Source organism: Amphibalanus amphitrite, unplaced genomic scaffold, assembly GCF_019059575.1.
Source record: "Amphibalanus amphitrite isolate SeventyFive unplaced genomic scaffold, NRLGWU_Aamphi_draft 000836F_arrow, whole genome shotgun sequence".
In the NCBI taxonomy this organism is placed as follows: Eukaryota; Metazoa; Arthropoda; class Thecostraca; order Balanomorpha; family Balanidae; genus Amphibalanus; species Amphibalanus amphitrite.
This window is the reverse complement of record NW_024882330.1, coordinates 2,609-73,837: the sequence shown is the minus strand read 5'-3', so window position 1 is coordinate 73,837 and position 71,229 is coordinate 2,609. Positions and strand designations below refer to the sequence as shown.

At 51.6% G+C, this 71,229-nt stretch overlaps 2 protein-coding genes across 2 annotated transcripts; one reads left to right on the top strand and one right to left on the bottom strand.

Moving 5' to 3' along the window:
* Positions 1-19,016: 19,016 nt before the first annotated feature.
* LOC122366876 lies at positions 19,017-32,002 on the top strand. Its single transcript, XM_043339519.1, has 7 exons — positions 19,017-19,329; positions 23,002-24,349; positions 25,882-26,117; positions 27,664-27,780; positions 29,945-30,124; positions 30,785-31,615; positions 31,757-32,002. Exons 1-7 carry the CDS (start codon positions 19,258-19,260, stop codon positions 32,000-32,002), a joined length of 3,030 nt encoding a protein of 1,009 aa, XP_043195454.1. The 5' UTR covers positions 19,017-19,257.
* Positions 32,003-33,978: 1,976 nt separating this feature from the next.
* On the bottom strand, positions 33,979-70,684 carry LOC122366882 (dynein axonemal heavy chain 7-like). The gene is made up of 39 exons (XM_043339528.1): positions 70,586-70,684; positions 69,914-70,111; positions 68,403-68,526; positions 67,791-67,966; positions 65,111-65,262; positions 64,583-64,730; positions 64,192-64,283; positions 63,735-63,855; positions 63,199-63,513; positions 62,849-62,962; positions 62,477-62,617; positions 61,949-62,107; positions 61,319-61,548; positions 60,887-61,016; positions 60,479-60,599; positions 60,028-60,185; positions 59,553-59,696; positions 59,314-59,398; positions 58,757-58,977; positions 55,886-56,006; positions 55,353-55,581; positions 54,901-55,054; positions 54,349-54,482; positions 53,745-53,936; positions 53,032-53,437; positions 52,616-52,807; positions 52,090-52,270; positions 51,531-51,676; positions 51,026-51,178; positions 50,285-50,436; positions 49,841-49,947; positions 49,045-49,160; positions 48,527-48,680; positions 47,945-48,111; positions 46,588-46,819; positions 45,870-46,021; positions 35,503-35,640; positions 34,943-35,110; positions 33,979-34,634 (listed from the first exon to the last, which is right to left on the bottom strand). The coding sequence occupies exons 1-39, from the start codon at positions 70,682-70,684 to the stop codon at positions 34,452-34,454; spliced, it is 6,405 nt and encodes a 2,134-aa protein (XP_043195463.1). The 3' UTR covers positions 33,979-34,451.
* Between the last annotated feature and the right edge of the window lie 545 nt (positions 70,685-71,229).

Genomic DNA, 71,229 nt, shown 5'->3' with positions numbered 1-71,229 from the left:
AGGTCACGTATGGTATCTAACAATTCGTTCGCGAATAACTTATGGTAGATGCATGCTAGAGCGATGAAAATGTCTTAGATGTGCTCAGCTCGACGATACGGATCGACTGATATGATTATATATGTTGTTGTTTAGCTGGGACGGATTCATTTGGTAAAAGATTGTTCAAACATTAGCTTTAAGTTTTTATTGGGAGCTTTCGAAAGCGTTACAGCTTCCTTCGTAAGCCTTGGATAGAATTTTAATAATTCTATCCAAGGCTGACGAAGGAAGCTGTAACGCTTCCGAAAGCTCCCAATAAAAACTTAAAGATGGTGTTTGAACAATCTTTTACCAGATCGACCAGGGCATATTTTAACATACTGACTGCGTCCCATTTTGGGACGCAGCCCCCTGCCTTTGGGACGTAGCCCTCGCGAAATTTGGACCACTGCGTCCCACACTGAAATGCCACGGTTTCAGCCGAAAAGTGCGAGCAAAAATAAGTAACATGCCTCGGTCTTTTACTGTGTAAAAGATGTTGGCTTTCCGATTGCTTTGTGCCCTGATTTACTATGTACCTAAGCACATACATGCCCTCTCCGGTCCTTGTGCCCTGCCCTACCCTTGGTCATACACCTTATTATGTTCTTCCCTACTATACCCCTAGGATATGTGCCCTGCCCAGTGCCCTGTCCTTAGGTCTTGTACCTTGCCCTGCCCTTTCTTCAGGCCCTGTGCCCTGCTCTGCATTCAGGCCCTGTGCCCCGCTCTGCCCTGCCCTCAAACACGATACTTTATATATTCTGCCTGGAAATTTGATGCGCTGCCTTCCCGTCTTTTGGCCCCGTGCCCTGCCCCACCCTAGTTTGGGGCCCCTGCCCTTCTCTGCCCTCAAGCCTTGTGACACGTCCTGCCATCAGACCCCGTGCCGCTACCTTGTCTTCAGGTACTGTGCCCTGCCCTGCCATCAGGCCTTGTGCCTTCCCATGTCCTCATGCCCCGGCCCCGCGCCCATCCTCGAGCCTAATGCCTTGCCCTGCCTCAGGCCCTGTCCTGTCATGTTCTGCTTCCAGGCCTCATGTGCATTGCCCTGCCCTTAGACCCTGTGCCCTATTCTGCCATTAAGCCTTATGCGTTGTATCGCCCTCAGGCCCGTGCCCTGCCTCGCCCTAAGTTGCTGTGCTCTGCCCTGTCGTCAGGCCTTGTGCCGTCCCATGCCATCAGACCCTGTGTCCTACTCTGCCCTCAAGCCCTGTATTCTGCATTGCCCTAAGGTCTCGTGTCCCATGCCCGCTCTCAGGCGCTGTGCCTTGCCCTGTCATCAGGCCCTGTGGTGTCTCCCGCCCTCAGGTCCCGTGCCGTTTCCCGTCCTCATGCCCCGTGCCCTTACCTGTCCTCAGAACCCGTGCTTTGTTCTGCCTTCATGCCCTGAGCCTTGCCCTGCCCTCAGGCCCCATACCCTGGCCCTGTTCCACCGGTGATAGCAGCACGCTGCTATTACACGTGTCAAATTGGGTTTCCATGGAGACATCAACAGGCCCATTGCTCAAACACTACCACAAGTATGACGTCAGCTCGCGGAATTTGATAGCAGCGTCCGTGAAACACCGCCCACGTCTTGTCATACCTTCGGGGCCCGAAGGTATGACACGACGTGGGCGGTGTTTCGGGCCTTGTGCCATACCTGTGTCTTATGTCTTGCTCTACCTTTAGGTACTATTTCTTGCCCTGCTCTAAGATCCTGCGTGTTGCCCTGCCATCAGGTGTGTTGATCATCAGGTGTTCTAAGGCCCTGTGTCTTGCACTACTCTCCGGCCTTGTGTAATGATAGCCTCAGACCCGCGCATTGCCTTGCCCTCGGACCCTGCATCCTACCCAGCCCTCAAGTATCCGTCTTATCTTAGCTTCATGGCCTGTGCCTGCCCTGTCCTTAGGGCTCAGACTCTGTGTCCTGCCCTTCCCTAAAGTCCTGTTTAGAGATGTCAAGTTGAAGCCCGCAGGCCCGGAGCCCGGCCCAAAATCCGGCCCTACAGGGCTTTTGCATGCACAGTGGATTGTATCATTGTTTTGAGGTACCTCATCGAAACCGCGGGTTAATGCATCCCTGTGCCGGCGAGGGTTAATATGCCCGTTGTTTGTATGGTAGTTTGTTTTGTGGCCTGAAGTTGGAACTTAAAATTGAAGCATCCGAAAATGATCGATATTGATCGAAAACATGATATTGATGAAAAAAAATAATATGTTAAGTTGAGAGAGGAGGTCATTTTATCCAGATGCGGTAGTTTACTTCTTGAAATTATTTTTGCCAATTGACGGCTGCGAATCATCCGTCATTGCATGGCGGTCGTCATAAACAAAAATAATTTCAAGAAGTAAACCACCGCATCTGGATTAAATCGCCTCCTCTTTCAACTTAACATAGGTATTCTTTTGTCATCAAAATTATTGTTTTCGATCAATATTGATCATTTTCGGATGCTGCAAATTGAAGTTCCAAGTTCCGGCCCCTAGCGACGGGGCGTGGACTTACTTATGCGCTCCGCACCTTTTATAGCTTCGATATGTCAGCGTTTCTATTCTGCCTCGAGGTATGGGGCTGCGGTTGACCTAGACATCAGGAATGAAAACGAACCTCGATGGCGCTGCACCTGATGTCGAAACGTCAATGGGGTCTTGTTTTTTTTCTTTTAGTCGCGACCAGCATTTGGCTGTCTGTCATGACAAACATTTTTCTACTTTTGAAGTTTCTCGGGTTGTGACTTGTGAGGTGTGGTGAGTAGCTGGGACGGTTGATGTGATTCACTCCCTCTAAATCTCTCCATCACTTTGAAACAACCACATGGTTTATGGTATTTGTTTGTGGTGTAGCGCAGTGTGTTGTCTTGTGTCTGTGTCCTGTGCCTTTACCCTCAGTCTTCCGCTGAGGGGGCTGAGAGAAGTCCGATGATTCAGTTTGGTGTTCTAGTCTGGAAGTCCAACCAACTGGTATATTCCGGTGACGTAGTCTGTCGGTTTAGTCCGCTGTTTTCAATTCCGGAGTTTGTTCAATGGTTTAGTCTTCCGGCTTGGTCCGGCACAGTCATTCAGTCCATTGGATCAGTCCGCCGGTTTCTTCCGTTGTTTGTCTGGTGGTTTAATCCAGTTGTTCAGTCCAGTGGCTCTGTTTGCTGTCTCAGTGTTCGGTTCAGTCCGAAGTTTTAGTCTTCCGGTTCTGTCTGTCGATTCAGTCCTCCGGTTCAGTCCACCGATTCATTCGGTTGTTTCAGTTTACCGGTGCAGTTCGGTGGTTCAGTCCTTTGTTTGGTTACTGGCGGCTCAGTCTAGAGCTTAGTCTGCCGTTTCATTCCGATGTTTCGTTCCGCCGGTTCAGCCCCCCCGGTTCAATCCGGTGGTTCAGTCCACCGGTTCAGTCTGTTTCAATTCGCGGGCGTAGTCCGTTGTTTTAGTCATCAGGCTTCCGTTGGCTTACTCGGTGCTTCAGTCCGTTCTTTCAGTCATCCGGCTTAGTCCGTTTGTTTCTCTGGTGGTTCAGTCCGTTCTGTTAGTTGGTCGGTTCATTCCGTTGTTTCCGTAGGCCGATTCAGTCCGTTGGTTTATCTGCTGGCTCAGTTTGCCGGTTCATTCCGTTGTTTCAGTCATCCGGCTTAGTCCGTTGGTTTCTCTGGTGTCTCAGTCCGTTCTGTTGGTCCGTCGGTTCAGTCCGCCGGTTCATTCCGTTGTTTCAGTCGGCCGGTTCAGTCCGGTGTGCGGCTCGGCGATGGCCGGCCGGCGCTCGGCGGCGCCCGTCGCCGTCGGCAGGCAGCCGCCGCCGGCGCGCGCAACACCAATCAATATTACCATAGCGATGCCGAATCAATACGGGGCCGGCGCGGCGCGGCGCGGCCGCCGGCGGCGGCGGTGACGGCGGTGGCGGTGCCGGCCGCGGCGGCGGTGGGACGAGTCGGCCGCCGCCGCCCGAGCTGGCCACACGTGCGTGTGTGGGGTCCGCGCCGGGCCGGCCGCTCGCCCCGCCGCCGCCACCGCTGTCTGTCTGTCTGACTGTGTCGGAGACCGCGGCCACTGCAGGTCAGTCGGCCGGCAGCTGTGGGGTCCTCTTCCCCTCCCTCGGCCGCCCCCGGTACAGCCGGGGTCGTGATGGTTCGGACAGGACACACGCACCGACCGCCCACACGTGACTGACAAAAGATGACCGGTATGAGCCCCAGAGGGGAAAAATATATTAGTGTCTTACGGTTTCTTAAAAATTGGACTAATGACGCATCACCTGACTCCCTCCAAATCATTACATTCTTTTTTGTCACCGTACCTATCTGATCTTTTTAGTTCGACATGCACACAGGTGTCTCTTTCCATGGGTGGTTGCAGATATGCTATAGCAAAGACTATATTCGATGGTTACTGCTGTCGCCCAGCAGTTTCCGTTTCCACTCCAACAGACTGGGTTCCTTTGTGGCATGCCTGAAAACCAGTGTACTTTGACATGACTTTGTTTAAGCATAGTCACTGCATGGTGCTTATTTAATGTGCTTGTAGTTGTGTAGCATCGGCTTCGTAGACATTGAATTACCGATGGTCGAGTCTTTGCTTTGATTAGCCGTTTGTCTAGAATTTCGCTTCTACTTAGCATGTTTTTGCATGGTTGATTCTCATTTCTTTCGTCTTCGGTGTGTTCTTTTGTTTCCTTTAGGGTTCTGTGTCTTTTTATGGTGTGGGAGGAGGGCAGGGGGACGTTATGGACGCATTTGTCGCTGTTTACATTTTACTGTCACTTGATGTCCGCTTTGCTGGGTTATTAGCTATGTTGCAGTGTGTGATATTGGTGTTCTGCAGTACGAGGGACAACTGTTCTATGTCTAGGGGCACAATCTATCACTAATGGCCATTTTGGCTGTGCTCATCCTCTTTTTTTCATGAGACTGCTTTCTTGGCAACATTTATGTGAATGCATTGTACCATGACTCTGACCTGTTCCAGTCTTATATTTTCGCTGTTATTGAGTGTTAATGGTTATGAATTATACTGTGCTTATTTGATGATAATTGGTCACAAATGGCTGTATGTTTCTTGTGTCAATTGTCGTAGTTTCTGAATGATCAATGGCACAATGACTGTTCGAGTGTAATTGTTATTGCTGGCATGAATTATATGTGACATAATTCTGCTTAATGCATGTGTACTGCTTCTGTTGTTGGATATGAGACCGCGTCTATCATACTGATCTTCCATGGCTGCTGTTCTTTTCACGCTCTTATACTGCATTTATTGATGTTGATGTGAAAGCTTCGCTCATAGCACGCAACTGCCGATGAAAGTACTAAGATGCTGGTCGTTGGTTTCGGTTACCCTTGCATACTATTGATTCATTATTGATCTCGGTATTGTTTTTTCTCACCACCCATTACATATCCTTGTTTTCTGTTCCTGATTACCGCTTGATTAGCATGACACATCGCACTATTTTTTTCTCCAAGGGCATGGTCCAGAGAACGCCCACTTGTTCTGCGTGCTGTGGCACCTCCCTGACACAACATGTTCCGCCGTGCCAAAGCCCTCCCCTCCCTCTATGACCGGGACCGAGCTCGGGTCACGTCTGCTGCCCGGGGCACGTGCCGTTTGGTCGGGTGCCGCCGCGATCTGCCCGCTCAGCTGTTCCTCTGTCCTCTGCCGCGCTCTGCTCACTGCCACACTCTGTGGGGGTCACAGCTGTTGTGACTCGCTGCACACTCACAGCTGGGTTGGATGTGCAAACTGTGCACAGCACAACGCGTGCAGTTGGTCCGTGCACGGTGAGTGTGCACCTCACCTGTACCGCTGCAGCTCAGTATCTCGCCCCGCCCGCGCACCCACCGACCCCGCCCGACCGCTCTGTCTCCGCCCCGGATTACACGTGCCGGCACTGGGCCGGTGCCGCGGTCACCGGAACCGAGCGACCCACACGCGTGTGTCGTGTGCCGCCTCCGTGTGACCGGATGTAATCAACTCAATCCTTTGTCTCTGCAGCACGGCTGACTGAAAGTGGCACCAAAAGAAGTGACCGTTTCGTACCCGGAGCTGGGGTTCTTGTGTTTATTAGGCCGCTGTTGCCTCGATGACCTTGTTTTAGTTTTATGTTGTCTGAGGATCACACAGCGCCTTTCTGGGTCACGACGCGAGTCGTTTAGCCCCTGCCTTCCGTTCCCATCGTGTCTGGTGGCAATTCGATCAGTCACTGAACGTGCATTGTTTGCTGTGGGGAACATTTCGCGCACGGCCTCTTATCGATGGGGCTAGTCTGGGGCACGGGGCAATCGACCTAGCGAGTTCTCAGCCGAGTTATATGACTCGGACTGGGCTTATGTTAACCAGGGTTACTTTTACAGGAAAAGTCGAGAGGGGGAATAAAGTTCGGGGCAAGGGCGGATCCAGGCATGATCCAGGGGCATCTGAAAGGGGGGCCCAATGCCATTAGGTTTTTGTTAGGATGGCGCCTGCAGAACCTTACCTACCCCCAAATCCTACTCTCTCCCCGGATTCTGGCCACTTTATATCGTTAGGTTGCCAAAAAAATAAATAAATTAGCTAAAAAATATACGTATTACGTAGGTGCCTACCTTGGCGGTAAGGGGCGGGGGAGGTCCCAACTTGACTGCGCCCTTGCAAATGTCAATCAGTAGTATCAACCTATTGCCCTGGCCAAACATCAAGTAGCGCCTTTCTAAATAGAGAGAGGTTAACACGTTACACGTGACTATTTTTGCCAGGCCAAGACCGATTGAAGGACCTGGTTCGAAGGAAGACCCTTGGTTCGGAGAGGTCATGACCCTCGTCCCCCGCCGGTTTCTACGCTGACGCCTGTAGCGATATGTCAGTGATTGCGAAGAGACGGAAGAGACAAGACAAGAGACGGTCCCACCGACCATCCGATCGGTATCGGGTCAAATCTGGAGTTCCCGCTGCACTGAACGTAAAATGGTTGGATGGAACCTCAAATTGAAAATTATCTAAGCGCCAGCAACGTTGATTGATGACTAGAGTCTGATCAACGATGATTATAGAATCTGAGTAGCGAATTGATTGAAAATGGGCTCAAAAATAAATTTGAAAGGGGGAAATTCACCCTTCCCTCCCTAGCCGTTCACGCACAATTTGAAAGGGGGAGCGGAATTTTTGAAGGGGGGAAATTCCCCCTTTTCCCCCTTTAAAAGTTACCCTGAATTGTTAACTAAAACATCTTTCAACGTCAAACAGTTGCTAAAAATTTGCGCTAGAACGTCTAGCAATTTCCTTTGCCTTCTTACTAACTTATTAACCAATCATTTAGTAATAAACGTAGTTGAATTCACCAGTGCCCTTGCTTCTTTCTCCCGCCTACATTTGCATTTGGTGCTCACTCCGGAGTGTTCTGTGTCAGACAGCCGTGGGACCGTGAAACTACCGCCTGTCTTCCCGCGCCGATTGCCGTCCGAGCTTTTCCAATGCATTGATATGCAGTGGCCGAGCATCATCCAGCGGCAAGTTTCCAGCAGCGAGCCTTGGTCGGCATATTCAGTCCGCGAAGCCGACCCAAGTTCCCCGCCACCCGGAATCCCCGGTCGGAGTGCTAGGATTGAACCCTGTTGCAGTCCGCAACCACCCAGTCTTCCCGCCTGGGCCCCTCAGGTTCAAGTTCACGGAAGTTGGGGTTACTCGCAGCGATTGCGGAGCAGTGCGCTTTCGTGGTTGTAAAGAGCTGTATTATTTAACAAATTGTTGATTTGACAAATGATTTAATTTGAGGTAATATAAAATATGGGATGTAGGATATGATTTTTAATTTTAATTTGATCCTTCCGATAATTTGAAAACAATCTTTAGAAAGTAAAGCAGCTCGGCACGCCAGGGTGCTGTGTACAACTTTGATGCTGTTCAGCATCAAAGTTGTTTCGTTTTTTATAGTTATGCCAAATGGCATGTGTTTTCCTGTCAAATTGTGACCATGTGAAGTATAGAGTCGACTGATGCTGATCGCGTAAACGAGCCGAACACACAAATAGACACGGATGGCACCAAGACACAAGTAAAGTGCGTCGTGAAGCATTATTTCTATACGGATGGGAGGGACATCTTTCAGCCATTATACGGACCGTACTACCGTCTCGGCTTTATCAAGCATTTGCATGCGATCATGCCGAACTGCGACCTAAGCTAGCGTCCCGTGCTCGGACGGTTATTAGCGGATGGCGACTATTTCATTTCCGTCGCCTGTCCACCGTCCACCGATTATCGTCTAACAACCCCCGTCCACCGACGTCCACTGCCACCTACCCAGTATTTTCATAATATTTTTACATTCAAACATTTCACTTTTGTACTATGTTCATACATTTCGCTTTTTGCCATTTAGGTGTAGCGTCCAATTCATAGTCTGACCGTTGGTCCTCTCCTTTCAGACGCCCCCGCAGACAGACAGTGGGTGGTGCAGCCGAGTGACGACCTCCGACACCCTCGTCACTCAGAGGTGAGTAAATGAAATATGTAAATCCCCGATTATCGTGTCGCAACTCCACACATTGTCCCGGGTGTGAGTGAAAAGCGAGTCACTCCCGCTGGAGGGACACTATCCGTCTCCACTTCCGGTGATACCGGCCTGCTTCCCCGCAGAGCTGGGACTCCCTGTGCCGGGGACAGCGGAAATGCTGGGATTCACTCGGGTTGCCGGGTCATGTTAGCCGTCGTATATTGACACCAATGGTGATGACCAATGACTATGTTTCATCGAGACGATGTAAGCGTTCTTATCGTATGCATTTGGCTTTTTTACACTTTAAATGTTTGCCTAGTTGTTTGTGATTGACGCTAGAGAAACATTTACTAGCTTTTACCTATCACTTTGTGTGCAATGGGTGAGGAGCGTATGATCCCTATCACCGGACGCATTGTATTATAGGGTATACTTTCCTTTGAATAAGTGTGAGGTCATGTTCAACCCGGCCTGAGGTGGTACTTTGATCGTAACGTATTGCAAGTCAAACATAGTATGGTAATGTAATAACAGGAAATATAAGTTACTCATGCATTTCCATTACGATCCCACAATTCACCGACACTATTTACATCCATTTGTTTCTTCATTGGCAGCATGCACCAATGCACAATAAGGTGCACTACAATGCAAAACGCTTTCTAAGTTCCAAGGTGCATGTTTTCTATGCTCGAACTGCAGGCGAATGTGTCAGATCAGGAAATGGAACACATCTGATGGTATCATCTCTGATTCGCCATTCAGTCTATACTTAGTCGAGTTTTACGGTAGTCTAATTGTAGTCTAAATCGAGGTCTGCGATGTCTAGCGCTGGGCGTTTTCAAATGGACAGACAGTTGCGACGTATAGAGCTGATTAGACCCAACGTTAGGGACTGTTAGCGCTCCTCCTTATTGACTGACCCCTGACAAGGAGCCTCCCTCCCCTACTGACTGCTTATACTCTGCGGGTCTTAGCTCAGACTGATACTGACGGTGATTCCCCTTTCCAAGAACTTACACCATACTGTGGGCGTTCCTCTCCAATACCTCCCCTGTCAGTGAGCGCCCCTCCCCAGCAGTCGAGGCCGGTCTGCGGCCGCCCGCGTGACCCGTCTCGGGCCGGGACAGGGGCGCAGTTGGCAGCCACCCGTCTTGGCGCCCGCCCCGGGCTGCTCTGTATACAAAGCCACCGTCGCCGTGCGTATTTTGTCATGCTCCACCGACTGAAACCGGCGCCACCAGCTGCTACCTTTTCCCTGAGACAGGAAACGAACGGCTATTTTCATCGCTCGCGGCGGGGCTGCTGTCGTCGCGACGGTCGGGACGGGTCACTGTCAGGTCGGGGACGGGTCACTGTCAGGTCGGTGACAGGTCATTGACAGGTCGTGGGCGGGTCTTTGACTGGTTTGTGGTAATCCTTACTCATTGGGGCCCTCCCTCGTGTGGCGGTAAATCAGTGTTTCATCAGCGTTTCGAGATGTAATTATGGACGGACTTGTCCTGGTGAGGTGTGAATGGTGGTGTGTTATTTCTCTAAGCTAGCGCACCTCATCGCAAATAAGTCATGCAGATGTTTGTTGGCTCATTACGGGGGTTCTACTGACTACTGTACGTAAGTATAAACCGTGGCGTTAACCAGTTGATTGGAGGTGTAAGTGGTACAAATTAGTGAGAAGTAGGTGATGAATGACCCGTAAACAAACTAACGAGGATGGAAATGCGGCGATAAATAGCAGAAATAATGAGCGTTACCCGATGTAGCTATGGGAAAGGCGGGTTGTTGCTCAAGGCTCAACCACTCCCGTTTCTCCCCTACCCACCAACGGGAGGAGAGGGAAGGAGGCAGGGAGGAAGAATACCTCTCCCCAGCCGTGCAGGGTTGACAGGGGGCTCCTTCGGTCACGAGCGGTGTCCTGTTTCCCAACGAATACTGGTCGTGACCGGATTTGACCGTCAGGGGACCGCCGGGTAGATCACGGATCACGAATCACGGATACGGGTCATGGATCTCTCGTCACGGAGACGGACACGGGGTCACGGATACGGATCACGAATCATGTATACTGGGTACATGTCACGGTCACGGACTACAGATCCTTGGCTTACGAGGACGGATTATGAATCAGGGGGTCTTTGAGACAGATCACGGATCATGAGGCCATGAAGACAGGCTCGGATTGTTGGTGTCGAACGTCGATCATAAATTGAGGACTGACGAGTTATGTCCTTATTAAAAAGATCGACATGATGACCTGACGAGTGCCGGCATGCTTGTAGTCTTTTGCACGTTACATTACAGCCCCTATACCTCTCACCCGGTCTACGGTACTCTGTTTGAAAGGCGCCATGGTTCACGATACGGCACGGCTGTTCTCATTGTTCACCTGTGTGGCTTCCTGGCAGTCGGGCACTCGGCGAGCAAAAACTGTCCGTCGCGCACGCTCGACACTGGGATGAAAACTGGGCCGCTCGTTCATTCCCAACTATTGACCCACTTATCGGTCCTTTGTGGGTAAATAGGTAACAGCGCACTTATCCAGCGTTTTGTCGCGACCTATTTGTTTGTGTACTCAGTTCGTACACCGTGTACTGAAAGTAAATGAATGGTTCCTTGTAGCAAGGTGATCACGATCACAATTAAACATTCCCTTCTAGATTTGGAATAAGCATTGGGTGTGACATACTGTGGTAATGTAATGATAAATCACGAAACCAACTTCAAGGGAATGCAAAGGGAAGGTCCGTTTATACGAGCGCACCATGGAGTGAGTCAGTTCACTGCGGAGTACCACCGTTCGCGCCATGGCGGATAACCGATCAACACGACATATGCCGCTCGGCAAACAACTCCGACCTTGCAGCGTCACTCGTGCAACCATGGCGGGTCGGCCTCCGGCTCTCCGCTCAACACTCCGCAGCCTTATACGTGCCTGGAGTACTCCAAAGAACAGTATTCTCTTCTGGGACATCCCCGCCACCCTACGGCTTAGCAGCAATAGCCATTTCTATTGCCTCTCTCTTTTATATCGTCTTTACTTCTTTGTCTTCAGCGGACAGTTCCATGACAGTTGGTCGACCGTACCATTCTCGAACCGCGTATGCTCTACCGTCTCCAATCACTGTTGCACTTACTGTGCTTGTTTCTGAGGTTTGTGGCCAGGGGCAACGACCCCTTTGCACCCAGCATCTGTGCATTGTATGCCGCTGTAACCGGCCCTACCTCGGTACTCGCTCTCCCATGCAATCCGAATTCCAGACATTCCGGTTCTGGGCATGAGTCCTGCTTGTGCTGTCCATATTTTGAAGTTCTACCTATTCCAGTGGAGCTCTGCCCGATCCGGTTGGTCCGAGGCCGGTCTGAATTCCGGTTGTTTATCGAGACAGGCCAAGGTTTACATTGCTCATCTTGGCCGGTCCTCACGGCGCTATATTCAGTGCGGCGAGTCCCTGCCCTCCTCCCCGGGTCCGGATTCCGGGTATCTGTCCGGCCCGCGCCCCTGACGCCGGTGCTGTGGCTCCGGGCTGGTTCCGGCCGGGGGGGGGGGGCGTGTTTTCCTGCTCGGAGCTGCCCCCACAGGCCTGACCGGCCACTCCCTGCCGCTGCACGGTGTCGCTACCTCCATTGCCCCGGCCGCTGCCGTACTGTTTCGGTCCTGAGTCACGGTGGACCTCGGCTGGCGCGGAAACTAACGGGACATACGCCGCTGCCGGCTGCCTGCTGGGAGCGGAGCGTCCCGCGCTGCTGGCTACTCAGAGCGCTCATCCCTGGGTGGCCGCGGTGATAGTTTCAGCCGCGCTCATCGTGCAGAGCTACCTATACCGAGGGACGCTGGGCACACCCCATGCCGTCCCCCTAGACCGAGCTCCGTCCGGCGGGCGGGCTGCCGCTGGCCGTGCGCAGCTCTGTGATGTGACCTTGTGCCAGACGTCTCGATGCAGCCTGCACCGTGTGACGTCACAGCTCGGGCTGCCGTGGTGCTGGTCCGAGGCGACGACGGCGCTCCCGCCGACTGGCCGCCTATTTCGGCACCGTCCGGCCGCGCTGACCTACCCTCGCCGGTACGGGCCGCGGCTCCGTGGCGCCGCCTGGCGGGAGGAGACGTCAGGTCCGCGGCGGAGAAGCCGCCCCACCGACGTGAGAGGGGATGGCAGTAGGTAGGGTATTCATGGTGTTCGAGTTATTGGATGTTGACCGAGTTTGACGTCGATTGGTTCTCTGAAGGTCAGGGAATCGCCTTGACTGACGCTCATGATCCGACTACCGTCTTGAGGCAGGCCTGAGAGCGCGCCCTGTGCGGTCAGCTGGTGTCTGCGGCCACTATCTGTCCCTGGAGCGCCGTCTCGTCAAACTGCCGCCGCCGCGAACCCTGCCCGCGCTGACGACTATTTACGAGGTCATTTATTAGGCTATATCTCGTAGTACGAGGCTGGCCAGCCGGCCGGCCGTGCCGGCGACCTTATGGCCCATGCTGACAGCAGCAGAGATTCTCGTGTGGTGGTTGTAGTAAGCTGCGTAAGCAGGAGGTGGCCTCGGTCTGCAGTTGAATGACCGTGGTTCCCGAGCATCAATAGGACGAATCCGAAGTGAAAAAGTTTTTGATGAGACTTATTGAAGAGTCGGGAATGGGATTAACAGTCAAGGTTGATGCCCTGAACGTCGTCTTCTCACATGTTACACTCAAGTTATTGTAGAATCGGGGACCTGGATCCGCATTATCTGTGCATGCCTTTAATATGCGAGTCATCTGACAGCTTGTACTGGTTTCGCAACCGAATTCTTCCTAGCTGAGAGGGAGAGCGCCGTGCCGTGCTGCCCCGGTCCCGTGCCGTCCACTCCCGGCCATTTCGGCCAGCCGAGAGAAAGGCTGCCCCGTTCGTGCGGCGGACGGCGGACGCATAACGGGCCGCCCGGCGCGTTGCGTAGTGCGTGGCCGGTCGGTGGATGGTTCGATTCCACATACGCAGCGTTGCGTCAGCACTGTGTGCGTGCCTGCTGACAGGTGGAGTCCTGGCTGACAGGTCAGGGCCGGCGGCGCTGGCCCGCGCTGGGTGAGGAGTGGTGATTGGGTGGTGGTGGTTGGGTATAGTAGTGGTTGGGTGGTGGCCGGTGGGCGAGAAGTGGTGATTGGGTGGTAGTGGTTGGGTGGTGACCTGTGGCGGTGGGCGGTGGGAGGAAGGCGGGCGGTAGGTGGTGGGTGACAAGGCGGTAGCGGGCAGCGGTGGGTGGTGGGTGACTAGGCGGTAGCGGGCAGCGGTGGGTGGTGGGCGGTAGGTGGGAGGCTAGGCGATGGTGGATGGTGGGTGGAAGATGAACCGTATGCGGGGGTGGCTGATAGCAAAGGGCCGATGCTGAGGAATTGTGGTGGATGTGTGGGGGGTGCGGTAGGCGGGAAGCGGGGATGGACGCTCGTTTCAATTGTCGAGATCGGAATTGAGTCTGCGACAACCTGACATTACCCACACAATACCGGGAAGAGACAGCAACGGGTCCTTGAAAAAAAAAAAAAACGTCCGGTCTGTCAAGGTGGCAGTGATAGCCTGATGTTGAACGCACCGTTGGAGAATTCAGAGTGCCATCAAGCGAGAGTCGTATGTTAGGATTATATTATGTAACGTTATCCCTAACAATCGTACTGAGTCTGCTCCACTGCGCAGCAGATGAACTGAAGAAGCAGTCATCTCGTCCCAGCTGAATCGCACTAGCGACATTTGATTATCAGCGATATCATTTGACAGACGTAATGGTTTCGGCCGCTCGTCGTGACCTGGCTATCCGTCATACAGCTGATTTCAAATCATTGCATAGGTCGCTAGTCGATGTTTGAATTGGCCGCGATAGCGGAGTCAAGGTTATCCCCCACTAGGAGTGAATGGGTCACCATATTGAAATCATCTGTTTGATTGGCGAGGACAGAGTAAACCGTGGCATGACTTTCCACGAAGAGCCTAGCAAATATTGTCAATTATGCCTTTTTGAGAACAGCAGTGACATGACATTTAAATCATTATAATAAAACGATTGAAATATGCATCAAGGAAGCAAAAGAAATGAGAGGCCTTAGCCGTGCAGATGAAGCAGACTTAATCGCTTGTCCCTTTTACATATACATTGTACCTTACCTGTATGTCTAGTGAATAGTGATTGCATTTTGTTTTTGCTATTTCCTCTGGCTTTTCAACACTTGTTGTTATATCTCGGCTCACCGCGTCAACTGGCTTGGTGCTCCAGTCTAGCTGAATTTGTCCTTCACTATGACCAGCGGGCTACCTCAATTCTGCCCGAAATAGAGTGCGAACCTTGCGCTAAAGTTTCGGCTCAAGTTATTCTAAATTGGTGGCCGACGCCTGACCTCTCAAGTGTCTGATAGGTGAAGTATCGCATTTATAGCCGTAGTAACGGGTTGAACAACCCACATCCAGCTGGCTAGTCCATTAGACCCGTGCAATGTCTATTGTCTAGGTGGGAAGGTCGGGGAACCATACCGCCTACCTACACAGCTTGTCCGGTCGGTCACCATTCAGAGTCTCAGAATACCGTTCTGTGTCTACTGTCTCAGAACACCCAGACTGGAGTGCCAGGCGCTTGACCTCGCGACTCGGTAGTAATCCTTCTGACACGGATCGGCAGCCATCACTTCAAACAGCTCTTCAGGTGCCCTATACAGATTGTCTGGAACTTAATGTACTGTTCAGATGTCGTTCACTCTACAGATTACCTGGCATAGCAAAAGCTGCTGAGCGGATGTCTCTTTGCTGCTGAAGCGGATTTCTCTGTGCTGCTGTGTCCATATGGTCAAAGCTGTTCTATGTTACTGTTCACTCCATTTATTTCATTGTTCCGGTGCATTTTTTCTCAAATTGGTGTGAGAGGCTCGCAAACCCCAGTGGTTGCAAGCAAATGCCTCAAGGAAAAAATGTCAACAGCAGAGCCATACAAATGTCATGCGAATTGCGATAGACTTGTGCTATTGTGGCTTGTGCCCGGAGTGTCTGCTAACACGGGAAATGAGGCATTTCCATCCAATACCGTCGGTACCACGTGCAAGGTTATGTGATAGTCAAACTACCTTAGGTCGACCCATTAGTACCTGAGTCCCCCCCCCCAAAAAAAAAAAACTTGTTTCGTACCCTGGGATACCCTTACTGACCACTGTTACGCCGAATGGTCTCTCGTATCGTGTCCCCGTCTCTGGCCGACCAGCCGGCGCCCTCCCCATTCATGGCTGCTCGGGATGAGGAGGAGCAGGCACCCCGCGGATCGATCTCCCGCTGACGCGTATGAATGACTGTCGGCGGCGCCCCTCTCTCCTGTTGAGGGCTCCCTGTCTGCGGAGCTCACCGTTAGAGGGGAGGCTCACCGTCGGAGGGGCTGGCTCACCGTTAGAGGGGCGGCTCGTGCAGCTCCCTAGCTGATGGTCCGACCGATGAGGGGTGCCGAGGCGGTGGTATCGGGACGATGGTGAAGCCACTCTGAGGCTGGGTTCGAGAGCCCACCTCCTGCTGTCGTGGACACAGGATAGCGGTGGACTGGTTGGCGCCCAGTCAGCGTGTGACCTCTGTGTCATGCGGGGAGGTTATTGGAGGCGCCTGGCGTTTTGGTGTGCTGCGGGCCGAATTATGACGGATGCAGCAGCGCTATGAATACAAAGGAAGTAAAGTCGTGGATTTCGGTCCTCTTGGTTTTGGTGTATTTTCCCCGAACCATGGATGTCAATTGTAGGCTGGGCTTCATTATGGGATTCCTTTTTGACACATAAAATGATTTTTTATAAGTATTAGGTCGTTCAATAAGTCACAGTCAATTGGTCATAACTTTTTCATTTTTTAACCCAGCACCTTCAAAATTTGACATGTTTATTGTTCAACATTTCTCTTGACGATCTATACGTCAAACCAGTCACCACGAGCCTGAACACACTTTATCCATCGCTCACACTAACGCCGAAATCCCGTCCGAAAAAAACGAGCTTTCGGTCTTCGACCACGGCGCCCTCCACCTCAGCATCGGTCTGCAAGTGGTGGCCACGAAGCTCATCCTTCAAGGGACCAAACAGACAAAAATCTGATGGTTAGCTGGTTGACAATATTCACGAATGTTCCAGCCGAGTAGCCCACTCGCTCAGCCAAATCACGCAACCGTATTCGGCGGCTGCTACTGATCGGCTTGTTCACTAGCTCCACCCTATCACAGGAGTTGATGTGCTCAGTGGGCGAACAGATCTGGCTTATCGTCAATGCTTATTTCGCCATTTTTAAAGCGCAAAATTCACTGACAGTTGATACCAACATAGCCTCTTCCTGGTATGCAGCAAGAAATTATTCATTAATTTTGGTTGGAGAAGTCTCTCCAAGTTTCACAAGAAACTCGATAACCACACGTTGTCTCAGTAAAGTGCTCATTTATAGCTGTCCGTTTTTTTGGCCAGTTTGAAAATGCCGAATAAATAATGCTTCATTACGGCAAGACGGTAAATATAAACGAAAAACGAAGATATACGCTTTGTAGATAATTTTTTTGGCGATTCACGTGCACTTTTTTCATAACGCTAGCGTTACAACTCTTTGGGATACAGACCATTGACTGTTACTTATTGAACGACCTATTATTTATCTTTTCGACAAAGGCAGTTTCTTTCAATAACGTGATTCGAACTTATTTGTCTCCGATGCGAGATAGGCATCTGAGAAGTGCATACAGCGTCTTTCGTTCAGCTTGGCACTCTCGTCGTCCCACCAGCCTTGTCGCAGCCGATCTGCGCCACGGTTTCCCCAGTGATCCCCCGCCAGCCACATCTGTCTTGTGTCTGGTCCGTGTCTGCTCCTCCGCTGCTTCCCTCGGCTCCCTTGTCTGTCGGTCGCCCGGTTCTGTCGCCAGGAAGGGCGCCGTCGCGTTAGCTGATGCTATGATCGTGGCTGGATGCCGTGGTCGGTTTGCTCAGTCATATAAGCGCCGTAGGATGCTAATTTGCCAGCTCATGAGTTCCGTTGAGGCGTTGGCGACTTGCTGCTGTTCTCCACGTGCAGTCGGTTTCATGCCACTGTCGTCCGGGCGCTGTCGTTCGTCGTCGGTCGTCTGTTCAGTGTTCACTGGTGGCTGCTAGTGAACCATCCTATGGGTACCGCCGTCGATTCGGTGCGGCCGTTTATCGAATTGCCGTTGCCGTCGCTAAGCTACTGTCGACTGGACGCCCCTGCGCACCGGTGCCGTCGGTTGGCCGCTGTCGGCAAGGTGTCGATGCCCGTCGGCGGGGTGATTGTCGCTGTCGTTCGAGTGCCGCCGAACCGCTCGGTACGTTCGCACTGCTCACTGCCGTCGGCCCGGTGCCGGGGGCCACTCGGCGGCGTGGCGCCCGGCCGTCTGCTGCGGCTCGCATGACTGGCCGCAGTGTGACCGCGACTGCCGCTACGGGAGATCGTCCCGTGCCTCACTGGGCCTCAGTTCGGCCGGCGCCGTGGCGGTCCAGGGGTCAGGACGTCTGTTAGACGTGATAATGAGTGACTACGTCACGTTTTGGCAGCGGACGGCTGTGACGGTGTCATGATGCCCTGGCACTTGAGATGCCATGGGCTGGCCGCGGATGAGGGGTTGAGGGGAAGGGACGCTGCACCGGTCAGATGTTTTGTGAGATGCCGTGGCTGCAGTGTGGCATCGAGTCTATTTTCAAGTGGAGATGTACCTATATACTCGTAAGAAGGTTATCAGGGGGTTAGTGACCAGGACCGTCATTATCGCGTACTTGTATGTCATAATCACATGTTACTTGTCTAACCTTGTCTACTTGTCTAAGTATGCAGTATGACTTCCTATGCAGACTGCAACAGCTGTATGCATCTCTCACATATCACCGAGCTATCACCATCAAAAACATTATTTGCATGTCTGAGCGAAACGTATGAACGAAACCGTGAATGATCGTCGGCCTACACAATCAGCCATTTTACTTCATCCTTCCTCTGTTGCACCATGTCTCCGGCCATTTAATGCTCTATTTATCTTGACATGAAATCTAGATGGCAGCCCCAGTCAGTCGCTTTCATCTAGAACAGGCGAGCAACTTCGTTTTCCGTGCATGGATGCTCTTCGCATTGCAGAGGTGCAGGGGTTTCGACAAGCAACACTACGCGTGCAGCAAACACCTTTCCCATACGCCGAGATATCCCTTTAGCATTATCCTAGCCGTGCGGGAAACATTTGCACGTGATCTTTCCTGCACTGTTTTCCGGCACGGGTTGATGACCTACAGTTCTGGTGATTTTTTGATAAAACTCTTAAAATAGGTGATTTCAATAATTAAATTGTGAGTTTCTGAATAGATATTAAACGACGTATGGGAAATATCTTACTGAACTTGCTCTGGGAAGAAAAATGGAAACCTCGGTCTTCAAAAAATCTCCGGCACTCGGCTACGCCTCGTGCCTACAATTTTTTAAAGACCTCGGTTTCCATTTTTCTTTCCCAGAGCCGTTCAGTAATATATATTTATTTCTACGGCTTTTGGGCGACATTTTTATTGCCAAAAATTTGGATTGGTGTTGTATTTATTTTTGAAAAACACCTTAAATTTGTGTCATATGCTTCGTTAAAATGCATAACTCGTTCAACGAATTAACCTGCCGATTAATTAATTGTTACGGTGAAAACTTGCCTAGAAATACTCGTATTAAACTATGCACCCGGTGCGAATTGCATAAAGCTGGCTTGAATTGCTGTTGCTTGTGTTATCCATACTTTTTCCACGTTCCGTAGACGATCTACAGCTTTATCCGTGTTTTAGTTTTTTTTTTATAAAAGCAATGTCGACGAATATTTGGAACGACCGCTTGAGACCGAGAAGAAATGCTCGACTGTCGATAATGTCAGCAGAGGTGAGGTAGCTATTTTTGCATACTGGCTTATGTACCTATCCTGGGGGATTTGATTAATTTGGCCTACAATTTTGATTTATCTTCAAATTCATCTTTATTTTTAAATTCAGTCACCTATCAATGTCTGGCTTGGCGAGGCAGTGCAGTGGCGAAGCCTGTGACTGTTTTCATTGCTTGCAACTTTGATCCTGATAGCTGGCTGTTGCCATTTCCCAGCCGTTAGTTGCTCTTGCTCCTCGTGCGCAAAGGTCACCTGATCGGTCACAAACGTTTTTAGGAGGTCGCACCCCACCCCACTGGCTGACGCAATGGTTGAGCAAAGCGTCAAGGAGCCCATTAGTCGTACCGAAACAATATCTGTGGCAGCAACATGATTCGTGCATTCCGTCTTCCCAATTATATGTGAGCGTCTGCACAGATCTCGTTTATTGTTTCGTGCCGTGCCTCAGGCGCATGATAGGTATTTCTCCCGACCGCGACGTCACAACTCGATGACGTCACGACACATTGACGTGAGCCTCGGACGACGATGTCGTGGCAGGCAGCCCCGACGAGAGACGTGACTTATGGACGGTTAGGGTCCGGACTCAATCCCTTTAGCGCTGTGTATTGCGAGTTGAGCGAGTCAGTGCTGCCGTGACGTCATAGGATGTCATCCGGTGCGGCGCCAGTGACGTCACGCTGTACACTGGTGACGCCATGTCGTGCTGAGTCGCCGACCAGCTTGGGTCCTGGGCGTGTGCGGCTATCGCATTGTTCGTATCGCGGCCCCGTATCGTGGATGAGTCTGTCCGGTCTGATTTGACCTCACATGCAGGGCTTGATAGCGTTGGTGGACGGTCGACTAGTGGGCGGTCGGGCTGGTGGGTGGTTGGACTGAATGAAGCACGTAAAGATTGAAGGTGCTACAGCTCGCCTGGATCAGGAGCTGTGTCAGCTCATGCTCGCTAATTGGTCCAGTAAGGCAGGAACTGACGGTTTGGGATGGATGTTTGGTGCTGATAGAAGTACGAGGTGATGAGTGGTAGAAGATTATCAGTGATATGGACGGTACAAGCGATAAGTGAGTCTGAGTCATATAAAGCCTGCTTGAGCCTATCAAGGCGACGCCCGTTTACCCTGTGGTAGCGTGACATCGACGTTTCCTTTGGTGAAACATGATTTATGTAGATCACGGTGTGTCGGGATCAGCCTTCTTTTTCTATGACGCGTTCCGGAAGATGTCCGGCCACACGCTCTCAGCTGAAGGTGTCCAGGATCTCCCCAGCTGGCAGCTCTAATATTTCTCCCCTACGTATATCTACAGCGGCTGGTCGGTATACGTCCTTCGCCGGGCCTCAGCTCTGTGTCAGTCTCGGTCCCGGGCGGCGGCGCGGCTGGGGCGGGGGCGGGGGCGGCCGTCCTTGGCCGCGGACCGGACATACCCAGCCGGAGACACGTACGGACACGGCACGTAACAGCGGCACCTCGGCGCCCTCCGAGTGTGCCACACTGCGTCACGGTGACGGGTTTCAGTCACGGCGTCACAGTCCCCGTCCGTCCGCCGGCCGCACCCTCATGACGTCACGTGACGGGCCACATGACGTCACGTGACGGGCCGTGACGGTGTCGACGTCTGTCGCTAGCTGTGGATCTCCTCAGGCTTGCTAGCAGCGGACAGCTGATCCATCCAGTATTGATTGCACTCCGAGTGGGCCGAGCCGTGCTGGTGGGCCAGGAGGGAGAGAGTACTTACCTGAGCAGTTGGCGGCACCCCGCCCGGCCGGCGCGGCGGGTCGGCTGGGGTCGCGACCCGAGGGGAAAGCGCCTGACTTTCCAGCTCGGCCGATAGGCGACCGCTGTCGCTGAGGCTTCCACGCGAGCTCCGCGCTCGGCGAGTGAGAATGACATGTGACCGGCTGAGTGAGGGACACGGTCCTAAGAGGTGGTGACGAGCTCTCAATTGATCGCGATCTGTCAGCTGGTGTTCCGATGAGAGGGGATGGAAAACATGGGCGCGGTACGGTGGGCTGCGACCTTGCGGAGCTGTGTCGGGACTCTGGCGGTGCGACATTTCCCGTCACTGACCGGAGCGGCTGTGCCAAAAAGTGCCGGTAGTTTTCCACGATTCCATAGTGAACTGGCGTCGCAACCAGTGTCCAGGCGCGACCGAAACCTGCACTAACGTTCACGCGCTATCTACACCAATCTAATCAATCGGTGACTTCGGATGGACCACCCCTCTCACTCGGTCCAGTGGAAATGGCGCCACTCTGGGCCGCCGCGCGTCGCCGAGCCGTCCGTTTTGGCGGGTGTGTGTCTCGTCACCCCACCGTCCCCGCCGCTCGCCCGGCGCGGCGGCTGGCAGCTGGTGGTGTTGGACGGGTTCGCCGCCGGCCGTGCAGAGCTCCGTGACGCTCTCGCCGCCCGCGACTCGGCGGCGGTGACGCGACTCGGCGCTCCCGCGCTATTCCTGTGGCGGCAGCCGGAGGGAGAGGTGCCCGCGCCGAGGTCCGGACGGAAACTGGTGCTGTCTGGTGACGAATGGTGCCCTGTGGTGGTGCCTGACGTGTGACGGAGTGGTGACAGACGTGACAGCCGACGGTGACAGGTGAGGGGGACGGCCGGCGGTCACGAGGCAGGTCAAACTCATGACAGAGTTTATAATGTCATGATCCCGGCTACTTTGGCTGTCTGACCCATTAACATGCCTGTGGGCTTTTAGTGGTTGGCTATTTTTCATACAGAGCCAGACGGCTGGCCGATTTTCGCTCTACATTGTCCTTGAGCTGTCCTCAGAGGACTTCCTTTGTGAACGCCCCACTTCCATATATGGCGCGCTGCGATGTTCCTTGTCCGTCACTGGTCAGGAGCGGTGTTGAACAGCAGAATGGTGGTACTCGGGCAACCAGGTGGACAGCTGACACCCCGTCCTGCCACGGTGCGGTGGGGCGGGGGTGGCCGAACCTCGGCGGGCCAGCGGGCCGGGCGGGAGGGACGGGGGGGGGGGGCAGTCCCACGTCCCATGCGCCGAGAGAGTGATCGGTTCCGAGCGCTGCCGCTAGAGGCGCTGACATCGCCCGGGAAGCGCCGACAGGGCGTCCGTGCTCTGTCGGTAAACTGCAATGAAATTGAAACGGAGAGCGCATCCCGTCCTGGATAACTTTTCATGAATTGAAGATGTCGCCTGGGGTTTCAATATATAGGAACCAGTGTCGACCTTCAATGTCTATGCAAATATCCCCCTCGTGCATGCAGGAAAGTGTCACGTGACCTTAGGATTGCGTCCAGCTATGTCAGACTGGGAATCTGGTTGAATGGTATTACGGTGCGTTCCACGAACGCGGTGATACTGCTCACCATTGAGCGGGATGGGTTCCCAGATGCCGACCGACCGCCATAGCGAACCGCACCGGCTCGGGGCTGCCTTTCATGTTGACATTTCCGCAAAAGGTGAATGGGTACCCGGCAGTGGCCATACATGCTGTTTTCCATTAGTTCGAATGCTTGAATGCCATATAATGAAGTATTACGCAAGTCCATATTGTACAGTGGGGCTAATGTTAGACCTGACACCACATGTGCTATGGATTTCGGTGTTGTCTCCAGCCTGTCTGTCAGTCTGTTGCGTTGTCGGCGCAATGTTTTCGCGTTGTGCGATGTTCTGACCCTCCTCCCCCTGTCTTGTTTCAGACGCCGGCCATGACTGGAGAGGAGCGGGGCCCGACCGCCCCGCCGCCGCCGCTGCCCAGGGACCTCCTGGACGCAGTGGACGCTGTCGATACGCCGCCCCCGCCGCCGCCCCCGCCCGCCGACGGCCGCCCACGAGATCTGCTCGACCACATCGACTCGACGTCGGCGACAGCGACGGTAACGACCGCGACGGCGGCGACTGCGACGGGTGACGACGACACAGACTCGCAAGACGCATCGAACGAAACGGGCGCGGCAAACGTGACCGACAAGGTAGAACGGTCTGGGGAAAAGGCTATCGCTAAGAGCGCAGAGACAGACACGACAGAGGCTGATGTTGCTGTTAACGCTGAGTCTGCGCCGCTGAAGGTGGATCCTGTCCAGGGTCCAACCGAAGAAGTGACGTCAGAGGCAAGGACGAGCGGGGAAACGCAGGCGGAGACGGAAGCGAAGACGGAGGCGGAGAAGGAGACGAAGGAAGAAACGGAGATAAAGGCGGAGACGGAGATGGAAGCAAAGGCAGGGGAAAAGGCGGAGACGGAGCACACCACTTCGTCAGCAGAGGCGGCGGAGGCAGCAGCAGAGTCGGCTCCGAGGGCCGTCTCGTCCGGGTCCCTATCGGAGGAGCGGGACTCGGACGACGCGGAACTCGAACCGCAGCCTGCTCCGCCGGCAGAGGTGCCGCCGACGGACCGTGACGCCTCGGTGGAGAGTCCGCCCAGCGCGGCGGAACCGTCCGCTCAACCCCTGTCTCCGGGCGAGGGAGACTCACCAGCAGAGGAGTGTGAAACTCAACCAGAGGTAGCAGAGAAACAAGAGATTCAAGAGGAAGAGAGGCGAACTGAGATTACAGAGGGACAGGAGGATGTCTCAGAGGAGCAGGACTCGCAGCTGGAGGATCAGAGTGGTGCTGCTTCAGAACAGAAGATGGAGGTCTGTGCGGAGTCACAGAGTGTTTCTGTGGAGTCGCCACAGCTAGAGGAGGTTTCCCCTCCGTCGGAGGTAGAGGTCTCATCAACTGAGACCAGTCAGGAGTCCACATCAGAGGTGGCCGCGCCACCGCAGCCAGAGACCGTACCTGTGAACGGAGAGCATCCGTTGTCAGAAACAGAGAGGGCGGCGGCTGCCGACGCTGTCGCCATGCCGGCACCGGCCACGGCTTCATCCGCAGAATCTTCATCATCGTCATCGACTTCATCAGTAGCGGCGTCATCAGCGGCGTCGTCCACAGCGTCATCGACAGGCCCGGCGGCGGCGGTGGATGACGGCCGGAAGCATCGGAAACAGCCGAACCTGCGGGCCGTACCTACCCGCAGTAACCTGAAGAGGAAGAGCGACGACACGACAGGTAAGAAGCGTCGGAGGGTCGGTATTGTCATTGAATTTTCTGTTTAGTCGCCAGCTGCCCTCTCTTTTCATGGTTATAGCGATTCGGGAAATTAATACGCGAAAATGAGCGTTTGGTATCGGCATGGTACACAAGAAACAATCGAGTTATGCCGGCGTGGCACCGTTAACCCATTTATGATAAATAACCTAAATATGATTTAGGCTTCACGTCCTAAAAGGTGAAGTCAAGTTGTAAAGTCAAGTTGCATGTGGTCAAGCTGTAAAATGTCATAGAAACGCGTGCATTGTTCTCGTAAGTCCGTCACAATAGGCGCCGGAAGAGCTGCCCCGTTTAACGGCGACCTGTTGCTCATATCTCGGCCATTGGGTGACGTCACTCAGGAAGCCGGCCATTGGCTGACTAAGCCGTCGGCATGCCGAAACTTTGCCGACGAGACGCGATTTAAAGCCGGCAGCCTCGCCACAAATCTCCGGCGGGGCAGCGGTACGTAAATCATCGCACTCCGGCGGCCGCCGGCGCTTGTTTTGGGGCCGTGTTGGCCGGGGGTGCCCCTGAGGTGCGGGACTGTCATTCAGAAACAATAATATGTGGCGTTAGACTGAAGGAGTGCCCAATACCCTTAGCAGTCACTGAAATCTGACAAATGGGCTCGATCGTGAAATTCATCATAGGGCGATGCGGGTCGTTGGATCCCTGAGAGCGGATTGTGTTTGAAATCCGCAGTGTCGGTGGCTGATCTCATTGCCATGAAGACAAACTCTCACCCCTGAGTGGTTAACTCAAGTGTCATTCCCGGTGTAAGGTCAGATTTTTCTTTCTGCACTTCACTTTTCCCCGAAGGTCACCATAACCCCTGTCTGTTTGTGTCCACCACATCGCTCGGAAAATGTCACACTCGTGTCGCGGTCAGGTGATGGACAGTCATAACCCGTCGCGACCTCGACGACCTTTCCCTGAGCTCCTCCCCGGCTCCGGCGCTCGCCGCGTCCCCGACAGAACGACGGCCTATGGCCCGGCCTCACCTGTGACCTTTGACTCTGTTTGACCTTTCCGCGGCACCGCGGCAGCATATTTCTCCGGGACCTTATTGTCCCATCGGAGAGCACGGGACTCTGTTGTCAGGCATCCCACATTGAATTGAAAACTTCACCTCCATATTGTCTGACTCGACTGGCATTTCGCTCGTGTGGGTTCGCCTGTCCGGCACAATAAGCCATACAATTGCTGCTCGTCCTAGAAAAGTGACTGATGGGCGCTGACCAATTGTAAAGTAAATTACCGTTAACATGGACTATCACTCCTGCGATCTCATTCATACTGCTGCTGAGTTATGTCTCGGCCTCTGTTGGCCTTTCTCTAAAGCCCCAAGTTGAAGTTCTTCTTTTCTCTCCATCCCCCCTGTTCTAACTTCTTATTTCTGCTCAGTTTCCCCAACCCTGCTTTGACTTCCCCTCTCAATCGCACCCCTGAAATACGTCCATCCACGACCCTGACCCTCTGTCTCTGACCTCCTCCCCCTCTGCCCACAGGTGACAGCGCACCAAAGCGGCCGCGGCGGGGCATCCAGTTCGACGGTGTCACCGTGTTCTACTTCCCGCGCGCGCAGGGGTTCACGTGCATCCCGTCTCAGGGCGGCAGCACGCTGGGTATGGCCGACGAGCACAGCCACGTGGAGCGCTTCACGCTGACTGACCATGTCAACGAACAGCGGATGGCACACCGAGAGCTGCTCACCCGGCTGAGGGTCAAACAGAGGAAGCTGCAGGTGAGAATGGTGAGAGGCGTGGTGAGAGGGTGAGAGGCACGGTGAGATGGAGCGAGAGGCGTGGTGAGAGAGGGATGCGGAGAGGTGACGGGCTGTTGGTAGGGAATAGGGATGCTAAGGGAAGCGTTATGTAATTAAAGAGACGACCAGCAGTGTGGTGATAGAGGAACCCATGAGGTCGAAGAGTCGTACGGGTCGGCGATATGATTGGCCTCTGGAATTTCAACCTGAAGTATCCTCTCAATGTACGACATTCAGCTCTCCAGCCCTCAGCACTCCCTTCATGACCTTCCTCTCTAAGCTCCCCTTGGGCCGTCTGTATGTCGGTCAGACAGTATAGACAGTATGGCGTACTACATGATTGTCACTCTGGCCGTGACACTAGCGGACAGCTCTAACTTCGCCCAACCCACTTGTCTGTGTTGTGCGCCGAACACCTACACGGTTACCATCGCCACACACAGCCGGTGGGCGTCGAGTGGTTACGGTCCTGGTTACCGTCACCACGCCATGGTTACCGTCGCCACATGACTGGTGGGTGTGGTCCGTCTGTCTGTCTGCCCGCCCCCGTCAGTCGGCGTATGTTAGGCGGCTTCAGCGCTGTCTGGGTCACCGATGGGGGGAGGGGGAGAAGGGGCTGGGATTGGGCCAACCACAAAGGTCAGGCAGCAGTCAAGGCAGTGCGATGGGACAGGCAGGCACTACAAGGCTTGATTCTGACTCGTGTGGTTGAGTTTTGCGGAGTTTGGCTCAGGGTTTGCTGGCAGTTGGCACTGCGCTTTGTATTACGTCATGAAGTAACGTTATGTAATGCACATATAATGTAATCGTGACGTTATGTAATTTCAAGTTTCGTCTCGTGCGACTCTTGAGAACGCGCCTTTTGTGGCTTCCAGCCTAGTAAAAACAATTTCAGCTCCATGTCCAGTCCAAAGCTGGTATTGTGTGATCCTCGTTTGGACCGTCTACTGTCTGCTGTTTTCTGGCTCAGACTGACCTTGACTCTGCCATGGTTCAGTCGGCATCTTTTCGGTTCACTCTTGACTCATGACTCTGGAGTGACTCAAGTAAACTCTGATCGGACCTGACTCACTTCTGCCTGGCGTATCTTGTCTTCTATCTTGTATCTTGTCTAGTCTAAATCTAACTCAGGCAGTGTAAGTCTCCGTCCAACCACCTTCCGTCTAACTCTTGACTCTATGAGCGGAGCCTGCCTCTGACTCAGACAGTGCCTGACTCCTCCCAACCTCCGTCCAATTCTTTGACTCCGATTTTGGCTATTTCACTGGGACTCCGTCGGCATTTGGCACCGTTCCAGCCGTGTGTGACTCTGACTCTGACTCATTTTTTGTGACTCCGTCAGCGTCTGGCATCGTTCCAGCAGTGTGTGACTCTGACTCTGACTCATTTTCTGTGACACTGGCAGCGTCTGGCGCCGTTCCAGCCGTCTCTGACTCTGACTCTGACTCATTTTCTGTGACTCCTGCAGCGTCTGGCGCCGTTCCAGCCGTCTCCGACTCTGACTCATGTTCTGTGACTCCTGCAGCGTCTGGCGCCGTTCCAGCCGTCAGCCAGCAGCAGTGAGGAGAGTGACGCCGGATCGGAGGAGGGCAGCGACCTCTCCGACTCGGAGCTCGACGTCGACAGCTACTTCTTCCTCAGGGTGAGTCGCTGAGGCGGATGTCTGCTCTCGAGGGTCAGATACAGGTCGTTACGGCTACTTTGTGTTATTTGTTACATCTCAATGGTATGTTACCGTACAGCGTACAGATCCTTTCTCAAGGGTGGTAGATTCACCAGATTTTTACATTTTATGGTCAGAAAGACAGTTGCAACTTCCTCACGATGAGTCGCTGTTCAGATGTGACCCACAGAGCGGGGAGTTAGAGCACAGACCTTTTTTGGTTTGACTGTTTTGATTTGGTATCGCCATGCGATAGTTTCCGCGTGATGAGTCAGTGAACATGAGAGGCCGATAACCGATAGCAACACTCGGTGGTCTCTGATTACTCCAATGCGCGGCTGAAGAACCTGAGCAGGGGAACTCCTCGACACAAGCTGACGGTGAACGTGGCTCCGATAGCGCCGATTTCTTTGGCGAGGGGCGGGTGGGCAGGTGCAGCATAATAGAGGGCTTTGGCAGCTGCTACAGTGTTCCACTTTACTGGATGACAGAGCAAGCTGATGAAATACTGCCCGATTCTACATCAGTTCGCTTATGATTGAATCAGAAGGGCTGATGGAAGACTGCACTTACAAATAAAGGTAATACAAAAATATAGTAACACACTTCACACACACACTTTGTGTTGAATTCATCCATTGACAATAACTGCCAGTAATACTGGTGCCGGGTGCGTTGAGTAATGCGCCCGGGGGTCTCGTTACCTTGCGACCAATATCGGTCTCCTATATCATTATTTATTTTTCACGCACGTGTTCCGACTCACCGTCGTTGTTTTTCTGTTCCGACGGCTCGTTGACCTACCGTCGGCTGCTGCCTCGGGTCGACCGACCGACCGACCGACCGAGCGTGCGTACGTACGCCGGCGCCGGACCGGCCGAGGCCAGCTAACTTTGGCCCACTGCGGCCGGGCCGCTGTGACTCACTGTCGACGCCGGAGGGGGGGGGGGGCACGTGCGGTGCAGGATGGGGAGGGGGTTCGGCGCGTGGCCGCCCCGGGCACTGGCCGCCGTCGGGGAGGGGTGTGGAGAGCCGGAGGGGGCTGAGCGCTAGGCCCGTGGGATGGGAGCGACTGCCTGTCGAACAAAGGACGGAAGGTGGCGGCGGAAAGGCGCCGGTCGTTCGTCGGCGGGTTAGACTGATGAAAGTGACTACTCTCGGGTCGGTGGTGGAAAATCCCGGGGCCTTGCGTCAACTGAAAGTCGCTCCACGTCCCACACTTCGGCTGGTGTGGGACAGAACTGGAGCGCATTGCATCACTTATCTTGTTGACCTGACGGTGATTCGTAACTTCAGGGTGGGCGCCGCTGAGAGCGTCGGAACGTGTTGGCGTTGACAGCTCTGTTAGCTGCACCACGCCCCACCCTCCGTAATTTTTAACTCCACTTTCCCATGAATGAAAGATTCATAGCCGGCCGGCATATCACTCCTGAAATGTCATCGCGGTTGCTCTGTTTAAATGTCATTGCTGGATATGGCTGTCCGGGCGGCTGTAGGTCGTTCTGCCTACTTTTTATCCGGTTCGCAAATCCCGACGAAAGGAAACGCTTCCGTGATTCGACAAGCGGTGTCCCTAGAGTTGCGAAGGGTCTCCTCCACAGGCCCTTCGCCGTCACATGTCTGGTAGTCTCATTCTGGAGTCTGATACTGAACGACTCTGTCAGTGACGTTGGAGCCGGCGTGACGTGGCGTGGGAGTATGTGACGCAAGCTGACGGAAGTGACACGGCCGGGGATACGGGCTCCGCGCAAACACCTGTTTGACGAACCGATTGTTACAAGGTCATCTGTTTTTTACCCCAAGCTGGTTTGCAGCTTAGCTGAACGGGATGCCTGTTTATTCAAAGTAGATAGGTCGATAACAGAAACGGAAAAAGATATCAGTGAAGTGGAAGCAATAGAGCGATTCATAGGACATGCTGATTGCTGATAGCTCGTGAATGCTCAGCTACATGATTGCTTTAAGTCGCCAAATGTCCATTGTCCACCGGGGTATGTCCACTACTCTACTGACCACTGCACTGGTATATGTCTATCAATTACATGTCTCTTCAGCTCAGTCCTCACGGTTGTCTTGCCCGTATGCTCACATTCCCGTTTTCCAGCGCCCTCTGACCCCGCCCGTCCGTCTCTCTGCCCCTCAGCCGGTGTCGACGCGGCAGCGGAGGGCACTCCTGCGAGCCTCCGGGGTGCGTAAGATCGAGCCGATGGAGAAGGACGAGTGTCGAGACATCCGTACCTCGCGCGAGTTCTGCGGCTGCGCGTGCAAGGTGGTCTGTCGGCCGGACAACTGCCAGTGTGCAGGTGCCGGCATCAAGTGCCAGGTGGGTGTGTGGGACCGGTGGTGGGGGCGTGGGTGGGCGGAGAAAGGGATGGATGGGTGGGGTAATTGTGGGACTTGGTTGTGAGATTCAGTGATAGTATGGGAGGGAGTGCAGGCGATTTGTTGAGAAGATAGATGGCAGTGTGGTTTCATGGTTGGGTGTGTGTATTCATTACGCGATGAGTGGATCGTGATATTCGCTCAGGTATCGATGATAGCCGGAGCTTTGTCTCTCACCGTTCCGTGCTTCTATCCTCAGGATACTGAAATCCTTCTCCTCCACGCCGCAACCCCCCTCCGGACTGGACAGGCAACTTTATCTCATGGGGGCTGCTCCCTTGGAGCGGCACCGCTGCTCCCGAGGGAGCGCACCCCGTAGCCGGGTGCAGTGAGTGCCTTGGGGCTGGGTGGCCTGTCCTCAGGACGGGCTCAGCCCCGGCGACTCACTAGGGTGCCTGCCCAGACCAATGTCTCCCCCTATATCTTATCATCCTCCCGGCTCTGAAATGGTCTCATTGGACCGAAAGGGCCTAACCCAACAAAACAAAAACAAAAACAAAAGCTTTGTCTCGTTGCTTTGTGTAAAGACAGGCTCAGCACCAAGTTACTGCTAATGCCGTGCCCCCATGGCCCCCGTGACCTGTGTCGTGTAACTCGGCAGGTGGACCGACAGAACTTCCCCTGCGGCTGTACCCGAGACGGCTGCCAGAACCCTTCCGGCCGCATCGAGTTCAACCCCAGCCGCGTGCGCTCACACTTTGTCGAGACCATCATGCGCGAGCAGCCTCCACCGCCGGCGCCCGGTCCATCGGGGCCGGGCCCGGGCGGCGCGGGCGCCGCCGGCTGGGCGAGCTGCGGCTGGCAGAAGACGGCCGGCTGCGCCGCCTCGCCCGGCCAGCAGTACATGGCCGAGCAGGAGTTCCCTAACGGCGGCTACGCGGCCACCGGCGGAGGCGCAGCGTTCGCCGAGCTGTCCGCCCCATACCAGGAGGATTCGTCCTACTCGGAGAACAGCGACGGCAGCAGCGACGGCAGCTACGAGACGGCCGGCGCGGCGGTGGCAGCCGCGCCGCCGCCCGCCTACCAGCCGCCGCAGACGCAGTCACACTACTCGAGCTTCTCGTTCGAGGGTGGTTTGCAGAACTACGGGGCGCTGCCGGGCGCGGCGCCGCCCTACCAGACGGCGGCGCTGTCCGGCTACCCGCAGCCGTACACGGTCTGCCAGAGCTACACGGCCAGCTCGCACTACCCGGCGCCGGCGCCGCACTACAGCTACCCGTTCAACAAGTACCCGACCTCGGGGCCGGGCCCGGGCGGCGGCGGCGCGCCGGTGGCCAGCGCCGCGCCGCCGGCCGCCGGCTACCCGCCGTCGTGCGGCTACCCGAGCTACCCGGCGGCGGCCGGCTGCTCGTACGAGCCGGCGCCGCCCGTGTACGCGGCCGCCGGCCCGTACGACCCGGCCGCCTGCTCGTACCCGGCGGCGGCGCCCGCGGCGAGCTTCGCCGGCCCGCCGGCCGCCGGCGCCGCCGCCTTCCCGCCGGAGCCGGCCGCGCCGGCCGACACGGGCGCCGCCGCCGGCGACGAGCGCAAGTACACCGACCTGCGGAGCGTGCCGCGGCCGGCCGGCGGCCAGCTCGAGTCGCTGGCCGACCTGCTGCAGGACAAGTTCGGCGGCTGGGCGGCGTCCGGCGCCGGCGGCGGCGGTCCGACAGTCACCTCTGCCGCCAGCACGGCCAGCACCGCGTCCTACTGCGGCACGCCGCCCTCCGAGGACTCTGGGGTCGATGTGGACGAGTGCGCAGCCAAGCACGCGCCGCCCGCGGACGAGAACATTGGCCAGATTATGAAGAAGACAATGGTTGAGAGCGTGTCGGCGTGAGGCGCTCCCGCCGCCGCCGCCACCCCTGTTTGAAACGCCAGACATGTGTTGCAATGTTTTTATGGTTATTTAACTGACATGGGAGGAAACGAAAAGAGGGATTTCTAGCTAAGGCCGTAGTTCCAAAGCTGTCTTTCAGAGAGCAAATAAACACGGGATGATTGTTACAGTGCTGACTTGGCGGAACCTGGCCACGGTTTTTCGGTCACTTTGGCAGAACGCACGACTAACTCAGCGCGTCTGAGCGTCACATCGGAGGCTGGAATATTTCTCTTTGCAATCAAAACGATTCGACGCGTGGCTACCGGCGACAATACTGTGATATTTACAAGGTTGCAGCTAGCAGATATCCCATATACTCTGTACATAGCGGCATGCGGCGGGGTGGGCCCCCCGCGCCGTCTCGTATGTGTTAGCTGTAGCCTTTGTTCGTGTTGTGTCGTCCATAGGCGCTCGTGCTTGTTTGTTTGGTGCGCCGGCCGAGCGGCGGCGCTCACCCCCGCATTGTCTCTCGCACTGTTCGTGTCATTTCTACGCAGAATGATGCCTCGGCCAAAGACTGCAAAATACATTAGTTAAAGCCACGCATCTGTCGCGTAAATGCATCCGATAAAACGACGTTTAACCCGCCTTTTTTAGCCTTAGCTTATGCTGTTCTGCCGAAAGCTGCCCTGACCCGGCTGGAGGACAGTTTTTCCGTTCTGTGATTGGTTGATCTACTGGTAGCTGGCGGTCGCCGGCCGACCCTTCCATGTACGGTTTTTACACGGTCTTTTTACACCTTTTTGACCACTTTCAGTCTTCCATCCCTGTCTGCCTTGTTATGTTTTATTCTTCTTTGTAATGTGCCAATGTGGAAGGTTTGCTGGTCAGGGTCAGTCATTTGTCATCCTTCTTGCATAATCTTCTAATGGCCTCTTAATGCTGAAGTAGCATAAGATATACACAATGAATACGTTGGATAAACATTTTGGTTAAAGACTAGCAAACCTTTCAGTTTTAAACTGATATATAAACAAACACCTGTACATACACCAGAATAGCTTCCGAACAATTGTAAACTACACAGCACGACCTAAATCGGACATAAAATGACATTTTACCTGAATAGCTACCTGGTATTCACAGTTCAATAGATGCAGCGTTGCGTAGATCGTAGAGCTATGAGACGCACGACGGCTTTACCAGCTTACCTTGGGGAGCTCCGCTCTGTTACATACCGGACTCTCCATCGCCTGATACTGCGAGAGTAAAGTATGTGCTTGCCGTTCGCAAGACAAACGTTGTGCGTCATACGACAAGGAAGAACTTTGCGTCGCCAACATGGACCTGCCCTGCTAGTTGCTACGGTTGCGATTGCCTTTGCACCTTTTTAAAGTCGCTAGATATTTACAGTCAATGTTCACAGCACGCCGTTGGAGATGTCAGGATTCCGCGGATGATTGTCAATCCGTGCTGGCTGATCATTACATATTTCATTGTGACATTGGGCAAGATATTCAGTCGGACGCGGCATTCCTTCCATTGTCCGCCACGCCGCCTAAGTCCAACCTGTGCCCATCTGAGATTTTCTGCCGGGCCCGTGGCGGCCATTCGGGTGATTTTCTGGTCGACATCCGTCTATGGCTGCTCCTCATCACGGGTTTACTGTCGGCCTCATCCAGTTTAGGGGCGGCGCGGCGAAAGGTCGGCAGAACGGGGGCCAGATCAGGGCTCAAACGGCCGTTCGCCGTACAACCTTTATCTCGGGAACGTAAAAGTGAGACGGCCGGTAGTGGCGTCGACCGGTCTCCTCTGAATTTATGCCGACCTTTAGGAGCCGGCGCGTTTATGTATGTCGGCTCTCTAGGAAACAGCGACTGAAAGCTATTACTGCCGGCTGGATACCCAGAGTCCGGCTGGCAACAGCACAGCGATTCGGTATCGGCTCATCCGATCGATCATCCTCATCTAGCCCTTCCTTCCAATCATACGCCTTTGTTGTCAAACTGGAAATTTGTATTTCATACAATATTGCTGCACGATCCATACCTCTCCTAACTTGACTAGAGCTCTTTGGTATAGCTATCTCCTGAGATCGCACTACATGTGTCCATTCTATCTGCGATCGCACATGACTAGCATCGTTTTCATCCCTCACTCCCGGCCGTACCTGGACGGACCGTCGGATCGATCGACATAAACCACCGTGGGCGTAAAGCCCTCGCCTTATACATAAGGCCGCTGCAGTTCACGGCTCATGGAAAGGTTCTGTCACTCGGCGAGCCTTAGCACGCCGAGCTACTAAATATCATGGCATCACGAGTCCATTTCCCCCTCACACCACGATTACAATCGTCTTTCAATCCAAGTAAGTCCACCCACTGCCTTTGACCACTGCAGCGGTTGACACCTCACTGTAACCCTGTCCATCACTGCCTCCCCACTAGCGTCTTTCCCGTGCCTCGCCCTACTCGGAGAGCTGGCAGAGCAGCGCCACGCCGCGCCGGATCCAGTGCTCCTGAGGACGGTCCGTCGGCAGCTCGATGGCCAGTACGAAGTTGGTGCTGTGTCCCGTGGTGCTGAGCGTTCCGCGGCGCTCCGAGGTCTTGTAGCAGGGACACGTGTAGCTGCGACGCTCCGGCAGCTCGTCCTGGGGTGATGGGACGGGGAGAGTTACTTCAGAGGAAGAAGTCACAACACAGGGGAGATCACAGGCAGCTGTGACAGGGCGACTCGCATCACGGGGCGGTTCACCGGCGCATCACATTACAGGTCGTAACAACCAACATGTCCAGCTAATTTACACCCGATGTGAAAAAAGAAGAAAGAACACGTGTCCGAAATCCGTCATATCCAAAACACAAGCAATTTACTATTCAAGACACACCACATCGGGGTGACCTCATGTAACACAAAGACAGCAGAATTCGCTCGCTGGACGTCCCTATTGGGTCCCACCTTTTTGACGGGTTTCATCCAGAGCACGGGCAGTGTATCGTAGAGTATTTTGGGCGGCGACTCGTCCAGCACCTTCTTCTCCCGGCTAAAGCAGGCGCCGTCGATGAAGAGGCCGGTGACGTAGACGCCGTCTTCGGGCGGCTCCGTGTACTCCTTGTCCTCCAGTACCTGACGGAGACGGAGATAAAACAGTGGCGTCTGTCACAGCAAAGCGTCGTGATAGTGTAACGTCTGTCTAGTCTGGAGCTGGAACGTGGAAATGGAAATAAGATTAGCCAATTTCACAAACGATCAGCAAGCTCTAGCTGAAAAAAAGATTCTGAAAAGTTTGAGTCACTCGTTATGCTTTTTTTGGCCGGAAGTTGCCCACGGCCGCCGGTCGGTACTCCGACCGAGCCTGTTTGATATCGGCCAGTCCCACGAGCCTATTACCGTGTATTTAGGGCCTTGCTATTACCAATGTTGTGATGCTAGTGTGAGCCACTCACACTCCCAACTTCCAGCCGTTTACTTTACACTCCCAGTATCTCACCATGTCAGCAAACCTCCCAGTTTCTCACCTGGAAGTCGAATGTGAGCAGGTCGATGGGGATGGTGTTTTTGCGCGCCAGGTTCTGCTGGGCGGCCGTCAGGAAGGCCTGCGTGAAGTAGAAGCCCGAGACCCAGAACACCACCGGCGGGCCCTCCTCGTACCATTTCTGACGGTACAGCACAACGCACGGGTTAGAAAACGGTTGATAAAGTCAGCAGACTATATGTTCTTTTTGTATCGCGAGTGAGACAACTTTTATTTGTAAGACAGAATAGGACGATGATCCGTCCATCATGGGCTGCAGTTCGCCACTACGACAGCCGACCGGCTCATAAAATAGTACCTACGTCTGCTTTTCTGTCACACAGCCAACTGAAAAATCTCTGCCTAAAATCCATACAGGAAACGATTCAAAGACCGCAGACAGCCGTCACATCCAATGAAGACAACGGCAACGTCGTAATGAGTTAAACTTTATACATCAGACCAAAGTTTTCATAAAATTGCCGGTCCCGTAGCTCAGTTGGTAGAGCGTTGGACTCCGCGTGGTGAGAGCACGCGTTCCCGGTTATAACAGTCCGGGTTCGAAGCGCGACGGGCGCTCGACATTTATGGGCCTCCTGACAGGTACAGGGTTGGGCAGATAAATTGGGACAAAATACGTATTTGCATTTAAAACGCCGTAGCTTAGAAATTTGTAAACATAGGCATTTCAAATTTGGATCACATATTGTCACACCAATTTTACACATTTATCACCAAATATGGTCACCGTGGTCCACCTGCATCAGTCCTTGTCGGTGCCTGCGACTGACTGCACGCGCGGCGAGATCTCCCGTCGGAAATGGCTCGTAATTGTAGCCGACTGGCACTGCTGAGGCTCGCCACAGTCACATGTGGACGTTCGTTAGACTCACCCGCAAAAACGCCCCAGCAACCAGAACTTGTGTGGGCTGAGGTTTAATGAGGAAGGGGGCATTTTCCCTTGGGTACAGTTTGCGGGATCCTCCGTTTCAGGAGATTTTGTATTTAATTTACTGTATGCCGGGGAGCTGACTCCTCGAAGAGCATCGCCCCATGCAGGATGTTGCCTTCTTCCATCTTGTTGGTTCGAACTGCCGGAATAATGGTTAGGTACCTACCCTGTAATGGCGAACCCCCTCCCGATTCCGTAAAATAAGGGAGCCCCACGTGACCGTCAGAGGTCACCGAGTGGAATGCCATCACCGATGTCTGCTGCATGTTTTTTTTAACTAAGATCACGTCTTCTGGGCTGGTTGCGATGTTACATGGTGTTTGCGGTTGTTCATATGTTCGGTTATGGGGATACCATCGTCAGAAATGACCTGCACGTGCTTGCTCGCTTCTCCAAGCCCTTCAAGAGGAAACAATCTTTTTAACGTCACAGCTGCTTCAACATCTATGTTAACAGGTTGATATGCATCAGTGCATAATAGTACATGTTTGAGGTGCTGGTATATCGCTTTCTCATGGCCCGGCTACCTTCGTTGTAAGCTCGCGCCACTGTTTTCTCGAGGATCCTCTGATTTAACTGAATTTTGCACTTTAGCCCCCCTGGAAAACCGGGGGAGCGGCCGTAGTCAATGCAATAGGTATGTAAGGATGAGTCAATATCATCTCTTCCTCCAACGTTTACGTCTGTTCGATACACACTACTTTTAGCCATTTGATGGAGCATAATTAGAATATTGGCATGCATGTGCGCGCGGACTAAGTTGATAGTGGCTTGCCTAAGCCCACGTTCTGTGACCAGCCGACTCAAAATTACAACGCAACCTGCATAACATGGAAAAATATTCATTAGCCTATATTTATGTTCAAAAATTATCTTTATCACTCAAAAAGTAGTCGTTTTAGAGGAAGTTGAAATTTGTCCCAATTTATCTGCCCAACCCTGTATGGTTGCGGTTGGTGGCAGGCCGTAGCCAGGCGAAGTCAGTGAGGGGACCGGCCGTGCGCGGCTATGTGCGCACGTTAAACTTTGGACTCTAAATTCTGCCATAGAACTGGAATTGCGCGATCATAGGGTAGAGGTAGAGGGCAGGGTCACCGCAACAAGCTTCGCTTAGCGGTGGCTCTGTCCTTGTGAATCCTTCCTATCAAAAGGTTCGGACTAAATTTATAAAAAAAATTGAATCGCAGCCACTTGTAACGCAGCCAACTGCATCGGTTTACATACCACATCACAGCACACCACGCATGCAACACATGCTTCTACCGCTGTCTTACTACACTCTCGCCACCGAACAAAGCTGCGAGTCATATCAGCGGAGGCGGCAGCCGGTCGGACGGCTGGACACTGGACAGACCACACCGGCCACAGTCCCGCGCGCCGACATGCACCGACCGAGGATCGTTATCCAGCCCGACTGCCGGTGAATTTCCAGGTCAGCGGCACACCGGCCCTGATCTAGGACCGTCCTTCCCTCCAATTTGACGCACCCGAGACGAAAAGTTTTCTGGACGGACGCCGAAATGTCATGCAAACCGGTGCCAGCGGCGCACTATGGCCGATGGCGTCATCGATTTGTTCTGATGTAAGCAAACGTAGCGATTTGGGACGGTGTGGTATGTGCCGGCGCTTTGAATAGAAGCCCCGATTCCAGAGCGGTGAATCATATCCGCGAGAGGCACGCCGATACGTGTCCGGGTCTCACCGGCCAGGCGTGGGATGGAGGACTATGGCCGTGAAGACCCGGACTTCCGTCCCACTGTCAAAGGGCCGTAAACCACCGAGGTCCGTCAGCCCACTGTCACAAGCTCCACCGTCAAGTCTCACAGTCACATGTCCGGCCCACCGTCAGAGGTTCGTTCAATATACCCTGTTCAGAGGCTCCTTTACTAAAATCATCCTCGAATCCTCGTCCCTGTTTCGTCCGAGGTCCGTCCCTATTTCGTTCGAAGTCCGTCCCTGTATTCGTCAGAGGTCCGTCCCTGTTTCGTCAGGGGTCCCCGTCCCTGTTTCGTCGGTTTCGTCCCTGTTTGTCCGTCCCTGTTTCGCCGGAGGCCTACCCCTGTTTCGTCCTCGGCCGGTCCCTCGGCGGCGCGGCGCGCGGGGCGGGCAGAGCGTCAGGGGAGCTCCGTGGGCGGCGGGCGGCCACCGGTCGATCGCCGGCTCCCCTCCTCTCTCCTCCCTGCTCCGCTGCGTAGTGTCCCACATACAACTGCGCACGAGCTGAGCCGACCGAGCGCACCACAGACCCAATCCAGTTCCGGCTCCTCCGGTCACTTTACTGACAATGCTTTGTCCAATGTCCATGGCTCAAGTCGGTTGTCAACCTCAAGTCGCATTCATTTCCTACCCACTGCATGGACCCACATCCTGCATCGCTGACTGTGATATCGACGTTTGCCTTCGTCTCCATCATTCAACAAAGTTCGCCCAACCCGCGTCCCACCTGACTAAGAGTGCTTCTCATCCCTTTACACACCCTACAGACACCAGACACCAGTCCTTCATCAGCTCGCACGTATCAGAGCGTCCGGAGCCGACCGAACTCCGATCGTCGGTCCGGCTCCGGGTCCGGCCGGCCAGTTTATGAGCTGCGCCGGGGCCGCCACAGCGGCAGCGCAGACCGGACATACCCCACCACCCGACCTCCCATGGAATGACAAGACGAGAATGGGCGGCCGGGACACAGGCCAGGGCATGGGGTACACGGGTGTAACTGCGTTCATACGGGGTACACGGATGTAACGGCTTTCATATGGCGTAATGAAAATTATGTAGCATAGGAAATCGAGGTATAATGGAGCTGCCAATGACATTGATATGATAAGGTGGGAGGGCGGTGATTGGATGACTGGTTGACTGATGGGTTTTCCTAAAAATGTAACATGCATAACAAAGCAAAAGGTGATGAACTGTTTCGTCGTAAATGTCGTAAACCTGTCAAAGCCCAAAGGTGAATAATCATTGATCACATATTGCTAAACTGTGCGCTAACTACAAACTAAGAGGTCGACACCAGCGTGCGTAAACCACGTAAGGTCGCGGCCTATCAAAATTCGATGTGACTGACAAGGATTTCTACATCTCTAACTTAATATTTCCTGTCCGGCTAGTCCAGAACCTCAGTTTACAGACCATTGCGCTTTACGAGTGCCGTTAGCGCTCTTTATAAATCCACTCGACCGAAAATTCTGACAAAATCGAAAACCAAACGCCGAGCTAAATCCTGCCTTTTGGCGTACAAGCGCGACTGCTTTCCGGACGACGGCTGTGGAGTATAGCAGGGCGGCGGGCGCGGCTTTGGGGCCCGCCGCGCTCCGCTCGACTTTCATTCATTTATTCATTCGACGGGCGCGGTCGATGGGGAGATGTCGCTCCACGGGGGAGGGGGGGGGGGGCGTGTAGGCAGGTTGAGGATGCCGAGTCTCGAGCGCCGACAGACTGACACACTGGCTATCTGTATCGGCCGTTATTATTATATCGTGAATAATAAATGCAAAATAATAAAATACAATAAAACTCAGTTAATCAACGAACGAACAATGGAAGTTTACGAAAGTGCGTAAATTTCTGTAGCCAGTGGCGGATCCAGCTTAGAGTTTTGGGAGGGGCAAACCATAACAATTTATCGATTCTTTCCATGCCTCGTCCATAGGCGTAATGTTAAAATTATGCCGTTTGAGAGGGGCAAATGCCCATTTTGCCCCCCTTTGGATCCGCCAGTGTCTGTAGCCGAAGATGCGTTGAATTCAGCGCAAAGCCGCGAGTGGGGGAATTGTTATATGATCATTGACCCAACATCGTAAGCTCGCTAGCAAAGCTGCCTGTGACTGCCCTTAACACCAACTCACCACCGCCACCAGCTGCACCAACCGACATTCGAAGATCATTTAGGTGTAGGATTGGAGAGGAAGCCCACTAACCAGGAAACCATCCGCGCATTATCGGAGCGAGTACGCGCCTTCTTGGAGCTCCTAGGCTGATTATCAGTGATGCGATACTCCCGTCTGGGAACTGAATCCGTCGGTAACTAGGGTAAGGGCGGGTAAGAGTACGCGGGCGATAAGAGTACGCATCAGCTGTTTCGGTTGCTTAGCAACGCGGGTTTGTCGAGTTCATGAAGTGACATGAAGCCGCCAGTGCGTGCATGTCACCAACGGAACGTGGGCGTTGAGCGGCGACGCTGTTGAGTTTAAGGCGATGAATATTATTTTCGAGCGTTATGATATTATTATGATATGGTGCAATAATTTTGATACTTGGCAGTTGAGATAAGGTACATTTCCGTGATTGTTGTGGGAAACTTGTGAGGTTATCTGGGGAAATACTGTACAGTGCAATATTCTGTTTGCGAAGTTTTGCACAACGTTTCGGGGTTGTTTTGTGCGCGAATTGCATGTACGGTAAGAGGACGCACTGTTCAGGAGGGTAAGAGTACGCAGAATTATACATTAAATCGAATATACAGAAATATAGAATAGGGTTGGGACCTATCTGCATGCTCTGTATGTTTTGGTAAAATAAAAAAGCTCAGAATTTTTAATGATTTAATTTAAAATCACTTTGTTAAAAAAATGCCTAGTTAGTTCAGAAATTAATTATTTGTGGCTGAAAACAACTTGCTTCTGATTGGTCGGGCTAATCATGACGTCACATGTAGGTATATAACTGTCTGTGTATTTGGCGCAGTTGAGACATACATTTTCTATGCATTTTCCTATGGTAAATCGGAGTGATTGGTCGTGTTTTCAGTGTCTCTTTATTTTGCGCTGGTATTGGGTGGCTAAGAAGTTTTATCAAGAATGGCATATACTAAAATGTTCCTTTAATAATGGAGATTCAATATCTGTGAGTTTTATTGGCAAGCGAAAACTGATTTCGCTGTTATTTTATCTGGAAATTACTCATTTTTTTAGGTCAATATTCAAAATATTTTACGGGAACAAGTTGGCACTTTTCTTGAATTTTGCACTCAAATCGCGTGCGATTCAACTGTATTGGAACTTGCAAAGAAGCTTGGTGATTAATTAACTGTGTTGTTATGGCACTGTTTGCAAAGCATGGATAATGAAACTCTGCCAAAGACTTAGCTACATAGCAATGCCTCAAGTAATACGCAGGAGGGACAGAATTCAGAGTCCGATCGAGAAGAATCGGTGCAAATGCTACGAAGACCAGGCAGCTCTGATACAATAGCTAGTCGTCTCACTACTCTCACTCCATTAGACCAGCTGATTCCTGACAGCACCGACTCGGATGCAAAGATGGAGCTCATCTTCCAAGCCAGAAACCAGTTCTTTGATGGAAGATGTGATGCTGCCTCTGTCTCTGCTTTGTTGGCCACTTTGGACGGGGCGGAGCTCCGCTCCTTGCGTGAGCGGTTATTCGCCTGTCATCCAGAAATAGTTCCTTCGTTTGCTGGCCGTTCCCTGATTAGGTGCAATACGGGGAGCTGTAATCAGGGAAGTAACTTTCCATATGAAAGGGTGCAGGTGCACCCCCATCCCCCATCCACTAGAAGTGCACCCCCATAGGCTAAGCGGCACCCCACACGCCGCCCCACACGATTAGCTCTAGAGCAGATGGCGAGGGTGATTTCCCGGCTACATTCCATCTCGGCGTCGTGATGCTTGTGGGCTTGGAAAGCGTCCAGTCGTATGTAGGGTAGTGTAGGGGTAGGGTTGAGTTCAATATGGTCTTTACATTTGAAAGGTGTGAACAACCCGCAATCAGCACAACATACCACAAGTTAAATAAAAAACTACCAAACTCCGCCCAACTAATATTAATAAACATTACAGCCAAACTAATGGCCTAAATAAAAATATACCTATCTCAAATCCTAACAGTTATCGCGGGTGATGGCGCCATGAGTTGCTATTATCCAAAACAGATGCAAATAAACATGTTTGTGTCCTATGTATGTTTGTTTTAAAAACGTTGCAGCGGCGCTGGGAACTGCAGTCTTAGATCTGGGTATGTTTGGATCTGCAACTCTTCATATACACATTAACCCTATTTCGGACGGGGAGGCCTTTCAGGATTTTCTTGTACAATTGCCAAACGCCGCGAGACATTCAGCTCATATTTGGTGACTTTTCCTAAATGCTCATTGCGCACATCTCAGCAAAAAAAAAAAAAAAAAAATGCCGGGTCAGGTCAGGTCAGGTAACCAGAGCGGGTTTGTTGACCCCACCTCAGAAAAGTTTGCAAACACGTCAGAGCTTGAGTTTTTCACGAAGTTATTTCCTCTCATCAAGTCTTCAAAACAGTACCTGCAGTATGTCTCGTTTGTATATCTCAGAATTTTTTATCTGTGACCTGAGGTTAGGTCAGAGTCGTGACCTTTACATTGCAAGCCTATGGAAAAGTATTGAAATGCGACCTGCACCTCGAGTAAACGAGTCAAAACCACCCAATTCTTTAACCCGCGCACCGACGGGGGGGGGCGGATATCCGCCCCCCCCCTGAGGTTTTTCGCGAATAGCGGGAAAACCGCGGCGCGTAGCGCCGCGAAATTTGGTATGACTATTCCCTCATCAATTTTACACATGGTGTGCAAGTTTGAACCTCCTACCTTTCAAGGTCAGGTCACCAGGTCACTTTGAATGACCCAACCTCAAGTCACTTTTTTGCAACTTTGTCACCGTGCCAGAGCTACAGTAGATGTCGGAGGCCTTTGAAAGTCGCAGGATGTTATTAGGTCATTAGTAGCTACAATTTTTATATCTCGGAATTTTGATATCGGTGACCTAAGGTCAGGTCAATTTCGCGACCTCCCCATTATAAGTCAATGGGGGAAAAATCAACTCCCTGTTTTTACCACTAAAACGGGTCGGAATGGCCCCATATACCATACATGACTTCATATACGATCAACCTTCACTACCTTGAGGTCTGTTTTGCTGTTGGGCAGCTGTGAGGTCATGTGACGTCATCAAAGGTCACCAAAGGTTTTCGGCCAATAACTCCGTACAGGAACAAGATACAGACGCGTGGATGGTCTCATTGTGTTCAGCTCGTCAAGACGCATCGAATGATATACATGATGACCTCGAGGTCACGTGACCTGAGGTCAACCTTTGACCTTGACCTTTCGAGGTCAACATATATATCATTCGATGCGGATTGACGAGAGGATCACGATGATGCCCTTAGTTTGTTCCTATCTGGACTAATTCGAAAGTTATTCGAGAAAAACTCTCTCCATATCCAGCGCCGCCATTTTGACTTTTTCGACCCCTGTGACGTCATCTTTGACCTGACCTAAAAATGACCTTAGTAAAAATTGTAGATCTTGACCGTGCGTATCCGATGCCGTTTACCGCTTGTCGCTATCTTGCTTCGTTCTCGAGATCTCAGGGGGGGGCGGTCATCCGCCCCCCCCCCCCGTCGGTACTAAGTTGGCGCAGACCCCCGTCGGTGCGCGGGTTAAGAATTATGACAAATTATCTTATCTGTATTGATCCAGGTGCCATTTACTGACAGGGACACCGGGGAGGGTTATCTGAGCCGAGATCATGTGAGGTGATATCTACCATACATCAATGCGCACAATACTTACAATATTGACAATGCTTTTCCTTACAACACTTACAATACTTCCGATGAGACCAGCAAGCACTCTGCCGTTACAGTTCTAACTTCTGTTTCGAAAACCGACGTTACACACATTCGCTGGCAGCATAACATGTATTATTTGACAGTAACAAAATACAATTGACATCTGAACCCCAAACGGACCGCCATCCACTCAAATTTTATAACACTGACCGGTCAGGGGGCGAATGGAGGTCATCTCCTGGGCATTACACTCAGCCCCTTGCACAAAATATCTCACCTCACAGTGATCATTACAACAATAGCACCGACTTGATAGTGGATTTCAAAGTACTTGCATCAGCTCTTCCTGCTATTGCAGACGATCATCTCCTCAGGGTAATGTTGTTCGGGACATGAACGAAGATCGTTTTCGGAGTTTCATAAGTGCTACTGCAACAGCCTGGCACAAAACAGGACTTGTACGCTCTTCTCTGCACTTTGCCCTTCAGTATATCACAAAAGAATTGTTTAGAATCCATCTTACGCTTCTTTCACAGTCTCCCTTGCCACCGTAGGGCGTAGATAGATTGCTGTTGCTGGTAAGTTAAGGCACGGTAGATAGAAATTACCTCGGTTCTCAACGCCTTAAGTTATTTTCATAAAAAAGAACAAATAAATCATCAATAAGATGACAGGAATGTAAACATTTTAATCGTAAAGTAGTCCAAATATTGGAATGAGCTTTTGCTTTTCAGCATCCTCCGATTCATCCTCTTTATCATTTGAAAATTCGAGGTACATAAAATGTTTATCACGCGCTCAATGTTAAGTGGGAATATAGTACACGGCAGACACATCAATTTTTGACACTGAACATTTCATCCGTAAATGTTTTAGCATAATTTAAAGTTAAAAACAGCGCGAATGGCAGAGTGAAACAAACAACATCTTTCACCCATTGATATAACATGTAATCTGTGGTGCGCCAGATGCGCTATTATTTGTCAACCGCAGAAGGTGACATGTGACGTAACAGCATCAAGAGCATCTTTTTCAAGAACTTTTCAAAACAAGTTTCCTATCTTTCTTCCCCCATTTCTCTCAGCATATTGATTTTATGAGGCAATGGTATGCACCATAAATTCTGTGAAAATAGTTTGATCATTTTCATGCATTCTTAAAAAATCGAGTTCCCAACCCCATTATTAATCTATCGCTCAATGACGTTTGTTTAGTAGGTATATCATCAATGGAGCACTGTGATGCAGATGCGTACCCGAAATTCTTCCAAATACGAGTTATTCTCCTTTTTGATTGTGCATTTTTTTAAGAAACACACGACATGATTATTTCCTGATATAGACTTGAAAGATTTATTTTATGTTTTTCTTTTTGGATACTAGAATTAACTTAAATGCCTTCTGAGTTTGAAGTTAAGCATTTGGACAGTGCAAGCTGCATAGGTGTGTGTTCATATGCTTGCGTACTCCACCCGCCTGGCGTGCGTACTCTTACACACCCCATATGGTAAGAGTACGCAAGTGCAACGGTTCAGAAAATGTCAGTTTTAGACCACTTCCATTTACGCTGAAGGGTCGTTGCCCCATGGGTTGATGGCTAATTCAATGAACTTTAATATTCCCTATTTGCGATTTCTTTCCTTCAAATATTAAGCAAATGAGAGCAAGAAATCCACTAAGTGCGTACTCTTATACGACTTCACCCTACCACTCCAGATTATTTATATTGCATTACCTAATTTATACATACCTTGCTAGCACGTTAACCTCCACTATAGAAATTATGACTATAACAGCCCTTCGGCAGTTATCTAACCCAGTGTTACCCAGTGTGGTCGGCCTGAACGGTTCCCCACTAACCTGAAGGAACTGAAGTCGTGCCAGGAAGTCTGTGACGTAGCTACCGAGAGGCTTCAGCGACGGGTAGGACTTGGCGCGCCACATGCTGGGGATCTTGCCGGTCATACAGCTGGTGAAGACTTCCTCCAGTTCGGCGGACATCACCACCAGACCTGCCGGACGGCACGCGGCGGCGCCGGGCACGCGGTCAGATAATTAAATTACATGCTGTTCCTATATGAACCAAGCACACTACAACCTACTTCCATTCAAATAAAGCAAATAATAAGAAGCGCCCTTGTCATCAACCGACAGGAAGCCCTGACTATCCAGCCGCTCCAGCCAGGGTTTTCACCAGCCGCCTGAATGTAGACTGTACCGCACGGCACGGCTGTACTGCGGCACAGCCTATAGCGCAGTGAACGTTCGAAACGCGAAGATAAGACGTCATAGGGCGGAGGAATCGCGAATAGTTACCGAAAATGTGGTGAATTTACTTTCAGGAGGTGGTTAGACCAGAGTATACGAAAGTTAGCTGCTTTTAAATGCAAGAAAAAACGGTGTTTGTCCAATGACATAATCGGCTGCCAAGCTTCCAAAGCGTTACCTTGCACCATTTCCCCGCACGTCCGATGCTAACTATTTATCCCAAACCACGTCACCCATATCAACTCCTCAGAAACCACACCCCTTTACCCCACTCTCCACACTTCCCATTCTCTTCCGCTATCTGACCGACCTTTGATGGCCTTCTTCAGCGAGAGCAGGCTCTGCCTGATGACTGTGAGCAGCGCGTTGAAGCGGCCCATCTCCTGCACAAGCACCGTGTTCATGCTCTGCTCGTACATGGTCGGATACTTCTTCAGTACAAAGTCGATGTCAAAGTTGTCCGGCAGGCGCCTGACGATGTCGTCGGCGATGTGGTAGACGGCGTCGTCGGAGGCCGCGCCGCCGCCGCCGGTCGCCGCGCCCTGACCGAGACAGGTCAATGTTAGTGGTAGTGTGTGCATTACTGAGAATTCGGTCTGGGGATACCAACATTTACATTTTTGACATCAGTGTTGGCTCGCTCCTGCACTCTTCACCGCGGATGTTAAGTTTGAACAAACCCATATGTAATGGGTAGCATTTTCTCGCCCTACATTTTACTTACCGCTTTCGTCCGGTGTAGCTATACATGTGGTACTAAGAAGGAAAAGAATTGTGCATAAAGACGATCAATCGTCAGCGAATCTAATTTTAATTAAAACGTCATTTCATCTTGTCTTAATTCCGGCAGTCATTCGACAAACATTGCAAGCTCATGCAGACTGGACGCCACAAACACCATAATTTTACGTTTTTCTCTGCATGCGCCATCCTCCTCAAAACCCATCTAGCCACCTGTCTTCAGCTCTATCCCCGCCCCAGCACTAAGCGATCCCAGCCGTCCAGCCTGCTCCACCGACTAACAGGGTCGAACCTGACCGCCGCCTGAGCCGTTCCCACGCTGGGAGTCCTCTCCCCGTCCCGTCCCTCCCCAGGTAGAGCGGTGATTAGTCTCTACCTGCCGGTAGCCGTCAGGGCAGGCTCAACTGGTCAGGGAGCGCTTGAACCTCGTTTGGGGTTGTTATATGTAACAGTGGTTAGCTCAGCCGACAAAATCGTGAATACGTGTTGTGAGATGTCGGAAAATTTACGTCCTAAGAGCAGTTTCCCTACCTGAGCAGATTATAACGCGATCGTGGCGTGCATTTAGGGAACAATGCCGATATAGATGGGTTGGGCTTCTTGTGAGCAGCTTTCGTCAGCGATGCGTTGGTCACTAGCTAGGTGCAATACATGCTTAAAAATACACACTTTCACGGTAATCTTACCTCCAATTCGGGAATACGGTCCTTAATTGCAGCGTTCGAAAGCAGCAAACAATAATCAACGCCAGGTACAGCACATTTCACCAACAGTCTGTTGAGTAGACTCGTCAATCCTCTAGTGCAGACCATCAACCTACCAGTCAGCGACACAACTGAAACGTTTGACTCTCATCAGGCACAAAAATAACACCGTTATCTCTAAAAACCCGCAGAACTACAATACAATCCGCGCCGTGGACCGACCTGTGTAAGCAGTACGCTGGAGAACAGGATGTTGGTCTCGTTCTGGTCCTTGGTGATGTCGGCGTTGGGGTTCATGCCGAACACCTCTGGCGCGGCCAGCATCGGCAGTCGCTGGATGAAGTCGATGTAGTCCTGGTGCTCGCCCTCCGGCGGGATCAGGTAGTGACCTGGTGAAAAGCGCGAGCAGAGAGAGAGGCAGTGATGCGCGGGTTAGACACACACATGAGACGGCGGCTGGGTTAGGGGGGATGGGGTGCAACGGTATGCGGGCGGAGTTACCGTGTAATATGCTTACCCCTACCGGACAGAAGTAAGCCACTTCGCTAAAAACGCATCTAACCTAACGTAGTGCTTTTTTTGTCCAAAAAAAAAACACACACACACACACAGACACATAATTAGCGCCACTTATCCATCATAACCCCATGACGCACATCCACCGCATATGCAGGTTTCCAGTCTACCGATTACAGAGTAAAATGTCTCGTGTCACATCACCATTCTACGGCCTCGTATCTCGCGTGTTTTATCTGAACCTCTTCCCTGCCCAGCACTTTCCTCTCCCCACCCTGTCACCCTTACCATCGTCATCGAGGGCGAATCGCTCCTTGGTCAGCACCTCCCTGCAGAGACAGCGGCGCAGGATGGTGTTGAGGGTGCGCCGGTCCCAGTTGTCAGTGACGCGGCCTCCGTAGTTACATTCGCCGAACAGATACTGGAGCGCCTCGAATGGCACCTGGAGAGGCCAGATCGCAGGTTAGATGGAACTGAGACGGCGGGAGTAACGGCCAGTGATTCATGAATGCCGAACGCTGATCTGTGATATGTAATCCATACGTTTGATTCCAATCCATTCATTGATTCATTCCATCCATAGATTTCCATGCATACATTTGAGGTATGAACCGTCTCATACAGGCGGATCACACATAACCGCACAACGGAGGCCGACACTATCAAAATCTGATGAACCGCCTTCCTGCTAGCAGTAAGCGCTGGCAGCAGGTCATAAGCTCAGGAGTGCCGTCGCCATAATTTCACTATTCTCACACTTTCTCAGCTGTCCTATACTATGGCATGCATACCGTAATGTGACTCACCTCCTCATAATCGTCCAGGAACATACGCAGCTGGGTGACACTGATGCGCAAGTCGGTCTCGTTGAACTCGTATGGCGTGTTCCATCCCAGCGCGCCGTATGCCCTACGCTCCTGGACTGGAAATGGGGGGGGGGGGCGTGCTGAGGTTGTGGTGCGCCTGCGTTATTCGTTATTCGTTGCCTCGTCACTAGGATGATGTAACAACCACGTGTGTCGCCGGCCGGCACGGGAGTCCCCGGGCCCGCGCAGACCGATTCGCGCGCCGACTTATGACGTCGCTACCCCCTCCCCCCCGGTGCTGGGGGCGGCCCAGGGCGCGCCAGTGAACCTTGTACCCTTTCACGAGGCGACCGCGTGTCTGCAGCCTGCAATGCAGCAGCTTGGATTCCATTCTCGTCTTTTCGTCACTCCACTGCATGATTCGTTGTTTCGGTTTTTGACTTCGTTTTGGAACTTTGAAATATAACAACCCGCTCTTTTAATTAATTCTTTTACTTGGGGCCGTTTGGATCGAACTGATTGAATTTTTGGAACACGCACCAGGTTGATATTTCCCATTTCTGATTAACGTAAAATCCAGTCACTGATATGTGGTGAACAGCCCCACAGCACCACAAGGTCAGTTGTCACGGCACATAGCTGATACTAATTCAGTCGCATATTTGCGTGCCTACTGCCTGATTCTTTAGGTCCTTCAGTTCCTATCCACCCTGTTCAGCCATGCCAAGAGACTGCCACACCGTATCATATCACTTGATGAATCAACTATCATAACACGTCACAAGAGGGGTCTTACTGAGAGCGTGGAAGAAGCACAGGCTGTAGAGCAGCGCCTTGAACGAGCTCGGGTTCTTGGACTCGCCGAAGAATGACGGATCGACGATAGGGTCACTCAGGTACGAGCTGGGGACAGAGCGGCGGGACAAATCAGCGGATGGTGCAAAAACGAGCGGAGTTTATATAGACTGCTGAAATGTCACGAAAGTGTCACAGCGCGAACAATTCATAAGAGTAAAATGACTTCTTCAAAGCACTTTCAGCACGAATTAACTGAACGCTTCTAAACACATTTTCTATCAAAACTTCACTTAAAAAAGAACAAAAAAAAAAGAAGAAGACACTATTGCAATTCATCTCACAAAATGCCAAGCCGGCGCCACCACAATAGCACACCTCACAGCGTCTTTAAGCAGATACCCTGCTGTATCAACTCAACATTGTCACAGTCATACAATCTCACCGTTTAACGTTGGCCCTCAGTCCCTTGGGCGGCTCGTTGGTGATTTTGACGCCGTTCTGCAGCACCGCCACGGGGAAATGGTCGGCCGGATAGGAGGTCAGCCACAGACGGAAGTCCGGGTGGGTCGTGTCCGGACTCAGCTCCTCACACACCTGTTAAAGAGAGGGAGGGGTCGCAGAGGTCACGGTCAGTGTCGTTGGACAGATAGCCGAGTACCGCCTGACTGCCGATGGTGAGAACGGACAGTACTATCTAACGAGTAACGTAAACAGTCCACAGCAGAAGTAATGTGTGGTTTCAGTCATGGGTATGTTCTGCTTCTGAAGCCTAGGAACGATTAGCCAGACTGCAACGAGACTTTAAATGTAGCTTACATGTATCTTCACCCTTGCAGCTACAACTTTATCTATTGACGTCTTCTTTTCAATCAGTCCGCATTTAAAAATCGTCGGTCAAAGCCATCCGTTGAGATTGGTAAAACCACACATTACTTTAGCGGTGGGCTTTACTTTATCCTGCAGCTGTATTACGTACTTGAATTCAGTTAATGTTTTAGTTCCTTGACAACAACCATGCAAACAGGGTCCTATGAATATGTAACATCGCGAAACTTTTAACGTATTAATCAATTGACCAAAAGTCAAAATATAAAAAATAATGGTTTGCATAAGACTCGAGAGTATAGGCTATCACCAACATGAATCCCGCAACTGGTCAGCGAGCCACCACATCTGTTCCTACCTTCTCGAGGGAGGGCATCCAGGACTTGGCGAGGTGGCAGTTCTGCAGCACCACCCAGGTGCCGTTCTTGACGCCGTCCTCGACCATCCGCATGGCGATCGGACCCTGGCCCTGGCCCAGAGACAGCGACTGCAGCTTCGGGCCGCTGAAACCCTGCGGAGGCGGATACAAGTCAGGGGGCGGACAGTGGCAGCCTGTGCCCGTTGATCGAGATGACTAGCAAAATGGTTATAACGCAAGATGCTCACAATTTTAGGGACTGCCGGAGCAAATTACTGAACTATTACAGTAATAAAAAAAATGTTAGCGGGCCCATAAAACGATAGAACGTGGCGGCGCCTTATCCATATTCAGCCCCTGAAATCCAGCAACAGCCTATATCAACACCCGCCTCTCTCAGCCTCCCATTCCATCTTGCTCATGCAGTGTAACCCATGGCTGTCTATAGGTACCGCGTAAAACTAGAAGCGCCCTCATGTCGGGACTCCCCAGGCTCAGTTCTCACCATATCGTCTCCAAACTTGAGCAGCACGGCCGTGGGGTCTGCTCCAGGCGTCAGTACGAAGATGAGCGGCGCGCAGCAGTGCGAGTCGGCGAACGACTTGGCCAGGTCGAACGGCGGCGGCTCGATGAACCGGTGGTCCAGACACTCTGAGAAACAGGGCGGGGGATGAACGGTGGTCCAGACACTCTGAGAAAGAGGGGAGGGGTGAACAGTGGTCCAGACACTCTGAGAAAGAGGGTGGGGGATGAGCCGGTGGTTCAGTCACTGTGAACTAGAACAAGTCGGTGGTTCAGATTTCAAGACACAGTGACTATCTAGCGGGAAGTCAGCCGGTGGTTCATGCACTGTAAACGAGGACAGTCACTGTGGACTGGTGATACCTAACATCCATCCGACATAAGTCATTAAATAGCACGCATCAACCTTCCATTCTTGCATCAACAACCTCGAGTGCCTGAAAATTCCTACCAGTACCGCAATCACTTCATCTCTTCCCTCTCCTCCCCAATACATAATAACCACATGTCCAGGCATTGCAAACATCACTGACAGAACTCACCTGAGACGAAGCCCTGCACGGCGGGCACCATTTTGTCCGGTCGCAGACAGCGCAGGATGCACATCTTCTCCAGGGTGATGAGCTTGTTCCAGCGGCTCGGCAGCGGCTCGCTGTGCGGCGTCACGCTGTCAAAGATGGCCTTCCACGGAGCGGTCGACGCCTCGAACTCCTCACGAATACCCTGCGACGTGAGATGGGAAGGAGGGCATTTGTTGGACTTCAGGCGAGGAACAAGATTGATCCGGATGAAAAAGATCGTGTGGAGCAAAGGCAGTAATCAAATTATAATACGAATCGAACTGAGTATGCTACAGCATATATGATAGTGATGTGCCCACCACAAATTATGGGATGCAGGATGCTGGCAGCTAGAATACCAGGAAACAGCACGCAATATTTGAACAAAATCCATCAACCCCGAACCACCGTCGCTATCCCAGCTGTTCCGTACGTATAAAACAACATCGATACGCGCATCCAATGGTGAGGCGGCTATCTCCGCCCCCCTTCCCCCTCCCCCACTCACGGCAAACGTGGGCAGCTGTGAGAGCCGGCAGAGCTCGTCCCAGTTTTTGGGCGGCAGCCAGGGCGCCGGGTTCTTGTGCGGGTTGTCCAGGCCGACTCCTCCCGTCAGCAGGAAGAGCCACTCGGCCTCATCCAGCTCGCCGCGAGCGCGCAGCAGGTTGATGGCCAACAGCATCGAGAACAGGAGTTTGTCCTGTCGACCGACGGCGGACTCAGGGTCAGCTGCGACTGGTGAACACTGTTTACTGCTGTATTAGCTATCGGAGGGAAGGTCCTTCCCTCCGAAGACTGATGAAAGAGCAATCTGAGGTGAATACATACATATCATGGATGCAAAAGTCGAAAGGAACCGTGAATTTGTGAATTGTCATGCATATGCTTCTTCGTCAAAGTCATTCTCCCGGCCGCGACTCTCACCTTCTCGAAGAGGCTGCGGCAGACGTTGGTGTACAGCGAGTAGGTGAAGTGGTCCTGCAGCGTGTACAGCCGCTTCTCCAGGTCCTCAGACTTCTCCGTGTTGTCGATCGAGTTGACAAACAATCCGAAGAACCATCCCAGCGAGTACTGGTACATGGGGTCGATGCAGCCCATATCGGTAATGCTGAAGAACAGGATGGACGAGTGTTTGGCGATCGGCGTGTAGCCCATGCGCGCCAGGCTGATCTTCTTCTGGGTCTCCTCGGCCACCTGTTGTTTCTCGGCGATCTCGTTGCTGAGCAGTTTGGACGAGCTGAGCACCTTGATGGCCGTCTCGTCCTCGAGGATGTTGCCCTCGGAGGTGGACAGCACCTCCAGAATCTTGTCCTCGATCTCCTTCAGTTGTCTGCCGACGCAAAGGGAGGCAAGACATCAGTATAAAGGTGGATGACGAATGCTAAGATCTATTCCAGGTGTAAGTTACATCGGTAGAACTCATAGCGTTTGTTTCTGGAAAAAGATCGATACAAGTTCAAGAATGAAAAGTTGTTAGAGCCATATTTTGTCCGAAAACAATAAAATCAGATTTCACTCAGGAACATCATAGGTACCCTAGAGACACGAGATTGGACATAGTCTCTAGGATTTAGTTCGGACCAAGGCACCGCTCCCATCCAGCACTTGTGACTTTTCACGTGCCCCCCGACCCTCACCTCTGGTTATCAGCTGACTGCACAATCAGCTGACTGCGCTCCTCCTCCAGGTCGGGTTTCTCCCGGGACACGACAGTACCGAGCAGCTGGTCCTGCAGACCGGCCAGCGTGATACCGAAGTTGAGCAGCGCCACCTTCACAGCGATCTCGGGCAGGTAGTGCGGGTTACGCAGTTTGGTAGTCATGTAGAACCTGGCGGTGAGCGGCAGGGGAGATGTAAGGGTCTTGAGAACCGGTGGTGCACAAGGTTGATATGAGGACGTGATCAGGCTGGTTTAGGCGTCAAAATGAAAAAAGTGACAGGCTGCAGAGTTGGTTGTAGCATCCCGATGACAGGAAAGTGGTTGTGAGCAGAGGAGGATAAAGTCTGCGTCTGTTGATACTTGAAAGTTTCCCGTTTCCCGAAAGTTTCACACTAGTTTCCCGCACAGAAAAAGAATGGGATACAAGCAGTAAGACATTTTGTCTGCATCCAGAGATAGTAAAGACAAGGTATACTTCTTTGTCATTCCAAAAACACTGACGTTCCAGCACAACACACAGACTGGCCATTGTCGATATCTAGCCGCTGACAGTAACAGTTGCCGGTAGACACCGACCCCACCTGAAGTCCGGCGAGTACTCGAGCACAGAGTCCCCGAGCTTGATGCAGATGGCGCCGGCCTGTTTGAACGTCTGCTTGAGCAGCAGCGGCTCCAGCATCGGGTCCAGCTCTTCGCCAATGTTCTCCAAAAGCACCTGGAGTAATAGATCGACATGGTTAGACGCGGAGGGTGCGGTGAAACGTACCGTCTTCAACCGAAAACATCGCCGCCGGAGACCGATCGAGGGGCCACCTACCGAAGTCAGGTGGCCCCTCCATTCAAGCAATGATAATGGAGCTGGGAATGACAAAACCGATGCAAAACAGCGCGAGCGATTCCGATAGCAAACGGTATATTTTAGCCAAAGTCGGCGAATTCGGCTGGCTAAACGTAATCAAATTGTTCACACATCAATCATGCCGACACAGAGCAGATTCTTATTCTCACTGCGGCGCCCAATTCCATCAACAAGCCAAGCCCATAGTCCACCAGTAAACCCACTCCACCCAGCCCTCCCCTCATCCCGCTCCCCCCCCCCAACACCACCTCTCTTCCCACCCCGCTCCACCCACCGGGTTTCCGAACTGGATGGCGTTTTCCAGCGAGCGGACAAAGTCTGCGTCGTTGCCCTTGGCCACGTGCAGCTGGTTGGCCTTCTCCATGTTTCGGATCCACTTGTTGGCCTGACCCTCGGGGTCGATCATCAGAGGCCAGCGGCGAGCGTTCCTGGAGACGGACGCGGGACAGGAGGAGACGAGGCTCAGGAGACGCATTTTTACCGGGGATTTCCGCTCGAATGATGAGGACCAAATATGATGGCTGATAGGTAGATTTTAGCAGGATAACAATGCGGTATACAATAATTTCAAATACATTTTCAACCCACCTTCAATTATGCCAAGGTATACGTTGCACGAATATAATAAAGATCTTAGCATTATCAAAGAGAAGTCACCAAGCTACAATAGCCAGCACAGAGTCACAAAGACGCATCCATCACCCCGATCCCCTGCCGCCATCTCACTTCATGATAACACCGTTGTCCACGGAGTACAGATCGGTGGGCAGGCCGTGTATGTTCCAGGCGCGTATCTCCACCGGATTGCCGAGCACCAAGCTGAGCTCGAACTCTGGGCTGCAGGTGATGGCCTTCTCCACGCAGCGGTCCATCCAGTCGACCACCTGTTCGGAGCGGTAGGACGAGGTAAACGCGCCCAAGTAGGCCACCACGCCCGACGCGATCAGAATGTCACCTGTCGGCAGAATTAGAGACGAGGGTGGAGTCATCTCACTGAGGGCCTGACTGACTTCAACAGCTGGTGTCATCTTCAGTTATCCTTATCGGAGTAAATGATAAGCACTTGGCCTCCTTGACCCAATCGCGACGGACTGTGAAAGTGATTCTAAATCATTAGCGGGAATGAACTATCAGGATTCCCGAATAAAACATAAATGTGACAATTATTATCAACATATTATACAGTCCACAGATACAACCAAACCGGTCATCGTTCCGCGATTTATACCGTCACCCGACATGAGTTGGTGAGCCATTACCGGTGAGGTTTTCGTATTTCTTTCCGAGGCTGACGGCCGAGTTGCTCCATCGGTCCTTCTCTCCACCCAGACCACCGATCAGCTGTTCAGCTCGCTCCAGCTTCAGCTGACACAGCTCCACCTGGACGGAATGACTTAGCGATTACACCATGCTGCTAAATTGTGTGGAGAGGTGACCAGAGGTTATGCCGCGCGGGGCTGGGGTCTCCAGCCGAACGCGCGGGGCTGGGGGGGGGGGGGGTAAATTTTACCCCCCCCCCCTGTTATCTCCCGAACTAATGGTCCGATTTGGAAAATTCAAACGCCAATCGAAAGATCTCATCACGAACAAATAAAAACATGTACTTAATTTAAAATTTGAGGTCAAGGTCAAGGTCAGGTCAAGGGTACAAATTGCAAGTTTCTACATTATCAGTATCGGCCTTGCACCGTAGTTGCCGAAGAACGGACTGAGACTGATTGCCCAAAACGTGTTCTTAGGCTATCAAGACAATATTCGTTGCATACAATATCATTCAAAGGTCAAGGTCAAGGTCAGGTCAGGTCAGGTCAGGTCACCAAAAACAAAATATAGAAAAGGCCATGTGCGACACATGTTTATGGGTCATTTTATTCATAGAATTCAATAGGCACACTCAATGGGTGATATGGACCACATCTGGATGAATTTCAGGTCGAGGTCAGGTCAAGGTCAGGTCAAGTGAGGTCAAATTTTGAAGTTAGTTGCTAAGGCCTAAAAAGGTGTCTATCTGATACAGTTTTTCACGGCGAATCGAATGGTGCTATTTTTGTTTCCGTACGAGGTCTAGAACTTCCAAGAAAATTCATTTTTTTTTCAAAAAATTTGTTTGTCGTGACGTAATGAAATTTTGAATAACTCCCACATTTTTGAACCGATTCTTCTAAAAATTGGTATGTAGATGCACATGGACCACTTCTCTGACATATATTCCGGTTTTTTCAATACACGCAAAATTTTGGATTTTATAATTATTTTCCCAAAAAAGTCAGTTTTTTGAGAAAAAAAATTTGGGCCAAAATCCAACATTTTCAAAAAACCGAGATAGCGATCAGATAGAAAAAGTAGAATCACGTATAACCTTTTTGTTACGTCTTGATTCCCTGAACCCTCGCCCGCACATGGGGGGGGGGGGTTGCCACCCCCCCCCCCCACCATGTAGTCTTTCTGCTCTGCACTCGACATTTTTAAAGCTAGAAGGCTGATTTTTCGTATAGCTGCTCCTCTATCCTTTCTTGATGTCCACTGAAAATTTCAAGTTTCTGTGATTTTTGGTTTCGGAGATATGACCTTTTATTTCAGGTCATGTCATGACCCAAATGGCCAATTCTCAACATCTTGCGTTTGCTATGGGCCTTGTGAGCTTTTGACACCTTGATTTTGGCCTTTTTTGCCAGTCTTACCTCCCACCTATCATGGAACATGTTGTTCGACGATGTACAGGTGTCAAGGTCAGGGTCAAGGTCAACCTAGGTCATCTAAGATAATTACGTTTTAGGCAAGCTGAATTTACTTTTTGTAAAGTTTTTTGACTGCATTTTTGGTAAAAGCTTCTCAGATCATGATTTCATGTAATATGGACACATAAACAATCGGTGCACACATCAGTATACACACAGACACACAGACATACAAACACATATAATTGACCTTGACCTAGCTTGACCTGAAATGACCTCAGCAGCAAAAATCTGGTCGGGTAGTGTGACAAAGAGGTTCTAGCTAGCTTAGCACCAGAAAACGGCATCGTCATCGGTATATGCTAAGCAGCGCACTTGATATCCAACGGTGACCCAAAACAGCAACATTTTTTAGTCTGACCTGACCTGGAAGGTCAATGACTGACCTGAGAAGGTAAAACTGGGTATCATTGGATTCGTCTCTTCCCAAAGAATCTTTTTGGTCTTTACCGCTAAGCTCTATCTCCAACAGGAACGAAATGGCGCGGGGGGGGGGGTGGCGACCACCCCCCCCCCCATGTGCGTTCTAGGATGGGAAAATGGCATGTGCGGGCGAGGGTTAAAATTGTAGATGTTAGCGGCGTTTGAAATTTTGCCGTTTTTGAGGCGAAAATGGCGAACATTACGTCACTAAAACGTCATTTTCTAAAAAAAAATCCGAAGGCCATTTCGCTCAAATTTTCAGGGAACGTGTCAAATTGATGTAAGAAAAGGTACTGAGAGTTTGCGCCGCCGTTTTTGAGATATTGCAAAAATTCGCGAGGGGGGGGGGGGGTAAGCCCCGCGCGGGTTAACTGAAGTGACCAAAGTTCCGATATGACTTGACGTTTAGTTCACCACATGAGAATATGGATACGAATTGAACGAAGCTTTGTAAAATGTTGGGGAAACTGAGCACAATAAAACTATGAGCAATAAAGCACGCGGACCACGAGGGCCAGAAACCAGTTCCATCTGCCGCGCATCCGGAACGAGTACGGGCGGAGGCGCTTTGCCTACAGGGCAGCTTCCCTCATGAACTCTCTTCCGTCCCATGTTTGTGATTGTCGCGGCAGTAGAAAGCAGTTTGGGGCTGCCCTCAAACGCCACATGCTCTCCAATACCTGACTGTCCGATTTTCACACTGATGGTGTTGTGTTTGTGTGTTTGGGTGTGTGAAGTGTGCATGACAACCGTGCCAGCATTCTCAATTTAGTCGTCTCCGGTGTTCTATACTTGTATGACGAAAACATGTAATAGCCTCTTTATAGAGGATATGTTTGATATGTTCAATAAATAAATAAATAAATAAATATATCATAGACAGGCAACTGTAATATTCTGCTGCCTATATTCTAGCCACCACCAGGTTATCGTTTCCTCGCACTTCACCGCCTCCCCAACCACACATACCTCGTTCTCCAGGTCGACCTTGCGCTGTTTGTTGGCCTCCAGCTTGTTCTGCAGCTCCTGCAGTCGCTCCTGTACGGTGCGCAGTGACGCTCGCTTGGCCTCCAGCTTTCCCATGGCCTCGGCGAGCTCCCCCTCGGCCTTACCCAGCGCCTCCTTCTTGGGTCCGACCACTTTGGCCACCTTGTCGTACGACTCCATGGCGATCACCCAGCGGCACAGACCTGGCAGCCGGACACGGGTTTGTTTGTTATTCATGCCTAGAGCTGATTAACCCTGGGTAAAGTGATCAGCACAGGCTCATAGCGTCAGTCAAGAATTAGTTGGATTCCCGACGGGAATCCAGATCCCGTCATTAACAGCGAGAACATTAAGAGGACGCATCAACCGAACGTTGCGTGATCCGCGTGCCGATGCACAGGCAGAAATGTAAGCGTTATTGCTGGTTAGCGAGAGGTTTTATTCACGCCTGTGTTCACGCGGACTATAGTTGACTGTCTGAAGAGCGGTAGCATCGTGGCATTTTGGAAACATAAGAGATCGTTGCCCGATTCACTCACCCTCGGCCGCAGTGGAAGCGGCCTTGACCTTATTGGGATCGAATTCGGGATTGGATATAAACCGCTCTCGGAGAACCTTGATCACCTGAAATAGACACAAAGACGGTGTAGCCATATGGTATGTACTGAAAAAAGAAAGAAGCTACGTCATTTGAACAGATGCATGTAACGGTGAAAAAATAAGCTACAAGAAACCTTTAGTAATTCAATCGATCCATCAGTCACGGCCTTTTTCGCACCTTGGGAGGGATGTTGTCCTTGTCGAAGTTGATGAGTCCGTCGAGGAATTTCGTGTCTGCCAGCAGTTTCTTGGAGGGTCCCCAGTAGTCTTCCACCATCTTGCCGCTGCCGCTCGGGTCCGGGATGCGGTCGGCCTTCAGACCCTGCGGACGGAACGGTCGGTCAAAGAGGAGCGAACTACACCAGACAATAGGTCAAGTGGGGCGACAGCTGCCATGCTAGGGTTATCAATCAATCTGTTTTTCTTTTTTAAGATTTTCGATGTGGATGCTACATCACTATCAATGTGCTAAACACATGCACTATACAGGTAAAAACAGGAGTCGACCTAGCTCGTCCAAACTAGCAGGAAATCTATAAAAAGTTATCATCTACTAAATGGCCAGAGCAGTAAATCACTACGAACTCTCTGCTTCCCATTCCTTCCCGGCGCGTTCTCTACTCCGACCATATTCACCGAAGTCCTAAACCGACCTTGACGATGCAGACGGCCTCCATGACGAGCTTGACGCCGGTCGGCGGGTTCTTCATCGACTTCACCAGCGTGATGTCGTTGGGCGTCAGCGTGTTCAGCGCGCTCAGGGCCGACTCGAGGATCGGCATCGCCTCGGCCAGGTCGGCGTCACACTCGTCTGTGACGGCGGCGGGGGCGGGCTGGGTCACATCGACGGCGGAAACCAATAATGACAGTACCTATATACAATGGGATAATGGGAGCATGCACTGTGAGTACGTGTTGAGTGATGCTCAGTCGAGCTGTTTAGATGGATTCCATCTTGCTCGATTTTATGTGTGTTTTTTTTTTTTGCTTTAATTATTTTGCCTTCCACCACTTAACTGCCAACTTGTTAGCGCCTCCCTCCATGTAAGTACACGCTCGTTTACATGTCGTGATGATAACCACGCCCGATCTCGCCGATCTCACCCTTGATGCCCTGGGCGACGCGGGCCTGCTCGTTGGCAATAGCCTCGTCTCCTTTAACGATACGTTCCACCTCGGCTACTTCCACAGAGTCCTTTTCCACCTGCAGCATGATCTCGTCCACCTGTGGACAGCGGGAACACACGTGTTGAGACAGACGCCAGTTAGTGGAACACTGGTGAGGTGAGCGATGAAGTGATGACGTGATGTTGCAAACACTACATATACGTATTTAACAACAGCATGTATAATGACCAGGGTCAAATTCCCGAAATTCGTAAAAAAATGATCTCAAATAAAGATGATGGCGAAATAGGTTACCATGATGATGCTCCTCACGACTGGGTCATTTTTTCTACCACAACTATTAATTGGCAACTAGCCATGAAGCCTGAACTGCTGCTACCCAACCTGTTTGGAGGCCTCAACCAGCTGCGGCTGCAGGTCCGTCAGGTCCTTCGACATGACGCTGATCTCCGAGGCAGCGTTGGCCAGCTTCTCCAGACCGACCTCATAGCGAGACTTCTGGTTAAGAACCTCCCTGCAGAAGAAGGTGTGGAGGCGTACGGATGACAAATGGACAGATAAACGAACAAACGAGCGAGCGAGCGAGCAAGGTAACGATGAACGGATGGACGAGCAGACAGAGGGGAACTAGGCAGGTAGATGGATGAACAAAGCCAATAGTGACATAGAAAAGATGAGAGCACTACGCTCATTCCCAGTACATACAACCCCAAATGGGCAGTATCGAGAATCAGACGCGACAGAAGACAGTCGCACAAACTCAAACCCAATATGCGAGACAACAGACTTACAGGAGTTTCCACCATTTCCACTCACTTTCTCCGTCTATCCAGCAGCGACTTATACGTAGCGATCAGCTCCAGATACGACGTCGGAGTCACATAGTTGTGTCGGCGTGTCAGCTCCAGGAAGCGCCGTGACAGTTTCTCGGTGGACGTGTGGAAGTACTGGCACAGGTGGATGCAGCCGGACCGCTCGTCCTCAGACATATCCACCTCAGCCAGGAACTGGGTGGCCACCGCCTGCAGCGCGTCGGCCGGCCATGGCTGACGGAGGAGAGGGGTAGGAGGAACGGGGAGAGGGTTGTCAGAGGGCGGCGTGGGAGACTATTGGAAGCGCCTGGTGGGCCGTTATTGCAAACTGGTATTGGATGAATACTACAAGGCGTCATGGCCACGGCTATTAAAATGCTACAGGTTGCCGAGAAAACATCATGTATTCTACGTCTGTTATTTTATAACGATGCTTACTGTTCGCTCCAACTAACACCTTTATCAATCATTAGTTTTCCTCCTTAAAATACAACTCATTCAGGCGCATCTCGGCCAACAAGGTCACTAATCCATCCAGATCTCTACCATCCTCTCTAGGAACACCGTCAGAAGTGTTAAGCCCCTCTGGCCTCCCCACTAACCGTTTAGCCCGCCCTCCGCCATCGCCCATCACCTGGAACCAGTCGATGGTGCAGCAGTTGACAATGGCCGGGAAGCGGCGCAGACGGTCTCTGAAGGCGTCTCCGATCGGGGAGAAGGCCATCACCACGTGCAGCTGGTCACGGACGCGCTCCACGAACATGTTGAATAGCGCCACGTAACTGCCGTCCGTCTGTTAAAGCGAGGGAGGGAGAGGCGGAGGGGATACGGAGTTAGACAAGTGGAGAGTGCGCTGGGTGAGGTGGGTTTGGTGAATGTGGGAGTCTTGACCGTCCGTCCAATAATGGTGACTGAGAAGGGCGCATTAATGATGAAGGCTTATAGACAATAACACCGTTCGACTAGTTATGCAAATTACGCGATCAAAGAAACACAAGCAGCCTGACTACCATGCATATTCCATGAAATGTACCATGTCTGGGGTGAACTTGCCTTGCGCTCAATCCCCCAAGCTCTTAGCATGACCTAACCAAATTATCGTTTCGGATAAATCATTTGGAGTACACGTCTTTCATGCAGCCCATCTTCCCTAGCTTCCAACCTGCATCGACTTATCCCGCTGTCTGTCAATGACTCTCATCTTCTCGCATATTTCGATCTTGTCCTCGAGTGCGAACAGGTTGGGCACCTCGCCGGCGTTCAGGATGTTGTTCAGGTCCTCCACCATCGACTCCTCCTTGATCTGTCGTGAGGTAGAATCGAGTAGCGAGTGAACAGATCAGCGTCAAACAGCCGGGAGTGCAAGTAGAAGTGATAACACCACTAACAGCTAACCGATGATGACGCAATCTCCCAACGGCCAGAACCCTCCAGTCATTGGCCCAGCCTTCACCCAAACGTTTGTCACGAGGGAGATCCACGACCGCTAATCTCTCTCGGTCAGAGCCCACCAACCAGTGACGCGATCATTTACCTGTGTATCGGTAAAGAGGAAGACAGAGTGCCGCTCGCCGAAGCCGGCCTTGCTCAGCACACTGCGCAGGTCATCCAGCCACTCGTTCTTGCCGTAGGTCTTGGATATTTCCACCTGGGAAACAATGATTATTGATAAGTGACAGCAATATTTAGACGATAATATGCCAAACATTCCATACTGTTTATTCATTCATAGCCAAACCAGCCACCAATCCTAAAAAAGTAAAAATACAGTGCTATCAAGCGCGGTTAATCTGGCTGACAAAAAAAAAAAAACTCGAAATAAATTGTTGGCATAAGTCTATCTGCATGGTGTCGGGCCGGTTCTCAATCCTCAGTGTCTCTCACCTGGAATATGTCGCAGTCGCAGATATGCGCCGCCAGCCGCGTCAGCGACTGCCTGCCCGATCCTCCGACTCCCACCAGTAGCACGTGGCCTCGCGGCTGTTTGAGCACGCGGGCCACCCGCGACAGGTGCTCAATGGCGAACTGGAACAACACCAGATTCATGGGCTTCTTGCTCATGTTGTTGTACTCGATGAGGTAGCCGTCGACGACGCTACGCAGATAGTCAAGGTCCTCGACCTCGGTGTAGTTGCGCGGGTCGGCCTTGGGGTCCGAGAAGTCGCAGTACATGAGCGCGCGCAGGTCGTTCTCCGTCACCTGCCGGAGGCAAGGGAGAGAACTTCAGTCAGAATATCGATTATGCATGTGAGTGATATAGCTGCGTCAATTATACAAAGAGCAGGCTGCAAAAAAAAAACTTAAACAAATACCGGCAAACCATTGACATAACTGTGAATGTCAATAAGAGACATGATTGACTACGATACGTCCCCTCACACTGGAAGTCCTGGTGATTCCAGGTGATGCTACGTCATCACCTTTCCGTCTGCGTCCGAGTCTAGCCGGCTGAACAGCTGGTCCAGGTCATCCTCCAGGTTCTCCTTGGCCACCTGTCTCAGGTGCTCGATCAGCCAAGCGCGGTCCGTGTCGTCCACCAGACTGTGGACGGACGGACAAAGCAGGGATGTTACAGACGGCAGTGATATTCATTAACAGCGCAGAGTAGTTAACGGGTATCGTAATCACGGGGTAGGACGAAGATCAGCAGATGGGGGGTCGGGATACGTAAGACCGTGGGACGGTAAAGGCTGTGATTGACAAATTCACGAACTTAAAACGCTTGACGCCGAATCCGATGATAACAACTTTTACAATGGTATAATAATGGATAAGTATCCATGACATACCTATGCGGCCTTATCATCGAGCTAATACACGAGTCCTCTCCGCGTGGTCCACCCCATCGGCGGCGGAAGGATTCTCATCGTCACTGACCGATCGTAGTAGACCCGCAGCACCTCGTGGACCCAGAGCCGCTTCAGACTGGGCAGGTCCTCCACCGCCTCCGGCACCGACAGCAGCACACCCTGAAAACGGCATTAACTGAGCCAGACTATCCAGAAAAACACCCACACGGGGACTAGGGACCACACGGGAACCAGCACAGAGACTATCTTAGACCAAACAGGGCCGATTGAGCTGAAAATTCACACCAGTGCGTATCGTACTTTGGACACAATCATGGCGCCATGGAGCCGTCAGTCAGTCGGACCATTCAGCTACCACCCTCCGAAACACCGCATCAAAAAGACATTCAGCCCCATGACAGTCAATAATAATCATCGCAGTACCGTTTGCCGCTAAGACATCCCGCCCTGAGGCGTACCTGCATCACACGAGAGAAGTCCCGCAGGTTGAACAGGTAGTGAGACTTGTTGGGCGTGGGCAGCAGGTGCTCCATAGCCGTTTTGTAGACGTTCAATGTCGCTCCCACCACCTGCTCGATGCTAGGATCGAACTCCTTACCGAAACCCCTGCGGAAACGGTATGGCACACGAGGTCAGGAAGAAATGTGGAGGCATCCGTCAAATGCATTTAAACATTAGGATGGAGCATCTTAAAGCCCTCAGGCCTCCAAGTTAAGTTGAAAGGACGAGTCAATTTGAGTCTAACATCATGTTTAAATGGGCAAGGCTTTTGCTAACAGCAGTGACTGAAAAAGCGTAGCTTCAATAACCAACTAATACACGGAGTGTAATCGCCACGCCGATTGTGGATTGCTCTTGATCGTCAATACATACATACATACATACAACTCCCCAATTCATTATACCCATCCTCCTACAAACGCCAATCATGCCCACCACTCAGTGTACCAGAATCCGGACCCACCGGGCCTCCCCGAGCCACCCACCGAGTGTCCAGGTGCCACAGCATGATGCGAGAGAAGATGACCTTCATCGTCTCGTCGTCGAACTCGTTGATGCTGATCAGGTTGAAGTGACGGGTGAAGCGGGGAGTGACGAAGTTGCGGCCGCCGCCCGGAGGACTCATGGCTGACATGATCTGTGTGAATACAGGGGGGGGGGGGGGACGGTCACAGTACCGCTGTAGAGGCAGCACCTGGGTCACACTGTGATTCAGTAGATGACGGCCGCACCTAGCCAGACTGCATCACAGGTACTACTGGTGCTGCTGCCTTACCAAACTGTAGCTTTAGGTATAAGTACAGCCCACCGCTAAAGTAATGTAGGGTTTTATCAATCTCAACGGTTGGCTTTGACTGGCGATTGTTTAATGCGGAGTGATCGAAAAGAAGATGTCAATAGCTAAAGTTGCTGCTGCAAGGGTGACGATACATATAAGCTACATTCAAAGTTTCATTGTAGTCTGGTTAATCGTTCCTGAGCTTCAGAAGCAGAACATACCCATGACTGAAACCCCACAATACTTCTGCTGTGGACTGTACCTACACACTACGGCAGCGTCTGGTTTTACCGCAATAGACTACAGAGGGCAGCTGCGTTAGCCAGCCGTACCAATGCACAGTGGGGATTTTTCCGATATAGCACGTCTTTATTCGTAGAGGGTAAACCATAGGTAGTATTGTAGCCAGATTGTGCACAGATGTTGGCTGGTGTGTTCTGGTGAGAATGTTACCTGTAAATGTGCATAATCAACATAGCATAGGGGGTTCAATTGGACCCCCGGCTCAGCCGTTTGGCCCCTGATCAAGCTAGAGCTTCGCGGAAAAATCAAGCGTGCTGCCTATGACGAGATGAGGCCGAATATATCCAATTTCAAAGTCCAAGGTGATTAGTTGACTTTCCAAGTCAGTTTAATGACCCAACTAAAGTTGGGAAATCGAGACCTTTTGAAACTTCGTAAAGTTAGGCTGTTACGGGGTATTTTGGGGTGCTGATCACGAATTTCTTGTTAGTTTTGATCACAGACGATGTCTTTATGCATTTAGGCCAGGTCGGGTCAGGTCAGGTCAGATCAACCAGTAGGCGTCCTGCCGGCCATCCATAGTAGGACTAGGGTCACGTACTACTGACAGCTTCGTAACATGGTACGAAGGCACCAGAACTACTTTGCAAATATTCAAATGGCTGCTAAATTCGAAATCAGCACCAAAAACTACCCTAGAAACAAGTAAAACTCGAAAAAGTGAACCAAGGTCATCAAAGGTCAATGACCTTGACTTGATCTTCACGTGACCTTGACACCCACCATAATGCATGGCAACAACATCATTTCACATATTTGAACGTTTAAAACCACAATAAGACTGGAAACCGCGGATAATGTGAGCTGGCATACGCCGAATCGCGATTCCGGCCAAACATGGTCTCGAGAAATATGCCACAGGTGAAAGGTCAGTTGGGTCAGAGTCATAAAATTTTTAGGTTAGATGTAAAATTGATGATCTCGAGGGCACCGATTAAAGTGTCGTCACACGATCGGCCGCTTTTTGCGCGAGTAATGTGCGGAAAACCATGGGGTTTTATCCGACCCCTTCCCCCTCCCCCTCCCCACAAGTGCGAGGGTTAATAAGGTTACAGTATGTATAATTTACGCTTGTCATCCTATTCCTAATGAATGTGTCTCAGAAAATATGTATCATATAAATCACGAAGTAAAATTATTCGCCTATGTTCGGAACATACCTATATCGTGCTGTTTGCTCTAGCGCTCCTAAGTGGGGTATTATGATACTCTAATGTGAATATTCCGTGTTCAGGCAAGTTTCGGCAGCCAAACTAGGCGTTGTCTTGTGCAGGAGAAAGTGGCGAATTCGATAGGATATGTTTCGGAGTGGAAAAGTGTGGAAAACATTGTTGATTTCCTACATTTACTTAGAATATCATTCCTTCAATATGGTGTCTGTAAGGGTTTTTTTGTAAATGGCATTTTTGTGACCTTAGTAAGGTTGTGGTATACTTTTTGTTTGCCACTCCATTCCTAAAAAGGTGTCTTTCAAAAGATATGTAACTTTAAGACCTCGCAAGAATAAAACCAACAGGACAGGACAATGAAATTGAGCTATACTTTCGGTCCTTACTGAGCCCATCGAGTAATCACGCATGAGTGTGAACTTTGGGCGCATTTTTCCTAGTCTTGCTGTGAACATTCAGATAAAACAATGCCATATATGAAAAATTCAGACATTTCTTAGCCCCACTGACACAAAAAATAAACAAAAATCCAAAAAAGATTTTTGGAATTAAGACGCGCTAGATCGGAAAAATCCCCACTGTGCAATGCAGAGGGCAGCAGTTGCACGTCCTGGCTGACTATACACTCATACAGTAACTCAGCAGTTGCCGCCACGGACCAGGGGCGGAGCGGCGCGGCGGCAGGCCGGGGTAAGTGAGTGAGTGACCGACAGACGCTCCCTCACTATACCTATAACAGCAGCACCGTACAAACACATTCACCACATATGTAGACAAAGCAATCCACAGTATCTCCATCGCTCTTCAAATCCCCAAACGTCACCACTCTCCACCAAGTCTCCGCAATATCCTCTCGCCCAACCACCCAGTCACCCCAGACCTCCCCTCACTGAGGTTCCTTCCCTTCCACCCTACCTGCATGTCGACCAGCTTGAAGGGCGCCACATCCTTGCGGTCGTACCACATCCAGTGATCGAGCCACTGTCTGAGCAGCTCGATCGGCGGCTGGGCGCCGTACGTCTCCTTCAACGGCATGTTCAGGTCGTCCACGAATACTACCAGGTTCTTGCCCAGCGGCGGACCCAGAACACCTGATTGAGGACAGACGGGGAGGATGGCGTGTGGTGAACCGATTGAGTGTTTTTTGATGGTGAAAGTTATGCAACTGTCTAGAATTAAGTATGACCAGGAAAATGACTGGTTTTATATGTTGAGTGGTTCAGGTCATTCTTGCATAGACTTCACCATGCTCGTACATGAGTTATGATGATGTAAAACTTGCATTATCGTGCCATTAAAAGTAAAATGTTACTGCGCACTTTGGTTCTGAAAAAGAATATAATGCATTCTCATACTCAGCTATGATGTGCGTAATGCGCATCAATGATGATGCTTTCATAAAGTAATGTCCCGGCTTACCACCCCGTTGGACCCAGCATTCCCACCGGACAGCCCTTCGTAACATACGATAAACCAAACTTCATTTCAATTACAGCGCCCTCCGACAGCGCCGTCTCAGCTCCCCACCTTTGCGCCGCTTATCCAGCTTGCTGACGATAATGTCCTGCGTCTGGTTGGCCGACGTTTGCGCCGAAAAATTGACGATAAGCGGCAGGTACTTGTCCTTCTTCATCTTATTCAGCATGAAGTTCTGCGATAGGCACCGAGGGAAGCCCGTCAGTGAGTTAGACGAGTCGTTGGTAAACACACGCACGCTAAGAGAACGCATTTCGGTCGGTTGATTGATTGCCAGTGACACAGTTTGCCACAGCCCACATGTTACAATTTTGCAATGAGCCGTTACTATATAGGATTCGACACTATCGGTTTAAGTTTAGCTGCAGAACGACGAAACGTTTAAGTGCGCAGTGAAAGCCATCGTATCTTAACGTTTGCCGTTCACTCGTATACCTTTGTGACTACCCATATGCATGACGCCACTGTGTACCATAATTGGTAGAAAAGTAACTATGGCGCTTTTAAGATTGGACGTGATTAAATTCCATCGAGCATGGCGCTTGCCGGCATGCAGTGTTAAGTCTCAAGACAACGGAATACTGCTTCGTTTAGCTGACTGTAAACGCGACCAGCTGGATACCGCCAGGCTATTTGCTATCCAACAAAAGAGTTAACAGGCACTTTACCAAGCTTACACCAGGGCTAGGAAACAGAGCCGCGGGCAAGAACAACGCACGTAAGCTAGATTATATAAAACCGAGCTGACATTAGGTGCTGCGCCTTGCCACAGTTGTTACGAGGCCCAGGGCCGTATACAAAAGCTGACCGGACCACTAACAATTGCTGGTCCACTGCGCCTAATTGCTCATAGCCATGCCAAAGCTAGTGGTTCTTAAGAAACCATCGCCTCACTATAGCTCCGGCCACCTGCACGACGCCTCGTGAGTAGGTCCTTGCAGTTACTACCAGAGATATGTACAAAACGCCGTCCTTAAATGCATTTAAGTCAAGTCTGGATAAGTTTACTGGGCAGTTTACTGATACTGGGCAGTTTTGGTGCGAGAAGTGGTATGAGCTCGAATGGCGACGCTGTTAACAGAAGATGTCGTATTCCAAGTCCACTGATATTCAGCATAGAAGCAATTGCGGAATGAGCCAAACATATGTCCTATTCAAGACAGAACTACGTATGGGAGCTACAGGCCTCACGAAGAGGCCTCACTTCCTGAAATCCTTCAAAGTCAAAACTAAAGCTATCGCCACCTAAACTAAGGACATACGAGGACTCGTATTGTACTAAACCTATCGACATCCCGTCGCAACCAACGGTCCATCGGCCCATCTGTCCATCGGTCGGTCTGTCCGTCCGTTCGTCCGTCAGTCAGTTTGTCCGTCAGTCCGTCTATCCGTCAGTCCGTCTATCCGTCAGTCCGTCTATCCGTCAGTCCGTCTATCCGTCAGTCCGTCAGTCCGTCTGTCCGTCTGTCCGTCTTTCTGACTGTCCGTTTGTCCGCCCGTCCAACAGCCTGTGTGTCTGTCTCTGCCGTTTACTACATGCATGCCCACCCGCGCCCACTTACGATCGTATAGATGCTTTTGCCGGTTCCGGTGGGTCCACAGAAGAGCACCGGCTTGCGGTGGTAGACCAGCAGACTCATGAGCTCCGTGTAGCGCACGGTGTCCACGGTGGGTACGATGATCTGGTTGACCTGGATGTCGCGCGGGATACTGGGCAGCGTCTTCAGAGCCACCGTCCACAGCTCCCAGTAGCCGTGGTCCTAGACGGAGACGGCGGGGAGAGAGGATGTGAAAGTGGGAGAGGAGATGGAGGAGGGAGAGGGAGATGGAGGAGAAAGATAGAAATGGTATAAGAGGGAGGGAAGACAGAGGGGGAGAGGGCATAGGGAGAGAGGTACGGAGCCGGGAAGGAAATGTTGACGGGAAGGAAAAGAATGAAAGGGGTAGAGTCAGAGCGAAAGAAAGGTATGGGGAGAGCGAGAGAGAGAGAGAGAGAGAGAGAGAGAGAGAGAGAGAGAGAGAGAGAGAGAGAGAGAGAGAGAGAGAGAGAGAGAGAGAGAGAGAGAGAGAGCAAAATTACAAAAAAGCCTACGAATGCTTAACGGAAACAAATAATCTCAACTGTGTGATCCCATCGGAACAGCCAACCCATAACCCAAATCCATACCGACTACGCTAATCGATCCTCGAATCAAATAACTTTAGCCCGTCGTCCGGCCTGTCAGCACACTCACATCCGGCACGAACTTGTAGTCGTAGACGCGTCCCTCCCTGGGAAAAGGCAGCAGGAAGGTGCGGCGCGGCGGCGCTACCTCGTCCATGTTGAACTCCATCTGGAACGAGCCGCCGACGATCAGCACTAAGCAGACGACGCGCCCCCCTTGAACTCCCGTGCCCCCGTCACTGTACTTACAACGACTGGGTAAGGCATAACCGAAGGTTTGTTGTCAATAGTTAAAACACTATTCTTTAGAATTGTGTTTTTCTATTGAAAAACAAATCTGAGTTCCCTGACAATTTGGCAAAATATGAGGGTACATACACGCTACACAGGTAACGGGCGTGGTTAGTTGGTAACTAACTTGTAACGTTTGGTGAAACGCGACAGAATGCACCGATATACTGATCTCAGGCGGCTTTTGCCAAATTGTCAGGGAACTCAGATTTGTTTTTCAATAGAAAAACACAATTCTAAAGAATAGTGTTTTAACTATTGACAACAAACCTTCGGTTACCCTGGTATTTCGTGCAGGTGTTATTTTCGTTGACCTTCGGGCTAGGGCGTGCTTTGGCCACAGTCCAAGGAACATATGAATTATTGACAGGTCCCAAATACCGATCCCATACCTATGTATGCCATACCATGTAAATGGCAGTG

Bases quoted from the DNA above. Each gene is read 5' to 3' on its own strand.
- LOC122366876 (XM_043339519.1), top strand. From the start codon at position 19,258: ATGTCGACGAATATTTGGAACGACCGCTTGAGACCGAGAAGAAATGCT. The intron at 19,330-23,001 runs GTGAGGTAGCTA...GTCTTGTTTCAG, and splicing joins TGTCGATAATGTCAGCAGAG to ACGCCGGCCATGACTGGAGA. The intron at 26,118-27,663 runs GTGAGAATGGTG...TGACTCCTGCAG, and splicing joins TCAAACAGAGGAAGCTGCAG to CGTCTGGCGCCGTTCCAGCC.
- LOC122366882 (XM_043339528.1), bottom strand. From the start codon at position 70,684: ATGGAGTTCAACATGGACGAGGTAGCGCCGCCGCGCCGCACCTTCCTG. The intron at 59,697-60,027 runs GTCGGTTTAGGA...TTCCGTCCGCAG, and splicing joins AGGCCGTCTGCATCGTCAAG to GGTCTGAAGGCCGACCGCAT. The intron at 55,055-55,352 runs GTGAGATGGCGG...GTCCGTCTCCAG, and splicing joins GACAACGGTGTTATCATGAA to GAACGCTCGCCGCTGGCCTC.